Here is a 63368-nt window from a genome sequence, read left to right on the forward strand (position 1 = left end):
TCCGACTCCAAGTTAAAAGTGTCTGGGAAATTGTAATGAAGATATATATTCAATCTACTCATACAGCAGGCTGAGTCACTGTGCAGCAATAAATGGCAGACTTGCAATTAATAATTTATCTAGCTGATATTAAATTATATGCTGCAAGAAGACTCTGCAGTTCTAAATACGGCTCCTCATTCAAAAGCTCCTTTGCAAGCAGTGGGAATTAACTCGTTTAAAGAAGATACTAATTTACTACAGGTGGGAAGGAAAGATTCTCATGTGCAGAGTCACCTCCACAGGCAGAAAAACACAGCTCAGACATGAGCAAAATAGATGAAACTAAGCTTCATGCACCCTTCTCACCTGTCTTCAGCCAGCATCTAAGACTCCACAGAACAAGAAACCTACTTGCACAGTCAGCTATTCAATGTAATACAGAGGGGAATTTTTTCCTGACTTCTACAAATAGGTAAAGTCTGCAAGAACACACCATTTTTTTCTTACTGAAAGATTATACTTTCCAGATTTGTAAACGTTAACATCTTAATTAAATATTCTCATAGCTGTTATACAAAATCATTTGTAATAAATGGAATGACATTTTCATTTCAGTCCCAGACACAAAGATGTATCTTCAGATGGACATGTTTCAAAATTCACAAATTTAAAAAAAAAAAAAAAAAAAAAAAAAAAAAAAAAAGTGTATGGTTTAAATCTTATAAATCCTAGCCTGAAATAAACCTAATGGAATATATGAGCTGTTCCCTGCTTTAGCATTCAACAAGTGATTATTCATTATTATTAATTTTTTAGTCTGAACATACAGGGAATGAATGCACAAGAGCAAAACGGAATGGTTTTGCATATAAATGAGATAATTTTTTTATTACATTTACTACTTATATGGATTTGATGGATGAAGTTATGCCGACATCATTTTCTTATATTCATCAAAAAACAGAGTACCAGAATATTAAAAGAGGAAACGTGAACTTCTCTCATATAAAAGCCCTTAGGCCTAGCAATCTCCTACAGCAACATGCAGTTTACAATTCTCTGGATTGTATTGTTTCTCTGTTTAAATGCCAGAAAAGGAGGATGTCTGTTCTGTGGAAGAGATAAGAAAACACTACATCTATTAAGGGTTAACTTTTCTAGGTCCCCAGTGTAATTCTCATTTTTTCATATCTTATCTGCAATTAAAAAAGAGAATATATTTTCTTTTTATTGGTAAATAAGCAGAGTGCCAATGGCAAGACCAGGTTGTATTTTATCTTTTAGTTCTTAAAGTTTATAAAACATATTAAAGGAAAACAGATGGGCCTGTCAGCAGTGGGGTTCCAGAAAACCAGAGAGATATTTGCAAAGTTCAGACAGCATATAAGGTGTGCAACAACTGAAGACAAACCTCACCAAAAAAAGGATAGAAAATTCTCTGACTGTCCTTCATGTTGGCTCAAATTGCAGATTCCTACTGCACCAGGCTGATGCCTGGGGAAGATTGCTACTGATGTGAAAACACGGTTATACCGGAAAATAGAGTTTTAGACTTCTAAGACTTCTATAAACTCCCATTATAGCAGTAGGGGATAAAGAAACTCCAGACGAACAAGGATAAACGCAGATAAATTAGATATTGATGAGAGCAAGCAATGGACAGGTGGCAGGCAGTGAAAGGACCATTTCTAATCTGAGATGTATCAAAAAGAGGGGACAAAAATCCAAGTAATAAATTCAAGGAACTCTTGCAGCTAGAAGCCGTTTTCAAATGCTACATAGATATAAGAAGTACAATGGAATAACTAAAATAACTATAGCACATGAACTGAACTGAATTCGAGGATAGACAGAAATAAGGTCAAGCGTTGGAACACCATTATACATTAACAAAGGGGCAGACTTCCCTCGGAAGAAACAGTCGTACAGAACTGATCAAGTCAAAAGATACTTCCAGGAAAGGATTTCCAAGCAGGGCGTACTGCTGGAGTGTTAAAGGTCCACTTTGATCCACAGGTTCTGTTTCTGAACAGTAAGAGATCTTTGAAACGCCACCAGAGTGCTAAATGCTGCTGAAAGGTACGTGATTCTATGAGACAACAGTGACCCAAACGTCAATCAGGAATAAGTGATTCCCATAAAGTAGGAACCAGAATTTTCTGCGGGTCATAACAGCAGTTTTCAACATCAAATAATCACAGAAGATTACAGCGTCTCCCCTGTGAAGCAGACTGGGGGTTTCTTTAAATCCAAGGTCCAGTAACTGTACACCTGTGCTGTGGAGAATAAAACTGCTCCAGACAAAATTGGAAAAGCCATGACTCAGAAATAAGTGGGCAGAAATGAAGGATGAGAAATGAAGAGCTCTGCATCAGTATGTGCTGGCTACAGGAATGGAGAGAGACATGCTGAAAGACCAGCTGAGTTAGACTAAGGAAGTAAAGATGGTAAGCAAATGGTTATTAGCCAGATGAGTAAAAACAAAGTAGAAGATAAGATCAAGCAAAGATGGTAAGAAAATTGTTATTAGCCAGATGAGTAAAAACAAAGTAGAAGATAAGATCAAGTTGGAGATTAATTTGCCTCAGTTATTATTATACTGATTTTTCCACTGAGGATAATTCTGATAGACAAAGGCACAGCAGAAATGGAAACAGCATCATCTGAAATAAAATCAAAGTTAAAAATGGAAGAACTTGGTAAGATTCATCCCAGGATACTGAAAACTGCATGAGTTAACCGATTCGTTCAGAACCCATTTATAAGCTTATTTGAACAAATTGCTCAATCTGCAGGTAATACCTAGTGGATCAAAATTAGGAGCTAGGATGAAGATGTGGGGTAGAATGATCCAAAATAATTATTATACTGTCTTCAAAGAAAATGTGGTATCTCCTCATCAAAAATCCTTCCAAATCCAGGCCAACAGAAGAGTCCCTTTGACAACTGTTGCAGATGGCTGAATTGCAAAGTTGCAGTTGTTTGCTTAAACACAACGTAGCACAAATCAGTGAGAAGATAAGATCAAGTTGGAGATTAATTTGCCTCAGTTATTATTATACTGATTTTTCCACTGAGGATAATTCTGATAGACAAAGGCACAGCAGAAATGGAAACAGCATCATCTGAAATAAAATCAAAGTTAAAAATGGAAGAACTTGGTAAGATTCATCCCAGGATACTGAAAACTGCATGAGTTAACCGATTCGTTCAGAACCCATTTATAAGCTTATTTGAACAAATTGCTCAATCTGCAGGTAATACCTAGTGGATCAAAATTAGGAGCTAGGATGAAGATGTGGGGTAGAATGATCCAAAATAATTATTATACTGTCTTCAAAGAAAATGTGGTATCTCCTCATCAAAAATCCTTCCAAATCCAGGCCAACAGAAGAGTCCCTTTGACAACTGTTGCAGATGGCTGAATTGCAAAGTTGCAGTTGTTTGCTTAAACACAACGTAGCACGGAAAAATGCATGCTGGAACTTTCCCAAGTCCAATGGGACATAACTACACACCATGTAAGATCATGGAAAAATGGAATTTTGGCTCTGAAAGGTGTTTTTGATAGTTGAATCCCAACAGTGTCGCTCTGTGCTTCCTTTCTCTACTGCATGGAGTACATTTGAATAGAAAGAGGTGGAAGAAGAGACAAATTATGACCTTTGACAACACATTGAAACAGGAAGACTGAAACAAGATGTTCTCACTGACCATTCAACCCCAAACAAACTTGATGTGCAGTAGTTACCTGGAGGTATCCAAATTTGTTTTTCTTGGGGAGCAGGGCGGGAGGGGAAAAGTTTGGATCCCTACTGGAACTCCAGATTATGTCGGTTCCTCTAGTTATGCTTCAGCCTCATTTGGAGCTGAACAAAAGTTCTTCATTTTGCAGAAAGCTGAGGGTCTGCTACTGCAATTAATTATTTGGAAGATTCAAGGTAATCTTCACATCTGACATTTAAATTTGTGGAACATATGGTATACAATTTTTTGACACTTTAACGGTAGTTGTCATATTTAAAAATTATTTTAAATACTTTAGTATTTAAAAATTATTTGTAGGATCTCAGTCATACACACACCTATGTATGTGTTTACCTTCCAGCAAGTAAGCATTTTTTTTTCTACTTTCTATTATGTTTTTTGGGGATGGGCAAAAACCCAGTGGAATGAAACTCTGATTCTTGTCTTGAAAGCTGTAATTCCCTTTGAACAGAAAATGCAAAGTGCTCAATGAGAAAAAAGAAGGCAGAGACTTGCTATATTTTAGAAAAATTGGCAGAACATACATTGCTAGATGTATTCAAAGAAAGGTCATTCACTCTCTTTCGGGTATGAAAAGTTAAATACGGTGTATAATGCACTTGAGTTATCCTGCTATTGAAATTATGCAGGAATATATTATAGTTTATATAGATGTAAGTAATAGCAGGAGACTGGGATCAGTAGCTCATTATCTTCTACAAACACAGGATATAATCCTTGCCTCAAAGAGCTTACTACCTGCGCAGACAAAGACAGGCCAAGATTAAGATCAGAGGTCACAATACATAAGCAAATAGGACAGCATGAAGTTTGGATATACTTTGTAAGCTGGTTAATGATAGGAGAGCCCTTCTGATTTTTCTCTTTTAATACCGATATGGTACCCAGGATTTCTGTGGCATAATATGACCTACAACAGAAGGCTCTCGCAGAGGTACATTTGTAGGAGAAAGGAAAAAAAAAAAAAAAAAAAAAAAAAGACAGGCACTAAAATAGAAAACACTGAAGCATCTCAGGAAAGGGTGGGTCAAACCAAGTTTGAGATAACCAAGTAAACATCAATAAGCAGCAATTCTTTGGCATTTCTGCACATCTCCCATGCAAGAAAGTTTATGTGAGCGAGCAAGGGGCAGAAAGCGCTGACATAAGAATGGAAAAGCAGAAACACCCCTGTTTTCCCCATTAAATCTGTGCCTTTGAGTCAAACAAAGGCAAAAGTTCAGTTGCTTCAGAGGTACACCACCGCTGTTATTTTGTGACTTCGGAGACGACACAAGAGCTCTAAAGTTTTGTCACTAGCCATGGTAATGAGGAAGTATGGAAATAATCATTTGTGTTTGAGGTATGTACTTTCCCAATAACTACAGACACTATTTGAAAAGAAAAAAATAATTGAACCACAACTGACTTTCTTTAACAAAGCGTCACTGAGATGGATTAATGTGGTGCCTGTCCAAATGGGGCAGGTACATGTCTGTCTCTTGGGGCCTGATCCACAGAAGCCCCATAGAACCACAACGACCACTCTCGCTGTGCTGACCCTAGAAGTTCTCCAGGGATTCGTGGCTTGTTCAGTGCCTCACCCAGCAAGATCTTCCTCAGAGCCAGGCTCTCTTATCTTCTCCCCAAAGGCATTTAAATACTACGAGGGTGCTGCTCCGCCTTCCCTGTGCACCTCTGCTCTCCCTGACCCAGTACCAAAGCTTTCCTTTCTTTTGAACAGTGTGCTTGCTGGCAGACTGTGCAACTCAGAGTAGCTCTAGGGAAGTTCACAGGTAGATGCTCCTAAGGTCCCAAAGTACGAAAAAAAGATCCTTTGAGGATTCTCATATTTTAATAAAGAGAAAGTAACACCATGCAAAGGTGTACAGTCATGATGAGATTCTTGTGTCAAGATGCTCCTAAGGTCTCAAAGTACAAAAAAAAAGATCCTTTGAGGATTCTCATATTTTAATAAAGAGAAAGTAACACCATGCAAAGGTGTACAGTCATGATGAGATTCTTGTGTCTGTGTTAAGTGTGGCAGTCCAAATCACTAGTGGCTTTTACCACAATTACTTAATTTAAAGTAAAAAAAAATATATATTTTTTTTTTAAAGTCACAAATATATTTGGGTACATCAGTGATTAATACCTTTGGTATTTTCTACTCAGCAACACAGAATTGCCATTGACATATGGCAATATTACTCTATCTCTTTATAGTCACATGGCAAAACTACTCTAAAGGTAATATTAAACAAACAAACAAACAAACCGACCCACCCATCCCCTAGGAACAGGAAGTATTCAGCAACACAGAATTGCCATTGACGTATGGCAATATTACTCTATCACTTTATAGTCACAAGGCAAAACTACTCTAAAGGTAATTATTAAACAAACAAACAAACCAACCGACCCACCCATCCCCTAGGAACAGGAATTAAAAGAACAGGAGGAAAGCGAAGAGATTATTACTTCTACTTTCACATCTAATTGAATCACTCCAACATGCAGCCCTGTGCTCATTCGGGAGAGCTCCTTTTTCCAGGGGAAACTTTGGTGCTTTATGTTAAATATCTCATATAACAATGGATATTGACTCCTCCAATAAAAAAAAAAGTAAAAAAACTCTACAAATTTTAACACAGTTCCTCATAAAACAGTTTTGTCATGTCATTTAGCACATGAAACTTAGTACAAGCAAAAAAGCATTTCTGTTTACCAACTAAAATAACACAGTATCCTCATATTCTCTGTCCAGAGGCAGTATTTGAACGCAGCTCTTACAGCTTGGGATCTGTTTCAGTGTTAAAGCTCACACAAGAACTGGAAAATAATTATCAGATCATAGAAAGCAAACAGTCCATCGCTACTACTACTACTACAGGAAAGTGTGAGCCTTTCAACAGGCTCGGCGCTTGGAAAGTGCTGGCAAGCAGCCAGAAACACCACATACTCCTTCCCTACAAGCCCTATAGGTCTAAACCCCTCACAGTGATGAGCACTGGAGTTTCCCTCAGCATCACGTCGATGATTTACATAAGTAATTCCTCATCAGTTTGCAAAATCGGGTCTATGACAGCAGATAACTAATAGTCCTTACGAGCACTTTTCCCCAGCGTGAATACGGTTGAAAATATGGTTGTCAAAATCCTAGTAACAACCTTGTCTGTTAGTATCTCAGCGGGTCTTACCTCGGGGGAGTTCCCACACGTACTAGGGAACGTATGGACTCTGTGCATCGTTGTTGCAGTGCACTTGTCCTTTCTGCATCATCACTGCCTGCAACCCAGCCTAAAGCTGGCTTCTGGGGAGCGCACAGGAATAGTCAATAATCCTCCTTGATTAACTACATCCTGGCCTGCCGTGTGTGACCCAGCATAAAACCGGGTACCTCCGCAACACACACATGTGCGCTTCAGGAGGGGAACCACGGCCCCTCCTCCGGGATCTCCTCCACAACCTTGTCTGTTAGTATCTCAGCGGGTCTTACCTCGGGGGAGTTCCCACACGTACTAGGGAACGTATGGACTCTGTGCATCGTTGTTGCAGTGCACTTGTCCTTTCTGCATCATCACTGCCTGCAACCCAGCCTAAAGCTGGCTTCTGGGGAGCGCACAGGAATAGTCAATAATCCTCCTTGATTAACTACATCCTGGCCTGCCGTGTGTGACCCAGCATAAAACCGGGTACCTCCGCAACACACACATGTGCGCTTCAGGAGGGGAACCACGGCCCCTCCTCCGGGATCTCCTCCCCCCCTCCTCAGAAAGGGCAAAAAACCTCAAATGCAAAAAAAAAGGGCAAACTCCGCAATCACGGCAGCGAGTTTCGATTCACCTCGAGCTAGTTTCGGATGGAGAGGGAAGGAGGGAGGGAAGGAGGAAAAGGAGGAAGAGGTGCAGAGGAAAGCTGTCCCATGGTGGTGGTGGTGGTGGGGTCCCCCCATTCCGGGGGGGTCCCCCCATTCCAGCCCCGCGACCCGAGGGCTCTCCCGAACCCCCCACAACCCTCCCCCAGCCTTCATCCCTACCTCCGCCCGCCTCACCGCGCCGTTCCGCGCTGCTCCGCGGCTCCCTTGGTTACCGAGCACAACACGCCGCCCCCCCCACTCCCCGCTCCGCTCCGCCCCGCCGACCGGCAACGCAGGTGCGGGGGTGGGGAGATGGGCGGCCGTGCGGGGTTTGCGTGTGCGGGGCTGTGCCTCTGCCCTGCCCCTGCGGCGCTTCCCAGGCCCAGGCCGCGCTGTCACTTGTCGTCGTCGCCGCCTTCCTCCGCCCCCCCCCGGCTCCGCCGTGTCCCGGAGCCCGCTGTCCTTACGCGCATCGCGGGAGGCGGGGGATGCCCCGCAGCCCGCCCCGCTGCTTTCAATGCGGGGCAGCTCGTCCGGGGGATGCTGTGGCCGCGGGGAAGCGGGGGATGGAGCAGGGGGATGGAGCATCGGCCTCACCCCCGAGCCCAAACACCCCCGAGGTGCCCTCCTAGCGCGCAGCCAAAATACTTCTGGGAACCGAGCTGTCACTGCTAATGACTATTCCTGGTGGCATCCCTAGTGTTGCTGCCGGCGGTACGTATCGTTCTGGCGGGCATTACCTTTGGAGAAGGCTGCAGAGCATCACCGTGCACAAGGCGGGGAGCTGCACACGCAAAGTGGGACACCGGCTCTTACGTAAGAGCAGCAGGACAGAAATATTTGGAAGGAGCTGGCAGGGCGATCTGCCACTCTCCAGCCACGCTAGCCCTGCAACCCTGTTTAAGCCACCACTATCAAACGTGACTCTGCCTCCTCAAAAGGCATTGCATAAACCCCGAGACTCGGGTTTCCCCTCCTTCGTTTCTATCCTTAAAATTAAGGCTAGCTTCACGCAGGAAACAGGATATTTTTCTGCTTAAGTGATAGATCTCTAGTCTGTATCATTGGGAAAGGAAGCCACTCACACAGAGCTGAAATGGAGAAGTTGGGAGAAACAGTGTCCATGTATCTCCTAGTTTTCATCTTTTCTGGCACTGCTGCAGTGATTTTACAACATTAGCATGCAGGGTGTTTACTGAGGGGATGGATGAAATCTGAGTTAGGCAGCAGAGATCAGTCAGCATCAGCTCTTCCTTTACTGCTAGTCACGTTAACACCGGTGCTACCGTTGTGACATGAACACTTGTGGCACCTGTCCTGACACAATACAGTTACAGGTGACACGCTTGGAGCCAGGATTCTGTGTGAAAGAAACAGACATACCAGGAGTTACAGCAAGGAATCCTGTGAAACTGGGGGGTGCGTATCTAGGTCACCTCCATTCAGCCACAAAAATTTGCTTTTCCTCACAATGAGTGTAGCCAAGCATATTGTACTTGAAATTTTCCTTCTCTTGAGGGTTTGTATGTTTTTAATATTTTTTTTTGTGCAGGGGGGGAAGTGAAAAGCTGTCTTTGTTCAATGCTTTCTTACCTCTACTGTTTGTCCTGCTGCTTTGTCTTACCTCATGTCAATTGCAGCATCAAAGATGGCAAAGGAAGTGAACACTGACATGTTTCTGTGTTTCCACATACATCTTTTTTTTACTGAATAAATTCATCACTTTGCTGTCTCTTTCAGAAAATGCCATTTTATTTCATGTTCCTGGGTTAAGAGTATGAGTATTACCATGAGAGAGAACACCTTCACTACAAAAGCTTAGCCTTCATGTAATACTACTACTATCATCTGAAGCAATTTAGTCAAGAAAAGTACTTGCTAGTGGAAGCTTCCTTCATTCTCTAAATTGCAGCACTATATGCTGCACTATAAGTTTCAAATATTCAGCTAAAATGATTGATGTGTGTTCTGCTTACCAGTTGTAGCGGGAAACCCACAGAAACCTTGCTGATTCCTGTATGGCTATTTTGAGTTTAATACGCAGAAAAGAAGATGTGGCTTATTTAAATCCCTTCCTCTTTGTATATTACACAAGAATGCAATGTCATTCCAATTCTTCCTATTTATTCTCATACAAAATAATGAACTCCAGCTGTGGAAGTAAGTGAAGTCCACCTTGTATGAAAAATATATTCCAAACGAAGGTGGTAACCATTGTAAGCTTCACTGCACTTATTCAGATTTTTTTTTTTTTTTTACTAGGAAAAAAAAACCTCTTTAAGTATCCTGGGGACAATGCAGTACAATTTATCACCATCACCTTTCTTATTTTCTTTTTAATTGTTAAAAAAAACCCACAAACTGCGACTGTTGCTGCTAGGGTGTTTGTAGGATGCCCTTCTGGAAGGAAAGGGTATTTCATTTGCTATTATATAGCAGTTCTGGCAAAGGGTTACCTCACTTTCCACACATGCTCTCACATGATGGTGGGGAATTTTCAGAAAGGAAAAGCTAGAAATATGTTCAGATATTTTTATTCATTTTACATTAATGACATTCTTACTCTAAGCATATGCTTGACTCCTCTGTGATTTTAAACATACTTAATGTTAAGTGATCCTATTAAATGAGGACTCTTTACTAGATGTTGTCATTGATGTCATGAAATAAATATTACTTCCAATGTGGAAAAAAGAAAGAAAAGAAGGAGTACCACAGGCTATTAGAGTCCTCAAACTGTGTTAAAAGCAAATTATTTAGCGTGCAGCACACATCCAGGACCACTCAGGTAAGAGGGCCTCAGCTAAGCAGAGGTGGCAGCCAGATGAACTGCCCTGGTGGACAAGTCTGGCCAGAGGCTGGTGTCCCTCCTCTAACAACCCCCACTTCTGAGTACCCTGATAAAGCATTACAAACCACAAGGAAATACTGCCAGCGTCACCAGCGCTGGCTCTGTGTCACGGGTGACATGGCACCCACCACAGAGAGCTGCTGCTTTTAGCCAAGACACGAGTGTGGTTTTTGGCACTGAAGAATTCAGGGTGCTCTTCCTCAGAAGAGATATACAGTCTTTAAAGGAAGTAAAGTAACGTTTCGGTTTGCCTCACCGCTGTGCCACTCTGTGCTTGGCCCAATTCTGCTCACCAGACTTCAGGGAAGATCTAAACCAAGTAGACAATTCAGAGGACAGCCATGAGAATGGTGGAAGGTCTAGAAGGCATGATCCAGAAGAAAAGACTGAAATAGCTGTTTAATCTAGGGGTTAGAAAGCGATGAGATGTATAAAAACATTCAAAACCATAGAGAAGCACTACAAAAGGAAGGGAATAATCTCTTCCCAGTGCCCTCAGTGCATAGGACAAGAAGTAATGTGCCTGCCGTGCAGCAGGTGAGATTGTCATATCAGAAATGAAAATTTGAGGAGGAAATAAAGCTTGGCGCCACACACCATAAGGAGGAAGTGAAATTTGCATCACGGGAGATTTTAAAGTACAGACTAGACAAGTGTCTTCCTGAAAAGCATTTTTATGTTTTTGATACTTTGTCAGGGTGAAGAACAGGATATCCCTTTAGGTGTCTTGATTTCTTCCAAGTCCATTTTCTGTGTCTCTGAAGGTTGAGGCTGGTTTGAGCCAGAGAGCATACCTCTCTTTCTGCAGGTTTTTCAGCAAACAGTGGTTGCCACTTCCTGTCCTGAGCTGTCGCACGCTATCGATGTGCAACGTTAGAACGTGGCCACACACCTCCTGAGAGATGCATGAGGTTCTACATCTCCTTTTCATGCACTGTACCAAGGACAGATGGATAAGTTGTATAACTCTATGAATTTTTCTACATAAACGTTTTGTATATTGTGTGTAAACGTATTTGCGTATGTTTACGTTTTATGCTTAAATGTAACAAAGCTTGGTGAACAAACTTTGACACGAAATTGAAGATACAATTAGAAGGCAGGGAATGTATTCTCTCTGACATGAATTATACTGAATTACATGATGTATAGCAGCAGACCATTTAACTTTTCCTTGCATTGTGCTGAAATGAATGAAAGCAATGGGATGACATTACACAAAAGTGAAGTGGGAGTAGAAAAAAAAAAAAATCATCTGCTAAACTAGAATATAATACCATGGTATACGATATGTTCTTGTAAGTGAAGTTATCAAAACTTCTAACAGCTTAGAGATGCCTAATTAGGATTTAAAGCTCTGTAGATGTACAGAATAAGCTCAGTCTAGCATATGGCAAGAGTCGAGCTAAAACAAATGTCATTTATTTCTAATGTTAGTCACCTCATTATTGTCAAGAAGCTCATTATATCTATTTGAAATTTATTGTTGTGCCAATTTTTCCTCATTTATGCTTTATAAGTTGCACTAAATTGGAAAACATTTCTAAAAACTCAAACTCCTAAACAACCCAATGAAAAGTGGACACCCCAGTATTGTTTAAAATTGGACTAAAGGGTTATTCTTTCAAGAGCATAAAAAAGCAGAGATAATACTGATCTAAAAATTATGTACATTCTGCTGGGAGCTGCCAATCCTGTAGTGGAATAGCAGCAGGGCTGGCACAGCTCCACATCCTCACGTCCAGCTGGCAGGGAGGCTGAGTGTGCACCCAGACTCACCATATACATACACACATACACATGGCTGTATGCACAGTATGTCAGGGACAGGAAACACAGACACCCATTAGCACAGACATTAATGACAGGACCAGCCAAATTCTGTTCCTCTTTTTGGCTCATGAGAGCAAAAACCCGTTATTGGAAAATATATACACATACATCCGCAAAGCTTGGATCCCTCCAGCCCCTGACTTCAAGCACTCAATCTGGCCAATGCCTTGCTCCTGGATCCCAGTAGTCCCAGCTGCCAGCACCTGGGCATGACAGCTCATCCCCTTCCACATACCCCACTCCCCATCACCCCTCTCAAAGGGCTGGCCTTAGACATTTGGTTTCTCTAACAGTTGACTCCAGGCTCCTCTCCTCTCCCATTTGTCCCTCACACAGACACACCCCCCCCACAGAAAAGTATCTCCTGCAGCTGGTCCAGACCTATGGCCTCACCAAATCTCACAGTGTTGCCTCCCAGTAGCCAGCTCTCAGACCCCCAGGTCTTTCCAGTATTACAGACACTCCAATATTTGGCTCCTTGGCTTCATATCCCGCTTGCCAGCTGATGGACTTTTATGTTTGTTAGTGATGGGCTGCATTAAAAGAAGCATGACCAGCATGTTGAGGGAGGTGATTCTCCCCCTCTACTCTGCTCCAGTGAGACCTGTAGTACTGCATCTAGCTCTGGAGCCCTCAGCACAGGAAAGACACGGACCTGTTGGAGCTGGTCCAGAGCAGGGCCACAAAAAGGCCACAAAAAGGATCAGAAGGCCTCTCCTATGAGGACAAGCTGAGAGAGTTGTGGTTGTTCAGCCTGGAGAAGAGAAGGCTCCAGGGAAATCTTATTGTACTTACAGGGGGCTTGAAAAAAGGTGGGGACTAATATTTTAGCAGGGCCTGTTGCCATTGGACAAGGGGTAATGGTTTTGAACTAAAAGAGGGATGATTCAGACTTGATATAAGGAAGAAGTTTTTTCCAATGAAGGTAATGGAACAGGTTTCCCAGAGAGATGGCAGATGGCTCATCCCTGGAAACATTCCAGGTCATGTTGGACAGGGCTCTGAGCAACCTGAGGTAGTTGGAGATGTCCCTGCTCATTGCAGGGCGGTTGGACTAAGATGACCTTTAGAGGTCCCTTCCAACCCAACCCATTCTATGATTCTATAGACATTCACACCCACATACACTCTATGTGTTCTCCAGTCTCTCCAGGCGCTGGCAGCAGAGATGGATGGGCCCCTGTGGCCCCAGTCCCTGCACACAGAAAAGGGAGCCCCTCACCCAGGGAAATAGCTAGAAATGGAGTTTAGCGAGAAGCCGGGACAGACTGCACTGATCGGGTGCAGGCAATGGCCAGACACCAGTACAGACCAGCAGCCTGTCGACAGGACATGTTTTAGTCCCTTATCCCTCCATTTCCCCACACTCCTCCACCTGCTCTTGTACCACCAGGCTCCTCTGTGTTGTGGAAGTGAAGTTTTAAACACACAACCTAACATTTTTTAGCGATGCTTCAGCTTAAAAAAATAATCCCTTTAAAAATTCAGATGGAACATGATGAAAGTAACGTGCTGAAAAGTGCCATGAATCAGGAGTACAAAGCAAAAACGATCGGGTAGCGCCACCGTGTGGACTAAATCAGGAAGTTCTTTCCTTTGGTGCTAGGCTAAAAAGATGCTGCAGGAACAGACCAGGAAACTCTCAGCTACCAAAACTTCAGTTATTTCTAATTTCCTCACATTCTAAAAGAGACAAGATGTCTTCGTCAACTGTGCCTTTGAACAGCACTGGGCAGAATTTCAGCTGGGACCAAATCTCAAGCAAACATGGACAAACATCAGGAAAAGTCATAAACACTTGATGAATTATTATGTAACACTAGGCAGAATAATTGCATTTCTTCACTTGTTCAGAACTGCATGTGTTAAAAGAAAAATAATTTAGCTTAAAATATAAAGAAATTAAAACACTTACTTTTCTGACATCCAATACTAAAGTCAAACAGCAATTCCTTGTGGTAAAAGGAATAACCAAGACTGAAACCACAGGGTATGTCAGTGGTGACAGTAAAAGGAGGAGTTAAAGACTAAAGTAAAAGACTAACCTGGTAGGAAGACAAGGCTTACAGGAACATTGGGGACACAAGAACATGCAGAGGTGCTGCATGAGGTCTAATCTGAAAGGACATATAAAGAGAAATGGAGAGCAGAGGGTTTAATAAGGGGTGGGAAGCTTGATGTGCCACCTGAGGCTGCTACAGCACCTGAGAGGAATAAACCTGATGGTGCCAAGACACGTGAAGGAAGATGAAATCAGTCAGTATGGGAAAGCATTATTTTTTAAAGAAGAATTGTTTTTAAAACCTCTGCTTTATTTCAGTTTTTCCAAGCAGTCTATGGGTCTAGTGTGAGACTTATCTCCCTTATTGTACAATATCTACCTGGAGGAAATCCCAGTTCCATAATTTTTCATGACCTGTAATCAACATATTTAGGATTCTTTTCTATCACTGTCATTACTTGACTATTGAGTGACTGGTAGTCAGTGACTATTCTCTGTCACTATCATTATGTTTGCAGTTCCAAATCTATATTTGCTGATTTCTATACTGGTCTTGATTCACAATGTATCAAAAAACTATTAAAAAAGAAATAGTTTAAATATGTCAAATACTTTAAATCACAAGGCATGTATCTGAGCCACTGTATACTATGTGTGAGTGAAAGAATTTTTCTGAAGTCTTTCCTGACCTCATTTTGAATATATCTTAAACTCATTAGGTAAGAGAAGCATCTTAGTATTCATGAGAACTTAAACAGGCAGAAGTCTGTCATCTCTGTGCAATTAATCTTATCAGATATTATTTTCTACCTTTTGATGTTGACTAGTAGAACCAGAAGTTCTTCTGAACAACGTCAGGATTCTTCTATGAGACATCCATGCTTTTCATCATGATCATTTTCATTCAGGAGCAAGAAACTCTAAGCCTTGTGAAATAACACATAATGAATAGGAAACTTGATTTTTTCTTTGCAAAACTGAAGCATAGAGAGGCTTTTTTTTTTCAGATAGTGTTGTTTAAAACAATATTACAACTTTTGTAAAAAAAATGCTTATTTAAAAGAACAGTTTTAAGAAGAAAGAATATGACAGAATACAGAGACAGTGAAAAACAATGGCACACAAATCTCACACATGCAGAAACAGACAGGGATTTGACTAAGAACAAACACTTTTTGAATGGATAGATCAAATCTAAGAATGAAATTATAAGATTTCTAATTGGCCTGTAGAAACGCCAAGCAATACTGAAAAAATAAGTTAACCTGCCTACAAAATGTCTGTTTTCCAAAACTATGTGTTAACCATCTCTTGGCTTTAACTGTGTCTGTCCAATGTTTCAAAATGTTGTGCTTTATCCTAAAGGTGGCTGCATTTCATGTGTCATTCATCCCTACGACTTCTAAATATTTTTTCACTGGCTGTTTCCTGGGTTTAACCGTGTCAAGGAGTATATTAGGCAATTTCTAGACTACAGCTCTTTGCACTGCAATCTTTATTCCAGAAAATACTGTGCCACAATACAACAACACAGAATGTAGTTAAAATTCATCTCATTGATTATTCAGTAAATATGTTCCTCCACTAGGACAAAAAGTCCGCAGAGAAAGCCTTTCTCACTACCTCACTGCTTTGGGTGAATATCTTTTCCTGTCTAGAGCAAATAATTGCTAAATGGTGTGCTTGGGAGGAGAAACAAGCTTTTAGGAAAGTGCTTCTCTTGACAAAAATCTTTCCTAGCTGTGTCTGTCTAACGTCAAAAAATTTAGATTTATAGCTGAAAGAGAAGACCAGACAAACCGCTGATTATTTATATCCTTACAGTGTTTTCCTTTAAATTGACAATAACATCTTTTCTAAAACCAGTTCCCCTTATTTTGGGGAGCACTATGCACTTTGATTTCAGTAGTGCTATTTGCAGATGCCTGTCAGAGTCAAATTTATGGGATTAAAGCCCAGATGCTTCTAGCTCCTCTGTGCTTCTCTCTGGAGATTTTGTTCATTGCGAGTTCTCCAGAGACAGATTTTTTTGTTGTTTCCACAGTTTTTACAGGGGGAGTTCAGAGCAGATATAAAATACTACTGGGTCAGACTAGCCTGATTTTGTGGTCAGGTTGCACTGGTGGGGGTGATGACACCAGCCACTGCTTTAATTAACACCTCTGACTCCAAAGTGGAGCACTCCAGAGATAAAAGAGCATCCTGCTACAGATTTACCTGGACAGCCAGTGCTCTGCAGCATAGCCTTGCTACAGGCTCATATCCTCTGGACACAGAAAAGAGTTAGAAATATGGTCAGCAGTGGCTCACTAGTGTAAGAGTTACGTAGAGCTCACCATATCTGCCTTTCTCACTGAAATCTTTCTTGTCATTTGTTCCTGCCCAGGCTGTGACAGCTCCAAGTCACTCTGTGGTTTTCCATTCTTCAGCGTTTCAATATTATAAGCCTCAGGAGTTCAGATATAAGGATGAAGAAACAAATGGTACTGAGGCATTTTTAATTCATTTTTGGGTCTGTATTTTAATTCAGGAGCTCCCCCTACCTCATTCCAATGCATTTTTTGTTTTGCCAGTTTCTGGCAGAACACAGGGTTAAGTACAAGGCTCTGAAACTTTGCTACACTATTAACCACAAACCTGATAACGTGTCCAGTGGTCCAACAATCTTGCACCCTCTGTGGTCTCACCAATACCTGTGTTGATCCAGCTGAACCTGAAATCTGATCCTTAATGTCAGGCAGAGCCTACCAAGATCTTCTGTCCTCCAATCTATGCCTTAACTTGTAGCTTTAGAGATGAGCCACCTGATAATTTTCAGAGTAGACTAGGAAGGACCCAGAGTTGATCTTCTCTGAATCCTTGGGATTTTTCTGCTTTATGTTGTCTTCTGATGATAATCCTACTAGATGGTTCCCATCTCTCTTCTATTTTCTCATCTCAAGGTTCCCAGCCCAGCTCCAGTCAGCTCAACCCATTCCAAGAAAAATCCAGATTTCTTTCTGTAGCTGAGGAGTAGGAATATAAATTCTTGCCTACTTAGTTTATTGACTCTTCTTCTAAAAAAGGCAGCAGTAAATGATTAATTAGCCAGTCAGAGGGTATTTTCTTTGATAGTATCTGAAGATCAGATGTAGGTTGTCATCACCAAAGCAGAATCTTTCATAATATGTTCCTGAGGGCTGGCAACATTTCTTGTTTCAAAAGACATGCAACCATCTTTATCTCTACTATCTTTGTCTTCAGAACTGGAAAGTGGAAGCATTGTTGCTGACATAATTCCCCTATTACTGTTTTCTCTTACCATTTCTTGCAGTTGCCTAGCTAATGAAATCTCCACAATATTACCTATTTTTTAAAATCTTAATCCATGCCCTGTCATGACAGTCTTATTTATGCCTTAGGACTTTTCCCTGATCAGTCCAGAGCTTTTTGGTTAGAATCAGGTGATCTTAATTGAAAGGGTCAGCTGTCATTTCTGGTGTATGCCCCTCAATTCCACATTTTAGTCCTACTGAATGCTTGCTTTCTGAAGTGTGACTGACCCATGTCAAGTAGTCATATTGTTGACTGCTTTACTTTTGTAAGCTGTATGCTTTTACATTTGTAAGCTTTCATAATTTTATTTCCTGAATTTTTTCAATTGTTCAGATCATCAGTTTATGTCACTATAATTCAATTTACTGGTGTGTCTTTCTACATGCTAAAAATCTGGTTCAGAAGCGTTACATTGGAGAAGTGCTCATCTCTCAAGTCTTTTCCAGAATAAATTGGGAGTAACTCTACTGAAAGTTTTATCAGTGTAAAACTGAAACCATGCATGAAAGTGTGCATGAAACCAATATTCAGCTCCTTGTACTTACTGGTAAATTATTTTCTACATCTGGAGTTTTTGTAGTCACTCTGTGCTTGGATGCTTGTGTCCACAACTCCTGGCTCTTACAGCTCAAGATTTATTAAGCTTACTCTCTATAATAGCAAGCCATCTGAGAGCAGTAAAAATTAATGACCTGCAATAGAAAATGGTTAAATTAATTATTCACCAGTTTCCAAAGGGCCATAATTGTATTTCCATTCTCTGTGGAGCTCTCCGATTAGCTTGCTGTGGGGTTGGGGTGCTCAGCGGCGTGGAAGCTCCAAGTACAGATGTTTGTGTGGGTGCTCAGGAGAGAGGGAGCAGTGGGGATTGTCAGGGGTGGCTAGGATGGCCATCTGGGGCAAAGGACTGGACGTTTTGTGGCTCTGAGGCACGCTGGGATGTCTAGATCTGCTGTAGTAAGAAGGAAGGGATATCTGGAAGGAACGGGTAGTGTGGTCTTTGATCAGAGCAAAAGTTAGCACGCTGGGATGCCTAGATCTGCTGCAGTAAGAAGGGATATCTGGAAGGAACAGGTAGTGTGGTCTTTGATCAGAGCAAAAGTTTGGGAGGGAAATTCTCTGGGACTTATGAGTATGCTGAGGGAAATACAGCTTCCTTGACATGGCACTTTTCTTTTTTTCCCACTAAAAACTGATCCAGTTTGCTTTTGGCTACTTCTCTGCTTAAACTGAGGTGAGAGGCAAACAGGTTGCTGCCAGCACCTTGTCTTCACAGCAGTCAGTGAAGGGCCTGCTCTGAATGAACCACAGCTTGACACACAAGGGGAGATTGACAGACCTGCCAAATACACACCCTGAGAAATGCCTTTAAACCTCAAATACTGCTGTCAGAGGAAGGGCAAAGAAAATCATCAAAAGGAAAAATATCAATGATTCGAGCCTTGGGCTTTTGCTTTTCCCTACCATGTTTTCCTGTAGAGTACAGGAAACAAGCATTTGCACAACAAAGAAAAAATGCAAATCGCCTAGTCTCACTGTAATTCGTTTGTACAGTACTTAAGTACAGCAGAGTTGTTATTGCCATGTGGGATGCCTTGGGGAAACTATAATCAGTATAATAAATAATAACAAAACCAAGCAAGGTAAGTTGGCATACAGGGCATTGCCCGTGGACTTTATAGTCCTCAAAACCTTTACTTAGAGTGTTATGAGGCATTGTGGCACTCTTTGTACTTTTCTGGGTGATTAATCTTTGCTTTATATGCTTTGGACCATTTTGACATCACGTACATTTTAATTTTCCTTGGGCAATTCAAAAGTACTGTAACAGAGAAATATCAGTCCAGCTAATTTCCTCATGAGCTGCATGCCAAGCCTGTTGGATTTACAGGAATAAATTGATGCCCCACAACTATGGTGTGATCCTGTCAATCAGAGGAAGGGAAGATTAAACATTCATGACTACTGAAAGGCAATTTCCTTCAATTGTTCATCATGCCTCCATTCTTAACCTTCCCCATAGGTTTTCCTCTTGCTCTAAACTTCAGAAAAGGTTTTGGTTTTTTAGAACTTTTTTTATGTTACTAGTAAACTGGTGAAGGGGAACATAATGATCATATATTTGCTGTTGTTTTGCTTCACATTATTCATTTGCCTATGATGTGACTCAGAAAGCAGATTTTTACTGTCATAAGCCATTTGCCTAGAAAAATGAAAGAGGAATTTTCAATTTGTTCATCTGTCAAACAAATGCAGTCATGAAAATTAAGCAGTATTCCACAGTAAACCTAACTAAATTAAACCAAAATGATATCTGTTGTGGCATATGATTCCACAAAGACTATTTTTCATAACTAGCCTCATAGACCAGATATAGGTCTGGAAAAAATAATGAAGTAATCCAGGTGTAACACATTAGAATAGGAAAAATCCTGTTATAAATTGGTTCTGAAATACTATTTATTTTTTTTAGCATTGGAATCTATAGAAGAAGTAGCTTGGAAACAGACTTGCTGAAAACATATAGACAGTAATGATTTTGTTCCTACCATCATTCTCATCTCATTTTTGGAAGATATTTCAGATATACAAAAGATATAAATACACTCTAAATGCTTATCTGCCCATGTCACACCTATTATGATATCTCAGTATGTGTAGGGATATTTTCATTAGTAACAATGTGTTTGGATTAGGCTCTTATCTAACACACATAATGAAAAGACAGCAGGGAACAGTTTCTGCTAAAATGAATATAAAATGGGTCCCAGAAACATACCCTGAACGCAGTGTGCTATGTTTCTTGGTGTTCCAAACTGCATGACAAAATGAAGACCATGTCAATGGTAAGTCCTAGTTTGTGTCCCAGCAAAAGGATTACTCTTACCAGGGGCAGCAACACTGCAGAGGTACTGAACATCCACACAGATCTGCTGATGTACAACTCCACATGCAAACAGTAGCACACAGGAATACTTTTCACCGTTCTAAGGCAATGCCACATGATGAGTCCAGTCCATTAAATTCTACGTGACAACCTGGGACAAATACCATTCTGTTCCTAAACAGTTCATGCAATATAAAGGTAAAAGAGACACCCACCTGCTGCTCACACCAGCAACCTGATGTCTGTGAAAGACAAGACGTGTCTCTCAGTTTGAACAGATATAGTTATATCTGTGAACAGTATTTTTCAATGACATTAAATATTTCAGACCACCCTAGGGAGTGGGGAAAATGGATGTCATTTCATTCCATCTTTTTAACAGCAGGTATGACATAATACAACAGTGAGAGATTTCTCTTTTTTTTGTGCAATGATGGGAGCTGGATGCAAAATTTACAGCTCAACTGTAGAGCTCTATCAGTTACTATGAAAATACTATGATTTTGCTGTTGTACTGAATTGTGTTTGGGTGTTATTTCTTTCACTCCCCTTACTTGGCCTCTTTCTTGTTGGGCAGTAGAAATAATAGGATGGTAATCTGAATTGAGGTAATGATTCTACTAAATGTCATGCTTCACCACCTCAGGTCTCAGGATGTTAAGGGGTGGAGAACTGGGTAGGAAGACTCAGAGGTCTACCGACCTGTCCTTTTACCTCTAGCATCATAGCTGAAGACAAGGAAATGCTGTACTCTGAGGACATAATGGCAAATCTGTTTGTTAGATTGCAAGTTTGTGCAAAATTGGCAAATTTCGGTATTGGAAAAAAAAATTCTACATTTTTCAAAGCGTATTGGTGGATTTCACTTTCATCTGCTGAGCAGGAAGTGGTTCACAGGATGCATTTGTAGGAGAACAGAGAACCAAGAGGGATTTTTGGGATTGCTGACTCCTGACTTTCTGTTAGACCCAAAGAGCTCATCTTTGCCCCCTTCCTGTTTCACCTCCTTGTGTCCCCAAGGGTGACCACTGTAACCTGGTGTACAGCTGGACCCACACAAGCCCCATAACACCAACTCTGGGTACCACACTCCCTAGCTACTACTTGGCTGTGGGAATACAGTGTAGAGATGCTAAAACCCGCCTTTGCCCACACGACTTAGCACTGTTGCTTCTAGCAGAACTCGCTGCCCCCCTTAAGTTTTTAGTTATATAAACCTGGATCAAACAAAATTATTTTCTCTCTGGCCTTAAGTTTAACCAGTGCTGAAATGCATTAAGGTAAACTATATACTGCTGTGTACCCTTTTTTAATTCCCAACCCCTCATTTTCCCACTGACATATAAATATGCAAATACAAGTTTGATATCACAAAAATATCATGAAAAACATCAGTAACCTGAAAGTGTGTACCTGCGGAGGGCTGTCAATGAGGGACCTTATTTTTATGTTATGTCCTTAGGATTTCACACCTCCCAAAAGTACTGAATCTCTGAAATTCTCACGCATTTCCCACCCCCCACCCACAATTCTTCTGAAAATTCGGGAGAAAAAAAAAGTAACATCTAATACACACCTGAAAAACAAAGGTGTTTTCTGAGATGATGTTTCACCAGCCACATTTTTCTTCATTCATTCCAGGCATATAATATGAAAAGATCCAACATGTGGAAGCAGGTTATTTAACTATTTGGGTAAACTGAAGAAATCCGCTGTTTGATCTTGAAGAGGATTGAAGTGAGTCATTAAAAGGCAGTAAATTCAGGCCGTTGTTTCTGTCTTTGTCACATTATGAGCAGCCTTGAAAATGAACAATTTGATGGGAGACAGCAACATTTTTCATCACTGCTCAAAGAACAAAAATTCCTGAGTTTTTCTTCATGTATCCGGAGAGCTGTAAAACTAACCAAGGACAAATATGAGGCTGCTGAAATATGAAACAATTAAAGGAAATCCCAGCCTAAATCTTAATCTCCAGATGGAAAGTGTAAAAAAAAAAAAAGAAGAAAAAAAAAAGTTTCACTGGATGCTCATTCTACTCTTTTATTTTTTTTTATTTTTTTTTGATGGATGGGGTTCATGAAGAAGAATTCTGTATATATATACCCATGTTTCCTCAAAAAGTGCCAGTAACAGTAAGCAGCTGAAAAACTGAAAAGTAGTTTTCAGCAAGTTGCTTTAAAATTCTGTTTACGGTGTTCCTTTTTTGCTTCTAGTGACAGTGGTATGACCCTTCTGTCTGGCAGTGATTGACAGTAGCTGGGTTCAATTTGTAGAATGATCATACTCAAACATCATTAACATGCCTGGCCAGCTGAAAAAATGATTTCAACTAAATTTATCTCTATGCACCCACTAAAATTTCTCTCCACTGTACGTGTTTTGTTAAACAGAAAAAATCAGGGGTTTATGGAAGCCAAAGGAAAACAGAAGAATCATAACATATCAAGGAGGAAATCATAAATGCCAAAGAGAAAGCAACTGTTGTCCCCAGAACAGGCTGACAATGGTGCCAAGTCCTTCCCCTGCAGCTGCACATGGCCAAGGAAGCTGGTGACTCTTCACCTTCCGGCACTACCTTACATACTTACAGTTTGGTTGCCTGTGATTTTTCTAATACATTAGAAAAATATATGAAGATACCCATCACATTTTTTCCCCCTGAAAGTTCTCTTTATTCAGGGATTAGGGCTTGTAATGTTGTAAATTCAAAGTATCATCTCCCCTCATTTAATCAATACATTAAAAAACTTTAAGGACAGAATTGAATTCCTCAGTTCCTCTTTTCAAGGGGTAAAAGGCTGCTCATTTTATTGGAATTGAAGTCACATCAGCAATGTATTTGGCACCTCGTCCTCTACGTACCTCTGTCTCCTGTCAGTCAGAAGTGACAGTGCAAAGCTTTTGGACTTATGCAAAGCATTTGACACTGTCCTGCATGATATCTTGGTCTCTAAATTGGAAAGACATGGATTTGATGGATGGACTACTCAGTGGGTAAGGATCGGGCTGGATGGTCACAATCAAAAAGTTGCGGTCAGTGGCTCTATGTCCAAGTGAAAACCAGTGATGAGTGCCATTCCTCAGGAGTGGGTATTGGGACTGGTGCTGTTCAACCCTTTGTCAGTGACATCAATGGTGGGTTGAGTGCACCCTCAGCAAGTTTGCTGACAGCACCAAGCTACATGGTGAGGTTGACATGCTGGAGGGAAGGGATGCCATCCAGAGAGACCTGGACAGGCTTGAGAGGTGGGCCCGTGCAAACCTCATGAAGTTTAAGGCCAAGTGCAAGGTCCTGCACATCGGTCAGGGCAATCCCAAGCACAAATATGGCCTGGGCAAAGAATGGATTGAGAGCAGCCATTAGGAGAAGGAGTTGGGGATGTTAGTGGATGAGATCAACATGAGCTGGCAATGTGCTCTTGCAGCCCAGAAAGCCAGCCATATCCTGGGCTGTACCAAAAGAAGCATGGCCAGCAGGTCCAGGGAGGTGATTCTACCTCTCTACTCTGCACTGGTGGGATTCCACCTGGAGTACTGTGTCCAGCTTTAGAGTCCTTATAGCACAAGAAGGATGTGGATCTGTTGGAGTGGGTCCAGAGGAAGGCCCCAAAGATGATCGGAGGGCTGGAACACCTGTCCTACAAGGAAAGGCTGAGATAGTTGGGGTTGTTCAACTTGGAGAAGTGAATGCTCTAGAGATAATCTTGGTCTCTAAATTGGAAAGACATGGATTTGATGGATGGACTACTCAGTGGGTAAGGATCGGGCTGGATGGTCACAATCAAAAAGTTGCGGTCAGTGGCTCTATGTCCAAGTGAAAACCAGTGATGAGTGCCATTCCTCAGGAGTGGGTATTGGGACTGGTGCTGTTCAACCCTTTGTCAGTGACATCAATGGTGGGTTGAGTGCACCCTCAGCAAGTTTGCTGACAGCACCAAGCTACATGGTGAGGTTGACATGCTGGAGGGAAGGGATGCCATCCAGAGAGACCTGGACAGGCTTGAGAGGTGGGCCCGTGCAAACCTCATGAAGTTTAAGGCCAAGTGCAAGGTCCTGCACATCGGTCAGGGCAATCCCAAGCACAAATATGGCCTGGGCAAAGAATGGATTGAGAGCAGCCATTAGGAGAAGGAGTTGGGGATGTTAGTGGATGAGATCAACATGAGCTGGCAATGTGCTCTTGCAGCCCAGAAAGCCAGCCATATCCTGGGCTGTACCAAAAGAAGCATGGCCAGCAGGTCCAGGGAGGTGATTCTACCTCTCTACTCTGCACTGGTGGGATTCCACCTGGAGTACTGTGTCCAGCTTTAGAGTCCTTATAGCACAAGAAGGATGTGGATCTGTTGGAGTGGGTCCAGAGGAAGGCCCCAAAGATGATCGGAGGGCTGGAACACCTGTCCTACAAGGAAAGGCTGAGATAGTTGGGGTTGTTCAACTTGGAGAAGTGAATGCTCTAGAGATACCTTATAGCAGCCTTCCAGTATCTGAAAAAGACCTACAAGATAGCCAGAGAAGGACATTTTAAAAGGGCATGTAGAGATAGGACAAGAGGTAATGGCTTCAAACTGGAAGAGGGTAGATTTAGATTAGATATCAATCAATTAGAAATCAGAAATTTTTCACTATTATGGTGGTGAGACACTGGAACAGATTGCCCAGAGAAGCTGTGGATCCCCTATCCCTAGAGGTGTTCAAGACCAGACTTTGAGCAACCTGGTCTAGTGAAAGGTGTCCCTGCCCATGGCAGGGGTTGGAACTAGATGATCTTTAAGGTCCTTTCCAACTCTAAACATTCTATGATTCTATGATTCTGTACTGGCCAGTATAATGAATCATGACAAGCATTTTTATCCATGAGGTTACCTCAAGTTATGATGATTTAATTTTCAGGAAAAGATCCTCTCAATAGAGAAAAATGTCAGTGTTTAATTCTGTTTTATAATGATTGTAGAATTCTTTAATTTGCATATTTTTATCATCTGCTCTGCTATCTGTCCCAATGAAACTAAAGAATCCCAGCATTTCTTATCAAATTGTATTTTGTTCACACACATCTGAAAATCAGATCTTTTCCATTCAGGTGCTTAACTCAGTATTTGGATATGTCACTTTCAACACCAGCTTTGAAAGCTGTCAGTCTTCCATTAACCATCAGAGTATCTTTACTCAGTATTTTTTAAAAATTGTTTCATGTAAAAAAAGTTCCAAATAAAACAAAAGAAAACACGATTCAACATTAAAATTATGCCAGATCCAAATCTTAAGATTGGAGTATTCCTAAGTTTTTGGGATTCCTGGTATTTGTTGTGAAAAATAGATGTAGCTGACTCCGGGTTTGTTTGTCTTTTTGTTTGTTTGTTTGCTTTTAAACAATGGGCAAAACAAAACCTCATACAACTCTTCAGAGAACAGAGGTTTGACATTCATACCAGAATGTTTATGGACGTCCATTGTCTGCAATATATTTAGGAGAAAAATAGTTAAAATCAGGTCCTACAGAATTTATCACATAAATACAAAATTATATATTTTATTGATCCCCATACATTCTCCATTAATTCTGGGCCTGTGTTATTAGATATCTTGGCTATTGTCTTTTGTAAGGGTGTTATTATTGCTATTTGTTATATTTAGCAGCAGTACCTACAAATTCCAACAGGGAATTAACACTGCATTGTATTAAAACTGTCCAAACAATTAGCTCAAAGTCTGTTTGTGTTCCAGGGAACTAATATTTTAGAATGGGGTGTGGAAAGGAAAAGAATTGTCAAAGGAAATTTGAAGTACACTCATTAAAATATTAATGCTTACAGTTACACTGTCAGGCCCAGCTAGTTCCTCAAACCAGCTGAGGAACAATGGCTAATGCTTAACAGTCCTCATACCCTAAATTAATATATCAATGAAATGTGCTTATTAAAAGCCTCTTGACACATTTTTTTCCTGATTGAAAATTCCCACTGAATACAAGTGCTTTTGAATGTTTAAGAAAGGTCTTCAACATAGAAAACCATTAAAGGAATGATAAAGGAATTTTCATCTGTCTATCTCTGGACATTTTTGGGGTTCAAAAAGTTTCAGAGAAGGAGGAGATTTGGTATTGTTCTGAGTCAATTTGCTCTGGCTGAGGAAATGACGAGAAGGAAACTACTTCCCCGTCTCGGGAACCATGTGGTGTTCCAAGATAAGGCGAGCACTTGCTAATTTGAGTCCACAAGCAGGAAACGTGATACATCCATTTCCTTTCAGGCAAACAACACAGTTCGCTGGCAGCACAAAAGCATTGCTTCTACTGCTAAATCTCAAACGTTCAGAACCCATTGCTCTTCTGTGGACGTACCATTCTATATTTGTTATTTGGATGTTATGGATAGAAACAGTACTTACTCTCCAATCACATGGCCACCAAAGTTTTGGGGTAAGGATTTTGTTTCTTTTTCTAGAATATCGTTAAAGTGGGTGTTGAGATTCGCTGATGATTGCCTTAAAAAGTACAACTAGATACTTTCAAGACTCATGTTGAAAGCAAAAAGCAGTGAATAGATTTAGTATTTCTTGCAGTGCAAAAGATTGTTTTCCAAATATTTCTTTGACAAAGTTTCATCATGTTTTTAACTAATCGAGACAGCAGGAACTGCCCAGGCAGAATTGATTGTTTGACAAAGTTCATTACTGAAGTCAGTTGAAAAGGTTTCTATTGACTTCAGTTTGTTTCAGATCAGGTAGATATTCTCAACTGTTTAATGGATGTACCTACATGGCAGACATGATCTGTTTCATCCTCTGATGAAGAAGAGATAGCAAAAACTAAACATGTTCCAACCTTTGGAATAAACTCTTACTCCTCCAGAATGTAAAATGATTTGCTATTGTAGTGTCTCATGCACTACAATTGCACATTGTAGTGTCTCATGATCAGATTTCCTTTACTTTTCTCTTAATGTATGCTTTGATTGTTGTCCATTAAGACTGTTTTCTTTCACCCAAACCTAGGAATGGGTCATTAACTGAAACATATAGAGTGTGAGGTGGAATTATATTTTATACTGAAATTGATTTGAGGTAATTAGATTCAGTGACTTGATCCTAAAGGATTCTGTGCAACAACCTCTTTCCCTCCAAAAAGCTCTCTCACTTCCTGTGTCTAGCATTAATACGAATTAGTATTCATCATTAGCCTTTAGCATTAGTGTGAACTATATGATCTGGGTTTGTCTATTTTATTAGTGCTATTGAGGAATGACCCCTCCAAAAATCTGTGCACTATCTAAAACTAAAAAATCCTATGTATTAGCAAATTGGACTTCTGTTGCATAAAAGTGTCCCGGGAAAAGAGTAGAAAAGAACTATACAAGAATATTTAAAGAAGTTCCTTCATTTCCTTAGCATAAGAAACAAGAGTCTGTGGAGTGCCATCCACAGTTTCCTGCAGTGACACATATATTTTCCTACTGGGAGACCATGAGCAACTCACTTCATTTTTGTGTCTTGGGCTAAAAAGTAGGATAATGATACTGGATGCCCTTGAGAAATACTTACAGATTAACTGAGGAAAAAATACTGTTATTACTGTTTCAGAGTCTCTTGTTGTCTGGAGGCTGTCTTCTGGACTCTGAAGAATAACTATCATCTTTGTAGAGTTGAACTACATGTAATCCTAAAATGGCTCTTTCAGAACAGGAATGAAAGTGCTTTCATCAACATGTACTTTAAGAATCCTTGTGTAAAAGGTTCTGGCCCTTGTTACTGCAGATTTGCTTTTATTCTGAGGTAAATTACTGCTTCCCTGTCACAGAAACACAAACAAGACATGGCAATGTTATATGAAACTCTAAGAATTCATTAACCATAACGCTCAGACTGTGGGCAAAGTGTTCTCCATCTTCATGAAGAGTCAAAAAAGGTACCTAAGTGAATGTTTAATTTCCACAGCATATTGCGTGCAGTTGGCCCCACTGGTACTGCTATTACTCTGTCATTCCACTGAAGGTACCTCTCCAGGTTCTTCAATATCAAGAGCTGCATTTGACAGCACATGAGCTGTCTTATTGCTGAAAGCATCTCCTTTCACCAGCACTGCCCAGCCAGCTTGCCAGGGACTGAAACTCTTCCCAGCCCTGATCACCTCCCATTTGCTTACAATGACTGCAGATGAACCTCACAGCTTGGGTTTTTGTGAGGAGCTTGCGTGCTCTTGGGAAGGGAAGATACCTCTTACATTTTCCTTCTTTTACTGATAGAAGAGTTAATAGCATTTCCTCTTCTTTCTTTTATGTATATCGTATGTGGTAGACCAGGGAGGGACACTATGTAGTCCGTATCAATGACTGACACAAGCTCACTGTGAGGAAATTTCACTAAAAAAAAACAGACGAGTATTTTCTGATATTCTTGGACATACATGATCTGAGGTAAAAATAAAGCTACACATAATAGAGATAAATAAAATTGAGTTCTTTATTAAATGAGAATGCAGTATTTGAAACTGTCATTTTTCAGGATATGGTTTACAGTCTGTCACTGTTTTTCTAAGCCTCCCACCACATAGTGCTGTGAGTGTGAACACTTTACAAAGATGCAGATCCTTTTCCATGCTTATGTGACTTCTCAGCAGCTCCCATAGACTCAACGGAAGTGTAAACTTCAGCATGTGTGTAAAGGTTTGCTGAGAGGGACTAACTTTCTGAGAAAAAAAAATAAATATTGTAAAAATTGTTAGAATAACTTTTCGTAATGATAGTTAATCCCTTACAATTTTAAAAAACATCTATTGTATAACAGCTGGTTCCCTATTCTGGAAAATATGCAGGCATCCTGTTTTCTAAAGCTGTCCAGTTTCCAATGGTAACTTCACACAATAGCATCTTAAAAGTGACTCTAAGAATTTTAAAACAATGAACAAACTAAACTGTCCTCCGCTTATTTATGTGTGAGCATATATCTAAATCTTTTGACAGCTGCTCCATGTTAGTGGAAGTGTGCATGAATAAAGCTGTGTAGATAAAAACAAGACATACATGCCTTGATATGTCATGCTGTGTGAAGAAGTTTAAATCCTCTCTCCATATTCATGCAAAGCCTGTAAGAAAAAATGAAAAAAAAAAAAAAAGCACACTTTTTTGCAGGATCAGTGCAATGTCAATGGCAGCCTGGAGAGTCGATAGCTTGCTTAGCTGCAGGTCTTGCAGGGCAATGAGCTGATGCTGAACCTCTTCCTAATTGCCTTGAATTCAGGCTTCACTGTCATCATTCTGCAGCATTTCTGAAATGCTAAATTATGCAGCAGAGCAAAACAGAAGAAACAAACCAGTAGTTTTACTGGCCTAAAATAAATTCTGCCAGGAAAAAAAAAAAAAAAAAAAAAAAAAAAAAAAAAAAAAAAAAAAAAAAAAAAAAAAAATAATATTAACCTACTCTTCTAGTTTAGATTCATGAGTTTCATTACAGAGCTCCTGTCCCTGTCGGCAAATATCCTCTGTGTAATGTGTCACAAGCACAAAATGAGGATTCCAGTTCTCACTTTGACAGCACTGTTCCCTGCTCCGGATGTTGCACAGAGGCTTTGTAGATGTTTCAGAGAAGTTGTCTGAGCTCCTGCAAGGAAGCAGGAGCTCATCTCTTTCAGGTGCCAGCTTCTGTGCAGCCATGTAATCTCCAGTCACCCTATTCTGCAGTAGGAACCCATACTATGGTACTTTGGCAGAGGTAGGAAGAGAAGCACTTTAAGTTCAGCCTCTGCTGAACTTCAGCAACATTGGAATTACATGGGACTGTAGACAGAGAATCTGGATCATTTTATTTTATTGGTAGTTTCAAAGGGATGTTTGGCAGTAGCTGAGTGAGAAATTCAGGGTTTGGTGCCCATCCATCAACCACTAATCTCATTTTTTATTGTTTTAATATAGTCTTTATTGAATTCATTTTGATTTGTAAGTTAGCAGTGGAAAGAAAAGATGTTTCCATTTTAACCAGGAGTGCATTTCTTGTAATTCCTAAAAGCATTCTCAGTCACACACAATTAAATACAACAAATGGCTTTGAGACAATCCTATTTCACCAGTGCAGATAGTAATATACTTTCAGATCAGGAAATTTAATTTAAATAGTACATTTGATCAATATGACAACAGCAGAGAGAAAAAGTGTAAGCAGATATTAATCAACATAAAGTTAGATCCCTTGACTATCCTTCAGTCTAGTTTTACTCAAGTATTTATTTAAAAATTCAACATCACAATTTAATACCTTAAAACCATTAAGGACTTTTTTTTTTTTCTTGAATCAGAATCCAGGGTATTTGTCCAGTGCGTGAAAACAATGCCATATATCAGCTGGCTTCTAGCATTTTAAGTTTGTGAACTACCAGGCACTAGCACTTCAAGCATTATCACTTGACTTTATAAGCTACAAATGCAGTTGTAGTTTCAAATATAATGTTAAATTTTGCTTTGTGTCTCCCTCGACCCACTGGTCATTATAATATGTTTGTTTGCTTGAAAGAAGTCAGACTATGTATTTTGCTGGAAAAGATGGTCATTAGTGATAAGCATATTCTAATATCTGACACTGTGTCGTGGTATCGTGTGACTGGTCTAGCAATAACGGTGGTTAAGGACTTTACATCGTCTTCTTTATGACGTGAAAGTGAAGGGCAGCACTGACACAAACAATGACACAGGTGCCAATGACAAGCAAGTCCAACCTAGACAGCCATAGGACCTAATTTCTTTTCTAGCATCCTTCATGGGCAGTAGCCAGAGCAGTGTAGAAGCAACAGCAACAAATCCAGTCCAGTTCTCTGCAAGTGAGGAAAGAAGTATTTGGCTAACTGTGCAGTGACCAGGCAAGCCTGTTGGCTTCCACTCTGATGACTGTGTCAGTGAATTTCCAGCATACCTGGAGTGATCTCTCCTCATTCCCTTTGCACCTCTCCACACGTTTTGTACCCTTCCAGTCTTGCCTTAGCAGCAGCAAACAAATACTCTGGGAGCTGCCTCAGATGTCCCGTTGAAATCATGGACACACAAAAGCTGCAGTTTGGAGCCAGCTGTGAAGAACCTGACAGCAGATGTGGACTTGGTAGTTTCTACCAGGCCATATTCTTCCCAGTCTGGTGGCTGGAAAGGTCCTGGTAGACTGGGAATTGCTAACAGGGCAGAGGACTTGACTAAGCTGAAGATGCAATTCCTTCGCTGGCAGACAGGAGGAAGTGAAGGTGTTACATAGAGGCACTTACAAATACTTTAAACCTCTGGAGATTTTTTCGTAGTAGAGAAAACCTTCAGGGTTGAAGTGCAACAAAGTAGAAGGAAAACACAACAAAATTAGAGACTTGGATTCAGGTGCAGTATCAATGTCAAGGATGTATTTTCTGAATTGCTGTTTTTCTTCTTCTCTTTCATTCCCTTTTCTCTCTTTTCACAATTTCACCCTAGTGTTCTTCCTGGTATTTTAATTCATGGCAATCAGACAAAATAGAGCAAGGAGACTGAAGACACTGCATCAACTGGAATTTTTCCTTGCACTTGATTTCTTTTTTGTCACTTCTCTGTGTTTTGGAAAACCACGGTGATTTTAAAAATGCAATACTTGGCAGCATGTCACACATCATAAAGAGCTCATGACACAGGGAATAAATGTCTTCCCAGGAGATACATCTCTTTCTGCAGAGTCTTTGGGTTAGATCACTGATGCCTGCAAAATTTTGGAAATGGAATGTAAACAAGTGAGTTTCTTTCTTAGGAAATTGCTGGGCTGGAGTGAGACAACTTCAGACTCCTGTTGTTGGAAGCAGCCCCAAAGGGGGAGCAGAGAGAGGGAGAGGCAAAATGCTTTTTTCCAACCTCATGATGCAGTTCTTCTTTAGGATATCAGGGGATAATTCCTTCCAGTGTTTATCCAAAGTAGTAGGACATTGTCCTCTTCAAAAAACAGACACTGAAAATGAGGACAGAGCCTCTTAGTCCACAAGTATTGCCATGACCCACGCTGTATTTTTGATGAATAAATCAATAAATCTCCGTCCATTGCATTACTGGGGACAATAAATGAAAACTGTATTCCTGTGATAGCTGACTTTGTCAATTTTGAATTTATTTAACCTCATTGTCTGTTTGCATTTAGTTAAAACAATATATAAGCAGTAGTTAGAATTACCAATAAGAATAAAACTTAAAAGCAAGTCAATTTCATCAATACATGGAGAGTGAGAGGGACAGGAGTAGGAGGGTCCCAGCAAATCTTATCGGAGGAAGGGATGCTCCATATCAATTTGATGAAGTCAAACATATCTTAAAGAATATATCTGAGTTCTTTGGCCAGAAGCTTGTACTAATTCCTGTCCCATGTCACAGATGGCATATATATAAAATGCAGTCTTCACACTGACTCTGCATCTCCCCATCTGGCATACACTGACTGTGTCTACAATGACAACTTTCCTGATCAGACTTCCCAGAGTGCTTTATCATGCACTACCTTAACAAGTCTGTTTGCTTAACGCTTGAATTTCAGAGCCTGGCTTCTGGCTCACCAGGGATACTGATCCATCACTCAGGGCTTGCAGCTTGGGGCTTTACCTCATGGTGTGTGATATTAAAGGACTCAAATCATTGAGCAGGCTTCTGTCCCCATCATGATGGAGTTAATATGAGAGCCAATTGTATGTGAACAAACCCTCCTTCCAGCTCCCCACCTATCTTTTCCAATCAAATAAATGGCTCATACTTCCAGCTTTGTTATTATAGATTTTCTAGAGCCCTGCTGGTTCTTTACTGCTTGCCTAACCTTCCATCTTCTGACTAATATGTTCTCCCTTCCACCTTCTGACTAATATGTTCTCCTTTACTTCTTCAGGCTGGACCCTTTAAAAAAAAAGAAAAAGTTTTACATCTCTGAAGCCACCTTTCTATACCCTTGAGACCTCTAATAACACAGAACAGTTTGTCTTTCATTCCAATTTCATGACCAAGTATATCTACTGATGGTAGAAAAAGAGCTTGTTTTGAAGAGCATATAATCCAAATGCCGCCACTGACTGGTTCTCCTATATGTCAGTGGCATGTGAATTTGGGCAAACCAAATAGTCTAACACATAAAATAATAAATAAGAAAGTGGGATGCCTTTCCTAGTTTAGAGAAAACTCTCAGAATTCACTGCATGAAATGGCTAGGAAAACTGGTGGAAAAATATAGCCTTGGAGACATTTTCCTTGTTTCTTAGCTCAGAAGATATGGACTAATTAGGGCATTATTCCTCTAAAATATGTGCAAAATGTTGTCTGTACTAGAAATTTCTAGTTCTGTGAATGGTGTGACCGCATAACATAAGGTATAGTGCAGAAGGAAGCATAATGTGCTTATACCCCTTTGTGTCAGTCTGATACAGACAGACCATCTCCTTGGGGTTGCAGATTTCCCCGATTCTAACAAATAACACACCTGCAAGCCTACCTGGCTTAGTGGCTGTGTAGCTTTATTGAGTAAAGGCAACGGTGACATAAAGCCTCCTGCCACTCTTATTAAGTTCAAAATGTGTTCAGACTCCTGTGGTAGGGATCCTAACACGGAGTGCAATTCATTGATTCTTCCCAAATTCACTGAGAAACTAGAATTGTTTTATTTTCCAATGATCAATTTGAACTTAGAGCAGGACGGATCCCCCAAAAGATGTTTGTGGAAACAGGCATACTGCAAGACAGATTGCTAGTTGGGTTTCTGGAAGATAAGGCAGATGGTTCCTCCACATTTCAGATCCTTATTTGAAAAACAGAGAAAACTTCCCTGTGCTACTTCATAGGAATATTGACAAGAGAAAGATGATGAGGTAAAATGTGACACAGAGTCAGACAGAAAGCCACTTCTGGTTTTGCAAATGCTTCCTGTAAACAGACTGAGTTTTTTTCAAGTACATTGATCTGAAGAACAGATGTACAACACAGATATAAAACAAGATATATTTCAACAACACTATGAAAGACAATGGGATCTTTACAGTAATGTTACATCCTTGAAATGTTTCCCTTCTTATTATCAGTCTTAAATCCAGTGTACCTACAAGTCCTCCCTCCTGCTCCTCAGTGAAAAGTTACATGATGCCACAAATTTAATAGTGAAGCCACGTTTTCAGATTACTCAATGAAAGATTTCACTTGAATGACTAACTTCTTTCAAATCGATGCAATGATGCAATGTGTCTGCATGGTGAATCTGAAGAAATCAGGACTGTGAAAATCCTACACAAATCAGCAGAGTTTTCAGGACAGGGATCAGTTTTGCTTTTGTCTGGTACAAAGACCACGTGCTGGGACCTCAGGCAGACCCTGGGAACATAGTACATAGACAAAAATAAACAATGGCAACATCAGTAAAACTCAGCTTTACCTATGTAGGAACTGAGACAGACTTTTTTTTCACCTCTTGGAGAGGACTGTAAGGCAGTGCATCCTCCCAGGCCCAGCAGAATCAGAGTAATTTTTGCTGCATGGCTTCTGGAGCAGCAGAGATTCCCCTGGCTAATGGCAATCTATTTTTTTCCTCTTCAGATGAGATACTGATCCACATGAAAATCCCATGAATGACATGTAGAAAATGTCACATACTAAATCACTTCTCAAGTGCTCAAGTGGTCAGAAGCTGATTTAAGCATTCCACATAATTTTGATAATGATGAAGGCAGCTAGAGGACTGCTGGGGCAAGGGAGACCCACACATGCTACCTCTGCTCTGCCTGACCCTGTTAAGATCTCTACAAGAGATCTTAGCCTGGACAAGCGAAGACTAAGGGGAGACCTTATTTATGCTTATAAGTATCTAAAGGGTGAGTTGAAGGATGGTGGAGCCGGACTCTTTTCAGTGGTTCCCAGCCATAGGACAAGGGGCAACAGGCTCAAGCTGGAACATAGAAAGTTCCATTCAAATATGAGAAAAAACTTATTTACAGTGAGGGTGGCAGAGCCCTGGAACAGGCTGCTCAGGGAGGTCGTAGAGTCCCCTTCTCTGGAGATCTTCAAGACCCGCCTGGATGCCGTCCTGAGTGATGTGCTCTGGGCAATCCTGCTTTAGCAGGGGAGTTGGACCAGATGATCTCTAGAAGTCCCTTCCAACTCTGACAATTCCGTGATTCTGTGATTCCATGAAGAGGGCTATTTTCCTGTCTACCAGGTCAAGGTCACCAGAGGATCTTCCCTTTTCCAGTTCCCCTGACCACAGCGTGAGCTGTCTTGGGATGTGTCACAAGGCAGCAGTCGAGCAGCTCAGGCCAGTGACTCAAACAGGACTCAGCTTTCACATCAATACTGCTAATGCTGAGAGAAATGGCAACGAGGGTGTGGGTTTAACTGAAGGAAGATAAAAGATAGCATGTGAAGGTGAGGCATTAGCAATGGCTGATGTTTGAACATCAGCTCTTCAGTGGCAACATGATAGCAGTGAATCTCGTTCTTCTGTAACACTCAGGGTCCCTGGCTCCTCCTCTGAAGACCTCCAAAAATATTCTTATACCAAATAGGAAATAAACCTATGACTTGTGCTGTAATTAAAAAGGAAGGCGTTGCTCATTTCCCCCCTCTCAGCTTCAGGATATACCATGTCTCTCTTCCCCCGCAGCTGTGTTTGAGAAGGGTTGATTTTTATCCAGCTTCTCAGCAGGATTTGCTATGCAGCTGGCAGTCCTGTTTGCTGGAGCGGCTGTGCTTCATTGTCTCCTGGTATTGCAACGGAGAGCCCGGAGCAACCAGGCAAGAGATTCTGCACTGCACCTTCTCCTTGTGCTGGTGCCATACTATTGTAGGAAGCCAGCACTTCCTCTCTGCTTCATCAGGGACAAGACTCAAGGTCGTATGTCACATCTAAACATACTCTGCCCACTCTGGTTTCTCCAGGAAACAGAACTGTGTCTTAGCCTTACACTGTTTTATTTTCCATCTAACTTTTGAAGGTACCATTTTGTATCAACTACTAGACCACTATCGTTTTGTATAAACCCCGCAAAAAATGTATCAGATAAATCATATACTCTCTTCTGAAGGGTCATAATGATCAAGCTATTCCAAATTTAACGTGATTATGCTTATTTTGCTATCGATTCAGTAAAAGATTTGAAAGGCACGTGAAAGTTATCACTTCCATTACTGAAGTGAAAGGGATTATATCAACAATCAGAACTTGCATTTAGGAAGCTAATATGTAAATCCATTCCAAGATCTTATGTGCAGGCCTGTCAGAGAGATAAAAGTAGATCTTAATGAGAGATCTATTTTTTTCCTTGCCCTTATTCTGGCAAACCCAAAGAAAAGAGTATTACTGTAGTTGGATGAAAGCAACAAACTATGACATGAAGAGACCAGTCTTATTCTTGCATGCTGTCTATTCAGAGCACAATTTCTTCCTTGTGTATAAATTATTCTTTTAAAGTGAGTCTGTCATCCTCAGGCTGTGTTTTGTTGCCTCCTAATTACTGCTTCTCTCCTGCTTCCCCCCACTCACCCCCCACCTCCCATACAGCCATTGATTTATCAAATGCTTAACCGTCTTTAGCAGGAAGGAGACAGATCTAAGGTAGCAGAAGGAAGAGGCAAACTTTCTTCGGAGTATTATTTAAATATTAATCAGACACACAGTTCATAGATATTTTGGCAATTACACCTACTCTATTGACTATGTAGTGCTGCTTGTAGTCACATGAACTACCCAAAGCATCATGTTATATCTATCGATCAAATCCAGAAATCTCATCTTTAGGAAATCAGGTATATTTCTTCTTCCAAGCACCCCACCAGTGACTGTGTTGGCATGTGAATCTACTGGCATCAGCAGTCACAGCAGTCACATAATAAAAAGAGCTTAGTGCTATGCTTTCTCCCCAAGAAAAATCCCACGTAGCTGCAAGCTCAACTGCTAGAGCCTAGCAGGATTCAGATTCAGGTGAGTTGGTCTCAGGACATTATGGATGCAATGCTTCTGCTTCAGTTCTTGTACAACCTATTGAAGGAAAACAATTATATTTATACACAACTTCCAATTTAACCATTGTAATACATTTAACCAAGAGTCAAAAATCTTTGTGAGCCAAATGAGCCAAATGAGTAGCTGCAAGTGGTGCCATCTCCCTCGTACAGGTTAGTCTGAAGCACAAAGATTGAATGAGATGTCCACAATCGTGAAGGAAGAGCACAAAGTAAAAACAAGGTTCAAAACTGAACATTTTGTCTTTCTCAGCTGATCTTCATTTCATAACCCTATCCTTTTGTTTGGAAAAAAAAAAAAAAACAACAAACAGAAAAGACTATCAATAACAGTGCAGACATCTTCATTTTTTCCTACTTTGAAAAGTCGAAGCTTCATTTTCTATACAACCTTAATAAAAGGTACTTACTCAGATTTTGAAACCTATTGTATGGTAGTTAAGTTTGCACCAAGCAATCCTAAATTATTCTCCTAACAACTCTTAAAAAAAAAAACAAAACAGAAGAAAAAATAATGTTCAATGCAATGCAAAACTTTCTTGGGCTCTGATACATGCTTGCTGAAGCAAACAGCCAGCACAGTTTCTGCTTCTCAGCAGAGGCCTCTGGCTTGCTTCTCTGGCATCTTATTTGCAGAAGAAAATTAATTCCCTGTTTCAGACATTTGAATTCACAATCCAGCATCTTAACACACTTATGACATATTTGACCGTTTAACTGACATCTGCTCATTTTTAACCCTTTGCTTTAAAATATTATGTTATATTGATGCTATCTTTCAGTTATCCAGGGTAATGGGAGGATGAGCCAACCAAGCAGACACATGGCTTTTATGGAAGGTCCATAAGTTATTCAGGCAGAGTATAAATGAAGGAGACCATTAATGGCTCTGTTGATTGAAAAGTGCAGGAGTTTCTAAACAAGTAGGACCTGGACCAGTCTGGTGCAAACACAGCCTCCCAGATCCAACAGGCCCATGTGGGACAAGCATCAATGTCCCACTTCACATTGAGTCTCCAGCCTGGATCATCCGCCCTGAGTCACCAAGAGTGTTAGTCAACTCTTGAGTTGACTTTTTTTCACTGCAGCAATATCTGAGGTATATCCAGTAATGCAAAAAATCTTCTTCCTGTAACCACAAGCAGATCATCCCACTTAGAAACTATACCAGTGTTTATCTGCTTGTGGTTACACAGGTTCTTGTGGGTACTACTTAATTAGATCTCCTAGCCAACACTGAAATAGATATTCATAGTCAATATAAGAGAAACCTCTGAAACTGATTGATGATCACACAGAAAATACTGGGAGAAAGAAAGCTCAAATTTCTGAACTCCAGATAACTAACTGAAGAGTAAAATTCTACCACATATGAACATGCTTCCATATTGTCAAAACATTCACTATTATACCTGTTGACTGAGAAAGACAAATGTACCAGGAGATTTTTTGCATTACTGGATATACCTCAGATATTGCTGCACTGAAAAAAAGAATGAAAAGCTGATGTAAATACAGATCTCTCTTCCTGCTACTTAAATACTTGTTTATTGGACACTTTTGATCAGTATTCAGCAAAGCTCACAAACAGCTCCTCTTCCTCCCATTCTTCAACACTGTACAACTCTCTTAATTTTCACCTGAAGAAGGCCCTAGTCTTAGCAATCTCAAAACATAATGAGACTATAAATATCTGTTTCTTTCATTTTCTCTATGTTAGTACATGACACATTTAAAATGGAGAGTAAGAAGGATGGGACAGGGAAGGGGAGATTGCTCCTCTCCTGGGAAGCAGGTGAGCAGGTTGCAGGGGAAGATGGAGGGAGTTTGCAAAGCTAAGATCAAGGAGCAGAAACAAAGTCCTGCCTCTCCAGTGACAGAAAGAGATTCACAGGTAAACGTGCAGAGGTTGCAGCCCTTCCAAAAAGCACTGAATTGAGAACCGCTGTTTGTAGGATGTACTGGGCAAGCTGAAATGTGGTTTTTATTTCCAGCATACCCTAGTATCTCAAGGTACTTAGAGCGTACCTCATCCCCCTGAGTTCTAACTAAACTTGGCCTTTTATTGTAAACACTCCTTGGCCTTTTGTGGGTTCTCACAGTAAGGACAACCTCCACCTGAAGCTGTGTCTGGCTGAGGCAGGATCTTCTCAGACCATAAACAACAGAATTGCCATGGTGAGACTGAGGATGACTTCAACTTATTCCTTACCCTACAGTCCTCCCGGTAACCTAAAAACCTTTGTTTTAACCCTGAATGTCTTATGTTTTCCTAAATGTAGCATACTTACTTTGGCATTTCCTCATTAATTTTAAGAGTTTTAGGAAACCATCCTTAATTTTAAGATTTCACTCCAGCCACTCATGCTCTGTTCATATAGGAAATGATTCCATTCGCAGGCTCTGTAAAATAGTCATATCAATTAAGTAATAACTACAGTGCCATATTGCACTGTGGCAAATTGTGTTTTACTGTTTGATTTAGGTTCATGCAGGGGCAATATATCTTAGGCCTAAGCTCTGGTTTGTGAGGTTGGTAAGAATGCCTTGCCAGAGGATTGTTTGCTGCACATGCGGAAAAGATCAAAATTATATTACTGTCTTTGTAATGCATTAGGAATCATAATGAAACCACGTGGTAACAAAGTTTCTATCTCTGTCTGCATAAAGGAATCTTTGCTTTGTGTTATACAGTTATGCCAAAGGCATTAAATTAAACACGCTGACATCTCTATCTTAGATTATTACAATTACTCTTTATTTATCATTCCAGTAAAAATCAACTTCCAGTAATATCAAGGGAACATCGTTAACTCTGAGCTGGTTTTTAGGATATTGAGACAGCATATTCCACTCTTCTGGTGTTTTATCACATTGAATTATGGCATTAGTAAACAAAGCAGTAGTCTGGTGCATGGATATCATTCTGGACATCACTGTGGATGGCGAGAAATACGAATTTAAGACCAGACTTAGCCTCATGTTTCTCCATCAGCCCAGATATTTGCACAAAGCTACAAGTCTGTACAAGCTTTCATTAAACTTCTGAACACCTTTGCTCTGCCTTGGTCAACCTTATTTTCAAAGCTGCTGCAAAATGTTCATCATAAGCGTTTATCAGAGGTTTTCTGAGTTTTGTGGTACTATTAACTTCTCTGTCATCTTTGTTGGAATGCTTCTCGTTAGCTTTTCTTGACACCTTATTAGAATTGAGGTATTTTATGTACTGTTTAGATTTTCAGCATAAATTTCCAGCAGAGGGCAATCTTGTTCCTAGGTAGGTGGCTCTTTGTGAAGTTAACCCTCTAACAAACAGCTGTCCCCTCTGCGTTTTAGAGTATTAATCCAAGGGCACAAACTGCATTTTTTTTTTTTACCTTGTCATTTACTTAATAATTTTTCAGATGCTTCCAGAGCCTATTTGCTTACCTGATCGAAGAAAGTCTTAGAAACTGCCAAAATAGCGTCAGTACGGGCCTTGAACTGTCATCTGTTCTACCTTCTTTTCTCAAGACCGGATTAACTATATTACAACAATACTTGACTGATACCGGTTTTTAAAATCTTTAATGGTGATAGATGAACCTCCTGCCTGGACTATCTATTCTAGTTCTTACCTGTCCACACAGATAAAACCACACTTCTTAAACCCAATACTTTTTATTTTATCTGCAGTGGAAATAAAAGCAACTGCTTATTTGTTAGGTGGAGTGGGAGAATTACCATCCTTTGCTGCAGAAAAGAATCTTGCACTAGCACGTCTCTCTAGCAAGCTGTGTTTTAATGCAAAGTTCTGACATTTCAGACAGCCTAAATATCTTATTAATTTTTTTGATCAGTTCTCATGTCCTGCACTGTCTGCTTTTCTTTCCGCTTTTTTTCCCCACAGATTTTTTTTTCTTCCAGATGCCACCATACTTGTCTGTTTGTTTTCTGAACGTCACAACTACCTGAACCACTTTGTGCTGTAGCCTGCCACTCTCACTCTTTCCACAAGAGCCTTGTGTGACCTTTCTTAAACTTCTGCCATGACTAAGATCACAGCTGGTTGATATTACACAGCAACTGATTCGCCCACCCAACTGAATCATGGGCTGCCTGCAAATGATAAATGAGAGGCTGTTTTGCTAATACAATTAGTGACAAAGATCGAGAAGATAGTAACGTCAACACTTGTCAGACACAGAGAAATTGCTTTTTGAACTCAGCATGACAACAGAAGCACAGGAGTTGGCTACTGAAACCAGCCCCAGCTTTAAAATAAGTTTTCTTGGAGTTGGTAGAACTGGCATAAAATTTCAAGCAGTTCAAATCACTTCAAACTTTCTGTGGTGGGAAAAATGGTGGCTCTCTGGGGCCAGGGTCCTTTTCCTTTCCAAATTCACTGCCCGGGATGCAGGAGCCTATCCAGCTTAGTGATGTATATTTGCTACAGCTGTGGGAAGGTGCTATGAGTGTATTGAAACTTTGATGGACCCTGGCTGCTCCTGTCTCGTTTGCACAAATCAGGCTGTGTTATGAACATCCACTGATGACTTACCTCAACCTCACGTGAAACCCAAGACATTGAGACTGCTGTAAAACAGTATCTGAACCATTCTTACTAGTTGGGTTACTTGAATTGTCATTTGTAAGCGCAATTCATGCTTTAATACACTAGCTGGTGCTATATGTTAAGCTGTGCAACGTTCAGGTATGAATTCCCATACTGGTTTGTATGGCTTTTATATTGAGCTTTCATTTGGGAAAAAAATATAGGGTGAGACAGAGGCTGAGGTCGATTTCTCCATGTCTGAAATCAAACCCACAACCAGCTGTTAAGGCTTTTCAGCTTTGGGACGAGGCAATGTCCATGTGTACAAGTGTGTGTGCGTGTAGGGGGAGGAAAGCTTAGACAAGTTTTGAGTCATTGGCATATGACAACATAAAGGAAAGAAAATGCATAAAAATGTGAGAAGGAAATAAATTTAGAATTCTAAAATTTTGATTGAAATTACAGGAATAGTTCTTTTCCACTACACAACATGGTAGTACTGACACTTCTCATTGTTAATGCAGCTGAGATCAAAGACCTTGTGCATTCTGCATACAAGCTTTCTGGAGCCCACATGGAATAAAGGTTGCATTTCAGGTGTGCAGTTTTGGGCAGGTGGGAGAAAAGAGAAATGGGAAGATTACTCTCAGTTGCTGAAGTAAATGAACAGAATCTTGCTCTAAAGCAATATGAGTAAACCATCTCTATAGCAAGCTGAGTCTGAAGGCTGAACAATACTATTCTTGACTGACAAGCTACGTTACCACTTCTAATAACTTTAAGATAAAACTACTGAATTATTTCTCTTTTAGTCAAATGGTAACAAAAAATTAACAGCTCCAAAACATACGTATTTGAAAGTCACCCACTAGAAATCAAATGAAGTGTGTAGGTATCATCTCACCCTATCGATGTTTCCTGCCTCCTTGTGCTTAGCAATAGCATGAGCAGAACAGATGCTTGGAAAGGTAACTGACTTTTTGTTAGCTTTATTAGCTATTATTGGCAAATATGCAGTTCAAATTCAAGTCATGTGTGCACAGCCTGACTAAAAGATGCTTTTCCATTTCTCTTTCCTTTGCATTCAGTATTTGGTCCCCTCTTCCCTCACCCCACCCTGGTTCTTTCTCTGAGATGCTCTCATTGAAGCTACTGCTAATGATTTTGAGAGGTACAACTATCCCTTCATATACTTGTCCAGCTGAAAAGTTTACAAATATATACATTTGTGAGCATGGGGACGGGAAGATCTTTTGCCCACCCTAACTTTACGTCTTGGGGAATTTATGATAAGACTATAGGAAAGATGCAAGTACCAAAGATTTCCTGAGTTCAGGGAGCAAAATGCTGTTCCAGCCTGTCTCAGCCAGAGCTCAGGGCAAGAGGGAGATTCCTTGGCAAAATGAAACCCCAATGTAAACGTGTTTTGAATTCAAAAGGAATGTCTTGCTGTCTGATGTGGTCCATACACATAAAAGGAAAATGAAACCCTCACAGAAATAAGAGCTTGACCTGACTATGTCTGCCAGGATCCTGTTCCATGATAAAGGCAGGATTCTCCACCACAAGAAACAAATCTTTTATGAAGGGTTTGGTTGATCCAGAGACTGCCAAGTCTGTCCTACATTGTTGAAAAAAAAATATTTGTCCTTCTCCTCAGCTGGTGTTAGAGGTGAGAGTGGAGAAAATTGACTGAGATGGGGTACCAAATGTTTTTGGTTATGGCCTAATCAAATAAAGCAGGCATTGGGAGCAGCCTGAGAAACACACAGATCAAAATGTATTTAGGGGACCAGTGCCTGGGGAGTTATTGTTATTGGCAGCGTCCCTACTTTATCCCCAAATATAAACTTTTTTTTTTTTCTTAAAAGCAACAGACAGAATGACATGCACAGCTCTCAGGAAACCATAAAATGTTATAATGTCTCCTTGGAAGACACTCCATGTCATTATTGCTCTGACTCTCCTGCAAGGCTAGTTCTGCCCTGGCACTGCCCAGATTAAGAGAAAAACAACTCTGTGAAAGCCAGCTGTTCCTCTCAAAATCCCAGGTGCAGCAAGTCCCACTCTGCCTTTGATCTTTTTCTCTGTTTGGTAGTATTTTCTCCAATGTACCTCAGGGCTGTGATCACCTGGACATTTTAAAGAGGAAATCAATGGGCATAGATTTACAATTCTTCAACGTAAATTTTTAGAAGTGAATTACATTTCAGTGAAATTCATCCTCTGCAGGGAGTGAATAAAAAGCAAGTTCAGCCTATTAGTGTGACCCACAGCTCCCACTGGAGTTAGGGAGAGTCTGGGAGTAGAAAGAATAAAGTGTCTCTGTAACCAATGGGTCCAGTGATATTTCTATAACAAGAACCAAAAGGATTAAATGTAGGTCCAAATGGAAATGAGAGCATTTGGGGTACTATATAGCAACTACAATAGTCAGTGTAAAGCCAGCTGAGTTTCCCCAGGGAATAATTTGACCCTCTATTTTTACATTCATATACAGAGGTACAAAAATAAAAGAATCAAAGAAGTTAATGAAGACATCATCCAAAGGGATAATTGTTTGTGCTGTACATCCAGCACAGGGGAACAGCACGTGGGAAGGACAGGAGAGCTGCACTCAATACTTTTGTCGATTCCCTCATCTGCTTTTAACAGTGCGAAATGCTGATTTGATTGTGCAGGTGGTGAAAATCATGGCTAGAGGGATGCAGGGACAAATCCTCACCATGGCGCATGGCAACCCCCGAGCCAGGTATGCTTGTGTGGCTTGCTGTGCTTCTGCTTGCACTGGAGGAGGCTGCTGAGCCCCTCCAAAATCCCCTTTGCCTCCTCCCTGCTGAGCACCCAAACAGGAGCAGGGATATCAGGTGGCAGCCCAGAGCCCTGTGCCTGGGGTATCCCTTGGCAGTCTCATATGCAACAGCCTAACTAGCTTTCCAGCCGAGGTGCAAAAGAAATCAGCCCAAGAAAGGATTAGTTCCTGCTCTGCTTTCCCATAGCCGTGCTGGGACAGCAGCAGGGGGACTCAGACTGCAGCTCTAGGGCTTGGGAAGGGCTGTCTTTAGGAAACCACCTGGGATTTTTGTGTTTAAGGGACGTTTAGATGCGGTACTGAGGGATATGGTGTAGGGGAGGACTTTGTAGAGTAGGGTAGATGGTTGGACTCGATGATCCCAAGGGTCTCTTCCAACCTGAATGATTCTATGATTTGCTCAACTGGAGGTGGTAAAGTCCTGGCTCTCCCTTCCCACCTTCAGGAGTATGAGTAGGAACTTGCAGTAACAGAATGCATTAAATCCATTAAAATGGCATGATAGGCTACTCCTGACCAAAAGGGACATGATAAGGCCTGCTGTGTTTCTGAAGATGCTTTATAAAGGCTTACAAGCCTAGATGAAAACAGAGATTACAAGAAAGCAACAGTAGGACTGTATAGCCTTCCAAAATATCAATGGCTTAATTAGAGCTTAAATTTTCTGGACCTCATGGAACACCAAGTCTATTCTGAAAAAATGTGAGGTGAATAAAGTTGGGTAGGAGATTCATGGTGATGTCAGTAATTCATGATAATGTTGAACCTGTCTAGAACCACACCTGTAAAGGGATGTAGGGTGAATGTACTGCTCCTCTGACAGGGCTTGATGGGCAGCAGCAAGGGCTGGGTTCAGATTTAATGCTGCTTGGCATCCCTACCCAGAAATATGGGAAATCTTTATGCTAAACTTTCAAGTGTTCAAGGAGCTAATTTTCCCCAACCGCAAGTATGAATCACACAGCTAACAATTTTTCACTGAAGGGAGAAAAGTAAGAAAATAGATAAGGAAGGTAAGAATAACTAATTCTTAAAGTGCAATTATACCAATAATCATTTATATCTCCCCTGCTGGAAGGAAAGCAAATGTTTGCTTTCCCCCTCCTGCAGTGACCTAAGTTTAAGCCTTGCTAGGAACCTTGCTAGGAACCCAATGACTTAAGCAAAGATATCTGTTGGTGCAATACTGGGTACCTCTGCCTGCAAGCCAGTCCCACTGGCCATGCCTGGCACCTCTCCTTTCCCTCCTGTGTGCTGACTGCTCTCCATAGCCATCTCTCGGGCCACTTACTCTCTTTGCCTCTCTAGCATCTGCTTTGATTAAATCCCACAGCTCAGTCTCGGTGTCATTATTGTGGGTTCTGGAAATGACTGGTTGTCCAGCACCACAAGTTAAGGGGGAACATTTTAATAGTTACCTTGCAAGAAAATTTTGAACTTAGTCTTCTTTTGCCCTTTCTGAGCTCTAACATCTTCATCACGGTCCCAGAGTTACTGCCTTCTGTTACAGTCATCAAGAGACTTAGTGGTTATCTCTGACCATAATCAATTAGGATATCATAAGTTACATTAATTTCTGTGAGGATTTACAGTACCTGTTACTCAGCAGTAAAAGGCTGGGATGTGTTCTCGTGTTGTAATAAATACAAGGTTTACTCCATTAATAATGTGGCAGAAACTACATCACTATTGTAATACATGAGTTTGCAAACATGTACACATGGAACATAAATGTCCATAAACAGAATGACAAGTCTGCATAAATCCACACCTCATATTGCTCACAGAAGCAAATGCTTGGCAGTTTTACAGCCCATTTTGGGGCTGGTGGGTGGCTGATTCTGAGAGAAACTGAAGACTTTTCCCTTACTTTGTGTCATGGTTTAACTCCAGCCGGCAACTAGGACCACACAGCTGCTTATGAAGTTCTTCCCCTTCTTCCAGAAGGGCGAGGAGAAGAGGGAGAAAAGGAAAGGAAAGGGAAAAACCTCCTGGTTTGAGATAAGGACAGTTTAATAGAAGAATAACAGAAAAGAAAAATAACAATAACAATAATAACAATGACACAAGTCATTCTCACCACCTGGTGAAGTTGCACCATCCTGGGCAGTGATCGTGGATTCCCTCTCCACCCCGGCCAAACCCATTTATATACTGAGCACATCTATGGTATGGAATTTTCTACTGGCCTTTCCATTGTTCTGTCTGTGCTCCTTCTCAGCTTCTGTGGGAATCTGAAAATAGTCCTTGAAAAGCATAAACATCACTTAGCAACAACTAAACCAATATGCATTATTGACATTGCATCCACAGCGATCACTAGAAAGAACATTAACTCTTTCCCAGCTGAAACCAGGACACGTAGAGAAACTGGTATTAAATGCAGGCTACTTTCTGGATATTGCTGAATTACGCAATTAAAGAAAAAACACCGTATAGTGAGAGCAACCTGATATGCTGTGTTTGTGTTGTAAGGTTCATGTATTATATACAAAAACTTTTGGGTTTGTTCATCTTCTAAGGAAGTTGCCATTTTCAATTCATTTTCTGGCAGGAAAATCCTTCTGAGTTAAGGAAATAACTTTGCTGTGTATTTTTGCTGTATTTCAGAGCAGATAACAATAGCCTTCACAGTGTCCATGGCGGTTGGACTGGTGATTGGAGGGATCATCTGGGCGTTGTTCACTTGCTTGTCCCGTCGCAGAGCTAGCGCCCACATTTCCCAGGGGAGCTCCTCAGCCTTCAGCCGTCGGTCCAGGCCTCCTTCCCATGGCCAAACTTCTGGCAGGACTGGATTTTACCGCAACAGCAGCTGTGAACGTCGGAGCAACCTCAGCCTGGCCAGCCTCACCTTCCAGCGGCAAGCCTCCTTAGAACAAGCCAACTCTTTCCCCAGGAAGTCAAGCTTCCGTGCGTCCACCTTCCACCCTTTCCTGCAGTGTCCTCCCCTCCCCGTGGAGACGAACAGTCAGCTCATCACCCTCACTCCCACAAACACCACCACGACCCTGGTGGGAAGCACCACCAACAGCTTAAGTCGACCTGAATTCCACTGGTCTAACAACAACCTCCGCATCTGCCACTCCACACAAACCCCCCCTCCCGCCTATGAAACCATCATTAAAGCTTTCCCAGACTCCTGAGGTGGGTCCTTGGCTGCAAACACGCACACGTATTTTAGGAGGAACCTCAATCATCTCAACAATTTTCTGTGTGTGATAAAGATCTCTGAGAAGTCTCCAGCTGCCATTGCGGAGGGGACATACAATGCCGAGTGGCGGTATGAGAACCCAACAACGGTGGTTACTTAGAGCACAATATCCCACTGTCCGAGGGATCACTTGTCTTTGCACTGCTGGCTCTAATTTACTGCTCTGCCATACGCTTGCATATTTATAGTGTTGTATCTTTAATTGTAACCATTGTACTTTTTACTTTAAAAACAAGAAAATTCTGCCACATTAAAACAAAATCATTTCTTGAAAAAAGAGATCAGTTAGGGTTACTGATATACACATTTCTGCAAAATTCACTATTCTGTTGTTTGTTCTGTTGTTCATTCTTTTTTTTTTAAGAAAAAAAAATAAATCCTGGTTCATATATTTTCTCAAGGACGGTAAATTTTAAGAGAACACCTCCCATTACCCGCCTTATTCCTATAGCCACAGAACAGCTTCTGTCTGAAGAACCTTAGACCCAGACCTTGTAGAGTATTTAACATCACAGTCCCAGCTGTGGTCAGAGACATCCTGTTCTGCTGATTGTGGAGAATCTTAAAAGACTCCATGTTAGGGTTGCTTCTATAAAATTCTCTCCACAGTATGGAAAAAATGTTGAAGTGTACCAAGCTCCATGCGGTTTTGAACAACATACGAATTGCATGGTAACAATTATAAAGAATTTTCTGTTTGGAGCCAGCAGAACAGGTAGTTTCATTTTAATACCCAGTAAGGCTGTATGGGAGCAGACCTCCTCATCTTCCATTTTTCTAGTTCTGGTTATCAAGATAAGCAGCATGAATGACAACTATTTTTTAAATTAAGTTTCCTGTTTTGCTATGGGATTACTCATTTCCTTATTTTAAATTGTATTTCTCAAATTGTACCAACGTTTAATTCTTCCTGGCAGGTTATTCACCGAAATCTCGTCTTTCACTAAAGCAAGATTTTAAACATCTAGGGCTGAATACTGGGATTGTACAATTAGTTGAAATATGAAGATAAAGATGGAATATTTAGTTGAGGTTGGCGTATATTCTTGACTGTTATATATGTATCGTGTCAGGCTAACCCCTGGCTTAGTGGAGACTAATTACATTGACATGAGAAGCGCAGGATTTGGAAACAGCACAGGCAATTGGGGCCTGATTTAAGTCTTATTGTATCAGTTTCCTGTTAAATATTTCATGTTCAAATAAAGGGTAAAGAATTTCCACAAGTAGAGGAGCGATCCTACTCCTCACTTACAAATAAGCCTTTTGATCCTAAAAGGGCTGGGCAACTACCAGCCACAGGACTCCCCCAGGTTCTGAGGGGCTGGTCCTGTGCTTCTGTAGAGAGAACAAATCCTCATCTGTCTTCTGTCGGGGGGGACAAAGGTTCAGCAGCTTTTGAGAACAGCCAAAATGCCTAACATCTTACTTTTGGAGACTGACAGCATGCATCCCTTTGCAGAGCTCTGCATCCCTCAGGAAGCACTGGTATTGATCTCTTGGCTGTGACCTTCCAGCCCAATACCATCCAATTTGCAAATATGACTACAAACTTTGAGCTTACAAATGCTACTTGCTGCAAACCACAAGCGTTTCTTATTGTAAAGGCAAATTATTTTGCATGTATTTACTGACTGGCTTTCATTGTTTTATTTTTAGTGTGCAACATTTTCCCTTCTAGAAGGATATATGGCATTGCTAGAAGGACAACAATTTACAGAGTTTACAGAGCATTTCACTGCAGACACTATGGATTCTAGTACTCCGAGGACATGCTGATAAGACTGCAAACCTGAATTTGGCTGGTTGCAGGCTACGGAATTAAAACAATAGTCCTCTGGAGAAAGTTGTGTTATTTCATTCATTAATAATATATTATTTTTTTTTTCATGTGGAGTCTTACTGAGATTGGTGAACTTCATTGCATGCACAAGCGTGTTCATAATGTCCTAGCTCTAGAGTAGGTGATGGCACCTATTCTAATGTGGCTACGAAAAGCAGAATTCAAGCCTGCTCCCTTTGCTTGTTGAGTTTGGCGGACTGTTTGAAGAGGTAACTTGGTCTACGGTGTGTGCCAAGCTGGCCAAAACTGCTTGTTCCTTGGGAGTGAAAGCATTTTAGATGAGCAAATTTTTACTCCTGGGCTGTAAATGTGCATTACATTACAGTAGAACTTTCCACAGCATATTATTACTTGTATTACATTATATTTAGCAACCAATGTAGAAATGGAAGCTTAAATGTACTGTATTTTTTTTCCTCCTGAAATCTGTACTGGATATCAAAACACTTTTTTATGTCCCCTGGATTTGGGAGATTAAAAACACGGATTGTTTGGTGCATAACCAGTATGGCTGTCAGATACCTAACTACTAGGTTAAACAATGTCTGAAAGGAATGTTTTGCAAGCACTCTGGAAGCTTCAGAATGTGAAATAAAGTTAGATGTTACAATCTTGAGTTCATGTTTTTCCTTAAAGATAGACGTGTTGACTTGCATAAAAGATCCTTTAAAGGCAAAGGTATAATCTTTAATTATGCAAGCTGCTATAGTTGGAAGTGCGAATGAAGACTCGGTCCTTCCTCTGTTGAAAATGTTATATAAAGTCAGTGTTGGAATTTGCTGTATAAAAACACCTTCCAAGGATTACAAATGAGAATGACTTTCAAAAATAACAGCGCTTACAGATTTTAAATCCACTGGTTTCCAAGTACTTGGACTTCAATCCACAAACTGTTTGAGCAAATGCTTGCTTTAAGCAGGTGTGCAATCACTATAAGGTTCATGCTTAAATGGATTCATGCACATTTTATTGCATTAGGACCAAAGCACATTGCACAGGATCATCCCCCAAACTGAACTATGGGAACCAGGAATCATCATCATCAGGTGTTTGATACGCAAAAGATTATACTTGCTCATTGTAATGGTCTTTTCCAGCCTTTTATTTCAATTTAAAATACCGGGGAAAAGATCCGAATTAAAAAAAAAGAAAAACAAAACTGCAGATTTCAAGATTTTAAAGCATTCACAAGCAATGAATTACGTTTCACAATAATTTTGCATATAATACAGAGTGAGAGGCAGCAAATGAAAGAATCCCAGAATCACACAGGGAGTGATAGGCAGAGCTTTGATCAGCCTCCAGATATCCTGACATCTTGTCCTGAAGTGAGCAGAGCTACTTCTCCTCTTCATAGAGAGAAACACTGTTCTAATATTGTCCGTGTGCACAAAACCAATTGCTCCAGTTCTGATTTCATATAGAAGACAAAACTTGACAGCTCTCTGTCTGAGAATAGTTATATTCCAGCATATTTACAAAAGTAGCTCATGCTACATTTCTTGACCTTTTCCTACTGAAGAACTGCTGATCACCTTTTCAGACAGCTCCTGATTATCATACCGTAACACACCCAACATGCAATATCTTTGCCAAATCAGATTTTCAAAATTCACTTGCAATTTACCATGAAGTTTTTGAGTCATTTCAACATCCATTCTTAAGTATAAACTGAAAACTACTTTTACTGGAAATATCCTCTCAGAGGTGAAATGACACATGCCAGATACCTGACCTATAGGCGCTTGATAAAATTAGGTGATGACTATGATGCAGTACAGCTTCTGGAAAAAAAAGAAAGAAAATACTAATTGGAAATTTACCTCTGCCAAGTCCGGAGCAGATTAAGGAAAACAACATCGATAAAACTTCACAAAACAGAAAACAGAATTCTAGAAATCAGTGTTTCTAGAGTGTTTTAAAAGCCAGGTGAAATAGATATATCTTCATTTGGGTCTCTTAATAAAAGGGAGTTTTCAAAGGGGTTCAGCGTTTGGAGTTTTGGCTTCATGAGTAATTATTGTGTGTTATTCCGTGTTTTTTGCCCCCAAACAGAACTCTGGTTTGCATGTCTCATTTCTCCTTTTAACTTTTATGGAAACTTTTGGCTCCCATCAGATTTCTGACGACGTTATTGCATGAGGGCGGCAGTGTCTGACGGGCATGGACTGGATCATGGAGCTATTTCAGTAATCATGTTTCCTGTCTCCTTTCCCGGTGACATTCTGCATCAGAGACATGTTTTCATCTATTTAGCAGCAGAATCAAGTGATTGTGTGCTGAGGGCTGTGAAAGAGCAGTTGCACTATTTTAGAGCAAGGAGTTCTTTTAAACAAGAGTAGCTTAATCATGAAAGGGATTACGCAGAGTGATGGGACTGAGATAGCAGGAAATTGGATTTGCTGATTTAGGACATAACTGTCTGTTGTGCCTATGGCTAGGGACAGTATGGAAAGGCACTGGAATACAAAATTATTCATATCTGGTTCAGGGCGGACCTGCATCCATATCGATCTGCATTATTTTATGGCAGCACATTGATGACTTCACAGGAAAGATGCTGCTGCTCTCTTGTTCCAACTTGAAAAAAGCTCAAATTACAGATGGCAATAATTTACTTTTTTTTGGACACATATGAAGAAGTCCTATGAGGAGAGGCTGAGGGAAATGGGCATGTTTAGTTTGGAGGAGGCTGAGGGGAGACCTCATTGCCCTCTACAACTACCTGAAAGGAGGTTGTAGAGAGGTGGGTGTTGGCCCCTTCTCCCAAGGGAATAATGACAGGACCAGAGGAAATGGTCTAAAGTTGCGGCAGGGGAGGTTTAGATTAGATATGAGGAAGAATTACTTTACTGAAAGAGTGGTCAGGCACTGGAACAGCCTGCCCAGGGAGGTGGTGGAGTCACCAACCCTGGGGGTATTTAAGAAACATGCAGACATGGCTCTTGAGGTCATGCTCTAGTGCCCAAGATTATGGGTTTGTGGATGGGTGTGATGTGGTGGGGTGTTGTGGTTTTTGTTTTGTTGGGGTTTTTTTGGGATTTTTTTGAGGTTGGACTCGATGATCTCAGAGGTCCCTTCCAACAATCATGATTCTGTAATTCTGTGAAGTTCCCGATAATTAGCTGTGCGCTGAAATGGGATGAATCTTTAGCCTCTAGGCTGAGCAGTCTAGGGCTTGAGTTGAAACACACTGGAGAGCCAAGGAGGAGCCCCCTGCTCTGTTCCTGTGCTGTATAACCTGGTGATCTTTTTAAGTTATTTTTGTAGGAGGGAAGAATTCCCTTAAACCTTTTCTAGAGGGATTGTAGAATTTTTTTGTCTCATTTAGTGCTTCTCTATTTAGCTCCATAGTAAGTTCCATCTCTCTCTCTCTCTGTGGTTAAGTACAATGATAAAAATACACAGGTCTTCACTCTATCCCATTCTTTTGTTGTTCTGCCAAGTAACAGAGCAGATGACTTTGTTATCCAGAGAATCACTTTGAGGAATTGATTGGGTTGCGTGTGATAAGCTCTCCAGCACTAGTTTGCCAGCATCAAAGCACTGATTTTGTTTCTTTTTTTAGTCCCTTTGGCAAATGTCATGGAAAGATACAGACACCTTTTTGTCAGTATTAAATGACAGATGCCATTTAGTAAAACTTTTAATTGCCCTGCAAAATTCTTATAGCTCTACAATTCACTAATTCATGATGCAGATATTTTTCAATATTTTGGGGTAACATAAAACTGACTCCCGTAAAAATCCTTACACACTCAAAAACCATATTTTTAGGTGCTTGTATATATACTAAATAAAATCTTTCAAAGCTTCTAAATGCTTCTAGGCATTGAATCATCTATGAAAAGGAAACTGAACATTAAATATGTTCTCACATCATTTAACCATGTTTGAAATATATTAGCGTAAAAAATATCAAACTCTCTTTGAGATACCAAGTTTAAGTATTTGCAGATTTTCATCTCTTCTACCAACTAAGGGAACTCACTCTAGGCCAGAGATATCCCCAGTAAACCCAAAAATACTGAGGAGAAAAACAGGGACTGAGAAAGTTCAGTATAGGTTAAGACAGTCTTCAACTGATCCAAGTAAGTTAGAGAATGGCAGATTTACCATGACTTTGCAGAGCAAGTGAAGAGTAACTATTTTTAATATCTTGATAGTGTTCCTGAAAGATACTTGAAAGGGTTTCTCCTGAACTGGTCACCCCTAATCCATAACAAGACACATGCATCTGAAAGCCTTCTCACAGGCATTTTGATGGGTACTGAGGGCGAGATATCACCACATACATTTAAGTGCATTTTCTAGAATCACAGAGGGTATAAAAAGGTGTTCCTGCTTCTTTCAAGACACCTGTAAGACATTGAATGGCTACTTGGTTTAAAAGCTGCTTCCAACTTTGGGCATTACAAAGATTTGAAAAGAAACTGAGAATGTTTCAGACAATCTTGTTGAGCTTGATATTGTACTGAAAATCTAAAAATATCAATGCTAACTGTTTGTTTATCAGTAGAACAGAACAGTGAATCAAAAGGAAGTAAGAAATATATTGTATTACATATTACATATTACAACTTTAGGGGTAGATTTGCAAACAGGGTATGCTAAAGGGCCTTGCTACACAGCTGAGGGCCTGGCTACACAAGCACAGTCCAGCAAAACAGATTGTTCCCACTTAACCCTTAACCCTCCAAATGCTCTGACTGACCACTGATGATGATATATCGCTGTATTATTGACTGCAGTGAGATTACTCATATATTTAATAACTCTGCTGAATCAGAATGTAATTCCATAAACTACATCATTCTAGTGCCTAATATAAGAGCATAATTTGTATCTGCCAAGTAATTTCTGTTTGTTGAAAGTTTCTTCTCTGTGAAAACAGATGACTACTCTGCTCATCTCACCTGCCTAGTCACTCTTTGAGCATGTAAAATCTTCTGTGAGGGTATAAGGATAATCCTTACGTCCTTATGCAGAGACATAAGGGTCTGACCACAGAGGTCATGGTGAATCAGTGCTCGGCCATCCCTTTCTATTATTTGATGTGAGAACAGGGTTAAGAACTCCTGAATCACAGCTTTGTTTGAATCTTGGCACTTCTGCTGTTCCACAGAGGTGGGGTTTTTGTCAGAAAATCACATCATCTCATCTCTCTGGATTATGTGCTAGTGAAATAGGATGACAACAAGAAAGACTAAAAAGTTTTTCTGGAGTCTCACTCTCTAAAGACCACTTCTGGGCACCGTTTGGGGGAATGTTTTAGAGGTGGGTTTGGAAAGCAAAGCTGAGCAAAGACAGTTCTAGCATGAGAGAGACAGTGTTCTCTGGCTGTTGGGGCCAGCATTGCAGCAATCCTGTTTGTAATCAACTGTCTGAATACAAACTGTCCCCAGCAGGACAATCTCTTACAGACTTCTAAAAAGATTGTCTCTAATCTCTACTGCCTCTAGACAGCATGAGGAATTGACAAAATGTGTTATATTCTGATGGATCCTGAGAGATCTTCCTTTGAGTTCAGCTTCTGGAGCTGTCTGGAGGACAAGGCAGAAAAGAGCCTGGAATTGTTTTAGTGACTTCTGCTTATGGCTTATTTTCAGATTCTTAAATTTGTACATGACATGCATTGCTGAGTGGCCTTGTAACATTTTCTCTATTAGGACACTTTTATTTGGGTGTCCTTTACCACGTGTACAAACTCTCCAAGCAGAATTATATGCAGCCTTATGAGTACACACAGTTATTTACAGGGTAGTGTACACAGTAGGTAGCTAGGACTAAAATATGATTACACTGAATGTTAATGCACTCTTCAGCTCCAAAGCTGACAATCACTGAGTTCTTTCCTAGCCAGATAGTTGTCAGTCAAGTTGGGAGATGCAGCCCTTGTTGTTGCTTGGGAGAGGCTGATCCTTGACCTTGGTCAATCACAGACACCTGTACCACAAGTTGGACTGAGGATGAGCCATAAACTCTGGATGGAGCATTGTCTATAAGAAAATGGAGGCCAAGACAGGGCTATGGATTCAGCTATGAGGTATGCTAGTCATTGTCTCAAAAAGCGTAGCTATGCTGTTCAACATATTTGTCCCAAGATATGAGAGAAGTATAAACTTCCTCCAATCAACTGTTCTTTTGTTCCTTCACTCTGAAGGTGTTTGAAGCCAGTGCTCAAAATGATAACACTCAATGAGTAATGTCATTAGATAAAGAAGTCCCCTTTTAATATGGACTTCTAATCATTCTGGAAAACTCCATGTGGAAATTATTCCACCTGAGTTGATACTGCTAGAAGCAAACAGAAGGCATCTCTTGAACAAAAGCAAGGAATGCCTGTGACAGCTGGACTTTGCTTCCTTGTCCGAATGGAGGCCAAGACAGGGCTATGGATTCAGCTATGGGTTATGCTAGTCATTGTCTCAAAAAGCATAGCTATGCTGTTCAACATATTTGTCCCAAGATGTGAGAGAAGTATAAACTTCCTCCAGTCAACTGTTCTTTTGTCCCTTCACTCTGAAGGTGTTTGAAGCCAGTGTTCAAAATGATAACACTCAATGAGTAATGTAATTAGATAAAGAAGTCCCGTTTTAATATGGACTTCTAATCATTCTGGAAAATTCCATGTGGAAATTCTTCCACCTGAGTTGATGCTGCTAGAAGCAAACAGAGGGCATCTCTTGAAACAAAAGCAAGGAATACCTGTGACAGCTGGACTTTGCTTCCTTGTCCACACCCAGTGTTGTGTGACATAATTTTCTGTTGTGAAATTGTGTGATTCCATATCTATGTAATATTTTTCTATTAAACCAGAAAATGTGTCAGGTAAGACAAAAAATTATCTGTGACTAGAAGAGATGGTACTGCACTTAAAGCTTGTACAAAATAATTAGGTACTAAAAAAAAAATAAATCCTCTAGTTACATGCTGAAAAATAGTTATACAGTTATTTTTACTCTGCTGCTATTGATGTAACTGGAGGATTGACCCAGAGTCACCAGCTGCAAGATTGACATCTAAGTCAATAAGTTATAAATTTGTGGTTTGTTACAGTCTGAGTATGAAGTTTAGCAAAGTTCAGGATACTAAGGTTCATTGCTTAAGTTCAATAGTTAGCAACATTTTAATATTAACATTCAATAGAAATGAAAATACTACATTATCTGTTGTAGCACCAGTGCTGAATATTTTGTTTGTTTCTGCAGAAAAGATTTTCATTCATCTGTTAAATAAAAAAAATAACAAAAAAGCAATTGCAGAATGTAATTGTACACATACATGATGACAGCAGATATGATGGCTACCAAAAGTATTACTGTGCCTATTAATCTTTTTCATCTTTGTGATGATCTTCAGCTCCCCAAATACCTTAGAATCCTGATAGTATTGGATCTATTTATGTGTACTTAATAAAGTGATATATATTGATTGTGGTGCTACGTTCACTGGAACATTCGTAAGACTTTATGTAGGATGAAAAGGATAATGAGCCATTGATGTATTGGCCAAGAAGCCAATTAAACAAGATGTAGGAGTATACTGTTTCTTCCGATGACCTGTGGAGTTGAACTAAATGATAAACTAGGTTGGAACTGTCCATGAACACTACAAAAGTTCTTCCGTAACTAATATTGAAAACAATTAAATCCAAATTATAGCATTCATTAGGGATGGTAAACTAACAGGTTGATACTTTCTTCTATATGGCTTCTTCATAGAAACTAGATGTGAATATAAATTTTCAGAGCCATAATAGTGTACATTAGGCCTAGAGTAGTGCTAAGAGACAGCACGTTACACTATGCCCTTTATACACATGGACAGTTTTAGAAAATCTCTCTCAGCTCTTTTTCTATGAAGACAATAGTGGTAATTGCCTGAGACTGAAGCATTTTTAGCTTGTTTCTGCCATAGCTTTTAGACGGTTGCTTTTTTCAGCTTGGTAAATAAAGAACTTGTGATGATTAGGTCAGTTCAAGGAATAAAGTTATCCTGGCATAATTAGAATCTTAAGATGTGCCTTCCAGCCTGACTGACGTGAGTTTCTCTATATCCTGAGATGATACGTCTGCTCTCACAAGCTTCCAGACAGTGCAGTAGTAGCAATGTTCACTGAGGGGACACAAAAAGAATGTTGCCACGTGCACAGTCTAGAACCAGGATCTTGTACTATACATGGGGAAAGGATCTATGAAAATTTGGAGAAGTATCCCAGTCCTTTCAGCACAGGTGTTATCGTGTACACCCTATGAAAGATACCAATCATACAGTTACAAATATATGAATGGACTAAATTCTCTGATGCTTCATGTGTTTTTTTGTAGTGAGTATGAGAAGTAGATAGGAAGGAAAAGGAGCTTTTAACAGTTTGGCTGCATCTGGAGATGTGCTCCTCACCATTAGCATTGTTAGTTTCTTGGATTCCCCGAGCTTCTGATGAACTTGCAACCAAGCTCCATGAAGTGAGTATCAACAGCGAATCAGAGTAAGCTGAAGTGCCCCAGGCATGTTTGATCTCAGGCTTTCCTTCTAACTTTTGAGTTCCATATTGGTGCTGTTGTATGGGTTTTAATAGGTAATCTGAAGGGATTCTGGATGTTATTTACATTTTGTATTCCTTTTGTATAGGTAGAGGTAAAAGGACATCCATAAGGTATCAATTAGTACAGGTGACAGGTCTGAAAGCATGGGTAAAATGTAGGGGGACAGGTTTGAAAGATTTTTCTTAATATCTGTTTAGATAATTAGATGTTAGCTTAGAGAAACTTACACATGTCAGAATATCATGAAGAATAAAGTAATTTTTCAAAGGTTCACCAAAAATATCCAGTTTTGTATAGCCAAGTCAATTTATGTAGAAAAACCTTGAAACTCTGGAAAACGAAAAATTGACTGAAAATGGAAGAGAAGCTGAGTCTAGATGCTGTGGCATCTTAAAGGCATACATTGTTGACATATATGCAAGTTATTTTAGATTTGCAGAGGAGAGGAAAGGGCTGGGGCAGCTGTGGGAGGAGGAACACATTTCTGGTGATGGAAGTATCATCTGATCCTTTGCTGAAGGGGGAAGATTTTTGGAGGGCTGGTAGAAGTAGGACATATTTCAGATAGTCTGCTAAAAACACAGAATACCCAGCATGCCCAAATCATAAACTACCCTGGCTGCTGACAAGTTTTGTCTTACTGTGTGATTTCCTTGGTTTTAAGTTGAATGAAATTATTTTTTAAAAAGTTAAGTGAAGCTTTAAAAGGAGATTTCTTTAAAAGAAAACTAGAAATAGTAAAGCTTCTGTTAAAGCTTGCATAGTCACCGATTTTCCTGAGGAATGAGTTCAGAATCCATCTGTCTGGTACTGAGAGGGGAATGGCAAAAACATCACGCCCACGCTAAAGAATGAGGAGGAATTTGGACTGACACTTCTAGGACAGCTACATACCATGAACCAGAAGGACATGAAGCAGTAGTTCAAGCCCATGCAAAGAGCATAAACACTTGGAGAACAAAACGTCTATCCCAAACTGCTTTGGAGTCTTCGAGGGAGCTGAGATTGCATTTTGGGGTGAGAGAGAAGGGGGGATGGAAACACAGAATTAAACTACAAGCAACAGGAGTTTTCCTAGATGGCACGATAGACAAGGGGAAAAGACCCTTGGGAGTATCACTGGATGCCTTTTGCTCCTCATGGTATCCACTAGGAAGTTTTAATCAAGCATGTCTGTGTTAATGACATGTCAGGACATACTAGTGCAAGAAGTGGAAGAGTCGTTGGAAGTCATGGGCATAATCCAAATGTTCCAGTGATTTTGAAAACAGAATCTGGAAATTGTTAACTCACACAGAGTCATGAGGCAAAGGCACAACCTGGAACAGGAGGGACTTGTAAGAGTGTTGTACATAATAGGTATATTTGTTAATATAATCTACATGTTGCAGGAGTTTACTCCAATTAATGACTCTGTTCTGAGGATCCACACTTGTGACCTGAGAGCAGGGCTCAAGACAAGTGACAGAGGAAATGAAGGCTCTCCTGTTCCAACTGCCTGACCCCTCACAGCCTGGGAACCAAGGAGACAAGCACTCTTCTGCTGAATGTTTCTGTTGCAGGAGGCAAGTCATGAGTTTCCAATTGCAGAATATTTGTCTGTGTTTTATTCTGTTTACCATCACATTTCTGAGTCTGCAGTATTGACTCAGGCTAAAAGTATGATAGAACGGGGTCTGTGCTTTTGAAATAAAACTTAACTAAAAGAACGAACTCATGGGTTTCTCCTTATTTCTCCTGAGAAGCGTTCAGAGATACATGCAAAGAGAGTGAAGCTGGAACAAGTTTCAGCAAGGGACCTCATCTATTTTTTCCAACCAGGTGATATTGAGCAATATGAATGTTTATGGACGAGCAGGACCAAGCAAGGCAACAGGGTGCTGAGAGCATGAATTAGAGATTATGCTAATGATATTATTAAAAGATCAGGGAAGGGCAAGTTAGTTTATCACTTTTTATTTGTTTGGGTTTTTTTTTCCTCTTCGTATACAGTTTATTGACATTGCTTCTGCTACCTCTTTTGTGGAGGTTGGAAAAGCTGTTCTGCTCACTGCTGAATGGTAGCGCTGCATCAATCTGCTCTATAAGCTCTAAAAACTCATGGATCAATGTGGTTCGGCTATGGGATCAAAGGCAGAGTTTCTGAACTCATCTACAGGAACTTGAGTTGTAATGCACAATGGAGATTCTGCAGACCCAATGATTCCATGAGGCAGAGCTCATGAGTCAGTAGAAGTTTCCTTTTCTGATATAATATGCAAGCTCTAAAACAACTGTCTTTTATTATTTTACTTTTTTTTTTTTCCAAAGGAAAACTATATTTCTATTGCTGATGATGTAATTTCTCTTTTTAAAATACAATTACATGATAAATCTGGTAAATGTTAAGCAGGTCCTCCATGGAACTAAGCAGATTTCTCTCATCTAAGGATTTGGCTTTAAGAATTTTTTTAGCCCATCAATTTCAGCGCAGTTTTACCTGCTAAAAATAGAAATCAAATCTAGCTAACAAGCCTAAAAACTCCCAAATCTCTTTCCCCCAGATGATGTAGCTATTTTAGGTAATGCTTGGTTTATATATACATCACACAAGTTTGTATACAAATGGTGAGATATGCTTCTGCTCCTTGCAAGATCTTGTCTAATCAGTTTTCCATCATTTCCAAATATTGCCCATTTTATGGTTATGAGACTTTTTTTTTTTTAAGTGGAACATTAAAGAAAACAAAGAAAGGGTGTAAAGTAACCAGAAGGTATTTGATAACATATAGACCAAAGAGAAAAGGTTCAGTAAACATGGAGCTGCTACGCATCAGGATTCCTGCAACAGCCGCTGCAAAATACTTGACTTCCCAAGGGTTGCCTGTGTCTAATTATTATCCTGGAGAAGCTCCCAAATACCAATTTTTTCCAAGTGATTCTTTCCTGGAAGGGTAGAGTTTCTGTGAGTAGAAGACAGAAGGAGTTATTATCCAAAAAGGGTCCATCTGGCTATATCTTTAAGGACTCGCTTGGGACTCCTACAGAAAAGAGGGGTTTCTCCATCTGTTTTAAAAAAAAATAAATTCATTTTAATGACTTGCTGGAAATGTTTTATGTAAACTCCAGAAAAAATACAAAAGTTGAAAGGGACTAGAATTTGGTTTGCCACCCAAAATCTCATTCATCCCAAAACAACTTCCCTCAACATAAATCCTCTTGAGAAATCATGAAATCATGGAATAGTTTGGGTTGGAAGGGACCTTTAAAGGTCATCTAGTCCAACTTCCCCTGCAATGAGCAGGGGCATCTTCAACTAGATCAGGTTGCTCAGAGCCTTGTCCAATGTGACCTTGAATGTTTCCAGGGATGGGGCATCTACCACCTCTCTGGGCAACCTGGGCAATCCAGTGTTTCAGCACCCTTATTGTAAAAAATCTCTTCCTTTTATCTAGTCTAAATCTTCCCTTTTTTGGTTTAAAGCCATTACCCCTTGTCCTGTTACAGGAGGAGAGAGGTAGCATCTCTTCCTCACTTTATCTTGATTCAAGAGGAGAATTCAATGGGTGCAATGGGGTGTTGAAGGGAAATGCAGACAATTGTTAACGCAATTGAAAAGTGTTTGGGGCATCTAGGATCAATTCAAAGCTCCACTGGAGATTTCCTGGGTAAAGAAAGGCAATCCACTTAATCTCCCTATGACTCAGTTTCTTGTCCACAGACTAGGGAAAACGGATGGTATTGTAAGAACATATGCACTAAAGATTGCTCAAATCATTAAAGGGGTGATAGAGAGAGATTTTTCAGGAATACTGCCACCCCTACACAGGTTCTGAGGCATTTTAGCCAGCACTACAGAATGTTACTCCCTTGTCCAATCCAGTGTACTGCCTGCAAAAAGGACAAGAAAGGGACCAGTGTTAAAACAAACCAGATTTACGAGGTGTGGTAAATAAGTGTGGGATGGGATGGGATGGGATGGGATGGGATGGGATGGGATGGGATGGGATGGGATGGGATTGCATGGTAAAAAAGTACTGATTTACCAGCGATTCTCAAATTTCTTTGGCAGTGGAGCCTATATACACTTCCTCACAGCATGCAGCCACCCCTATAGCACATACGTAGCGACTGCCAACAGACTTGTTTTTCACATATCCCTTGGTTTCAGTCGGCGGCTCCCTCCCTCCCTCCCAGGGACCGCAGCTCCCAGGACTCCTGCGAGACCCTCCCTCCCCAGCCTGCTGGAAGGAAACTTTTCCTTCCTTCTCCCGTTCCTGCCGGCTGCCTTGGGGCTTTTCCCGCAGCCGAGGGGACGCGGGGGGATGCGGGGAGCCGCGGTGCTCCGGCTCTTCTCCCCCTCCCCTGCCCCCCCCCCGGAGCGCCCTCCAGCCCGACAGTCGCCTCCTTCCCCTCCCCGCTCGCCCCTCTGGACCAGGAGGCTGGGCATCCGCAGCCTTCGCAGCGCCCCAGCGACCTGTCTTCACGCCACCCAGGAGATGGGTTTCTCCTCCTCTTTTCTCTTTTCAAGCGCTTGGGTGAAGCCCCTTGAACTTCCCCAGGTCTTGCACCCCCCACAACTCCTCTACGCCCTCCCTGGGACATTTTTTAGGGGCGAGGGTGCACCACGGTGCTATTGATGCTCATCTCGCCATTCCAGAGCAGATCGGCTTCTTCGACCTCTAGTTATGTGGTAACGAGGGGAAAATTTCCTGAAATTAAGACTACCGCAGGAACTCTGGTTTTAGTCACAGCTGTCATCCGAGAAACAAATTTCCAGGCATTTTTAATCTAATTCCCTTAATTTTTATGTAACTGGATTAGAAAATGTGATTAAGCATCGCAGAATCGAGCCTGCCTTTTAGTGAAACATGAAACAGAGGGAGAAACTTATTAGAAGTAAGAAGAAATGGTGAAATCGTCTGTATGGATTTGGTACAATCGTTACTTACTGAGTAGGAGGATTAGAGGCACAAAAGCTCAAGGGCCGGGGCGGG

The 63368-nt window shown here is 40.6% G+C and overlaps 1 protein-coding gene across 2 annotated transcripts; it reads left to right on the forward strand.

Annotated features, from left to right (window-relative positions):
* Positions 1–26733: 26733 nt before the first annotated feature.
* Positions 26734–48389, forward strand: MYCT1 (myc target 1). 2 transcript variants are annotated; one of them, XM_014950434.1, is made up of 3 exons: positions 26774–26897; positions 44659–44729; positions 47400–48389. In XM_014950434.1, exons 2-3 carry the CDS (start codon positions 44711–44713, stop codon positions 47930–47932), a joined length of 552 nt encoding a protein of 183 aa, XP_014805920.1. In that variant the 5' UTR covers positions 26774–26897; positions 44659–44710; the 3' UTR covers positions 47933–48389. The 2 variants fall into 2 exon arrangements, with proteins under 2 accessions (XP_014805919.1, XP_014805920.1); XM_014950433.1 differs by lacking the exon at positions 44659–44729 and having other exon boundaries at positions 26734–26897.
* The last annotated feature ends 14979 nt before the right edge of the window (positions 48390–63368 follow it).

The sequence above is a fragment of the Calidris pugnax genome, unplaced genomic scaffold, assembly GCF_001431845.1.
Source record: "Calidris pugnax isolate Ruff unplaced genomic scaffold, ASM143184v1 scaffold24, whole genome shotgun sequence".
Classification (NCBI taxonomy): Eukaryota; Metazoa; Chordata; class Aves; order Charadriiformes; family Scolopacidae; genus Calidris; species Calidris pugnax.

What these genes read in the sequence shown, in the direction of transcription:
- MYCT1 (XM_014950433.1), top strand. Translation starts at nt 26,846, where the DNA reads ATGGATAGAAACAGTACTTACTCTCCAATCACATGGCCACCAAAGTTT. An exon ending in ATGGCCACCAAAGTTTTGGG is followed by an intron (nt 26,898 to 47,399) that starts GTAAGGATTTTG and finishes GCTGTATTTCAG; the next exon opens with AGCAGATAACAATAGCCTTC.